This window comes from Aulonocara sp. 'chitande type north' Nkhata Bay, linkage group LG9 (genome assembly GCF_057382095.1).
Source record: "Aulonocara sp. 'chitande type north' Nkhata Bay isolate Kocher_YH1m ecotype deep benthic linkage group LG9, A_spYH_male_GT1.1, whole genome shotgun sequence".
Lineage (NCBI taxonomy): Eukaryota > Metazoa > Chordata > Actinopteri > Cichliformes > Cichlidae > Aulonocara > Aulonocara sp. 'chitande type north' Nkhata Bay.
Genome location: NC_141352.1, coordinates 3,648,857 through 3,699,319, shown reverse-complemented (window position 1 = coordinate 3,699,319; position 50,463 = coordinate 3,648,857). Strand labels below are relative to the sequence as shown.

The window sequence follows — 50,463 nt, the reverse complement described above, 5'->3', positions numbered from 1 at the left end:
TTTCCTCTGTCATCGCAGACAGAGGAAACAGGAAACGTTAATAAGTTTAAGTTATTCCTCCAAGCTGTAATGGCGGATAAGGGTCTATGTGTCAGCTGGAAAAGTTGGGGAACCCTTGGTTAACCCACACTCTTGAAGTTTGGCAGAAGGTAATCAACATTTGTGGGATACACAGCAATTTTTCAGGTGGTTTGCTTTTGACTCAGATTTTATTCCAAACAGACATGACTCTAACTTTAAATCATGGTATCATATGACCTTACAACATTCCTCTCTCTTACTCATAGAAACATTGTGCTCAGATTTGAGACCTTGCAAGACAAACACAACCTGACACAATAGGACTTTCAGAGATACCTAGAGCTGAGGTCATATATTGATCATGAGTGGAAATTGTCCGACTTTACACATTTCACATCCTGAAAAATCCTACAACCATGACCCCTGCTAAATCCATTTCCAAACTATACCAAGCTCTTTCTAGTGCCAGCAGGATAACACTTTATACATTAAATTTCTGTGGGGGAGTGGGAAAATATTTGGTCTTGCCAGTGGTCCATATCCAGCTCCATGAACTGAAGAGAACATGGCTACAAGAATATTATTAGATACTTCAAGTCACCATATCAGGAGAGGAGAGGTGGGTCGAGTTTCCAAAAATTGTACTCAAGTAAGAGTAGCATTACTTTAAAATATTATTACTCAAGTAAAAGTGAAAAGTAGTCGTCAAAAAAGTTACTCAAGTAAGAGTGGGGTAACGAAAAGCAGTTAACACCTCACGACCAGCTCCCAATCATCAATCGTTTGGTCGCAAGATAATCAAACCTGTTTGAAATCCTGTCGCCCCTCAACGCAGCCTCTCACACTGCGCACGCACAAACACAGAAATGAAAGAGAAAAGGTGGAGCAGCACGGCAGTGCAGCGTGTGATTTGGACACAAGAGATGGAGGCACAACTTGTAGGATGAGGCAAGCTCATCCGAGTACGTAAGCGTAGAGCTGCCACCCAGGCAAGAGAAAAATAGAGCTATATCACGTTATAACGTGAAAAGTATATTGTTCTAACAATATACTTTTAATGTTTGTACAATATACTATAATGTTAGTACAATATACCTTTCACGTTTGAACACTAGAATATTTATATTGTACGAACGTGATAATTATGTATATTGTAATTAATTAAGTTGGTGCAAATACTCTTGGTGCCAAGTAAGAAAACAATTACAAGAAGATGGTTAAGCCCAGTTCAGCCTACCCTGGATGACTGGTTTGGGATCATTGTAGAGATATTTAGGATGGAAAAACTGACATATCTGTTAAGAAATCAAAAGGCCAAATTCTACCAAATTTGGAACAAATGGATCCTATTCATTGCCCCCACAAGAGCTGACTTTACTTGATCTCATTGGTACTTGTACTTTTGTAACCTACTATCTATCTAATCTAATCTAATTTCTGACCATTGTTAATTCATTTATTTTATTTACTTTTTTTTCCTCCATGATAGTTGCTATCCTGGACTTAACTCCAAAAACCTGGAAGGACTCTGTTTTCATGTCATTCATATATTGCTATGTTGATGGATTTTTCCTGTCCATTCCAAATAAAGATATAATTTTTAAAAAAAAGCTAAGTTATTTCTAAGCTCGTTAGACGATACCATGACCTGGATGACTGAGAACTAAAGTCTCCTTTATTTATAGCCTACAGTACATTTAAACAACAAGATCTAGGCCAAAATGCTTTAGAGACAAGCAATTTACATCCCAGCTCTCCAAAACAAGTTTTCAAATATACATGAAAATCTAAAAGGTATAGTTTGATGCTTTAACCAATTATTTTGGAAAAATCACAGTGGTCATTAAAATGAGTTCAGAATTTGCAAATTGATAATGATTCATCTCATAAGTCACGGCGCAGCGCTCTCCCCTACAAGCTGCCTTTATAGGTTACAAGTATCGGGATCGGTATCGGCAAAGCTACAGATGTCACTTCACATACATGGCATTAGGCACAAGTTATCTTAGTATACAATCACCTGTGATGTGATGTTTGGGGGTAGTTTTCTAAACAAGAAAAAAAAACCCTCATGAAAAAAACCTCTCGACATAGAGGAAAAAACAACTATGACTTTATGTGTGATGTTATGCACTGCGCAGTAGGCTTATTTCTCTGAACCACAAGATGGAGCAACAAGTCAGTGCAGTGCTGATCTCCCGAGTCCAGCGTGAGATATATTAATAAAGCATGTGTTGTTACTACCATCCAACTGATTTTGATTGCTAAAATACCACAGACTATACAGTTTTACAAAACAAAAAAATACAAACAAACACACAACCCCTCCCCCACCCCACCCCAAAATAGTTATTAGTTATATATTTGTTGTTTATTATTACTCTGTGTCTCTTTGCCACAGCACGTCCTTTGTCCTGTTTTCCTCTACAGCTACAGACCAAGCTCCATTCAAATAAGGCTCAACTCAACATGTGGACAAATCCCGAGACATTTCAGCACACTTGTTGGTGTTTTAGTGTCAATGTGCAGAATTATCACTGTAGGCTGAAAATAATTGTTGTCTTTGCCTTTAAATTAGCTAAAATAATCTAGGAAATGCTTTTGTTACAGCAGTTAATTAAGTTAAACAATGCAGTCAGATAATAAATAGCTTTAAGCAGGCAGAACTGTATACAACACGCCCAAACAAACACGCAATAAAGTAAAGGAATTAGAAATGTTAAAAAAAATAATAACACAAAACAAATTTAACAACAAAAACAGCACAGTAAACATCGAGTTACATTTATGTGACATAGTACAACAGTACAGAGTAGCTGATAATGATCAGTGTTAAGTGACAGTGCGCAGTTCAAAATGATCAGTTAATGCGAGAGAACAGATGATTCTCTCTTTTTAGAGCGTTATTACATCATAAAATACACAACATACTCATTTTCACTCCTGTAGCTGGGGAGGCGTTCACAGGGATGCCAGATCAGTTCATACGAGCAGATTAATGAAGCAGAGAGCCGTGGTTAGGGAAGTGCCTGAAGTAGTCTGAAGAAACTGAATGTTTGTGTCACTACATGTCAACTGTTCTTTTAGTTTGTATTTACATCATATATACAACAAATGTGGCATTTGTGTTGTTGTTGGTTTACCTGATAATTTCATCATTTCAAATCATTTTCAAATAATTTTTCCTTAACTATGTTTTTGTGATGTCTGGGTTACTGCGGTGTGCATTGATGGTGTTTTCAGTGTTGTTCAGTGATCATTGCAAACCATTGTTCACTAATTGCACCCATTTGAACATTCACCTGATCATTCAGTGCTTGCAGCTAAAGATGGTATGAATGAGAACTTTCAGCCATGTGCACAGTGTATAAAGGTGTGTTGAACTGAACTGGAACCTATAAATTACATTTAGTCATAATTTAATAAAATGCTTTAATCTTTGCACTTTATCTTTCTCACATCAATGACTAATTTACGACCACAGTTCTACAAACATGTCTTTGGAATCAAGAGAAACTTTTCATGGTTTAGAGAATGCAGTTACAAGTGCTGCTGAGGACAGTATATGCAGACCTACAAAAACGATTCTTGGCACAAAAATCACATTTTTAGGTCACAAATAACAAGCTGAGGCATCTGGCCCATCTGGACAAATATGTGAAAGTGGTTATTAATAACACTCACTTGAAATTTAAGGAGGTCCGGTTAGAGAGAATTCTGGTATACTATGAAGTTCCACATGCATTATAATCCACTGCAATATATTTTTAAATAGGCAACAGTATCAGTGTCCTTTTTCTTTTCCTCATTTTAAGGAAAATAAGGTTTGCATTTTTAAATAAAACGTTTTGATTTTCCCTTTTTCTTCTCCTTGTAGCTTCTCCTTTCTCTCACTCAACCCAAGACCAATAACAGGAATCAGCATCAGCATACAGTAGATCAGTTAGACTGAAGTGATTCCTGTTATTTCATTAAGCTGTTGGTTTGTCGCTGCTAAATTGCTTAAATAAACTATCCTGCATTCAAAAATCTAAAAAAAGTTTATTAGACACGTTCCCTTTTTAACTCTTTGTGGAAGACTAAAGATAAAAATGAATATTGCATCACTTGCATGCTTCTTACATGTTGCTTTTAGGCTTTAAAATTAACAGCTCCTTGGGGCCTATTCTTTTCCTGCCGTCGGAAGTATAACGCAGTCAATTTTACCAAATGCACAGATCTTAGAGACAGTTGCTATAGACGGGTGTGGCTGATGGTGGGAATTAACCTCATTTATGTTTTGTAGGATAATATAGACTGTTCAAAGTAGTTTTCCTGTAGTGGAAAATTACTGGGCACAGGGAGAGGGCGTAGATTCTGGTGTGTGTGTAAGCAGGGAGGAGTTTTTTTCTCTTCAAAGGAGAAGATCCCCGATTGGAGTGAAGATGTACGATGAGCCAGGAACCAGGCCAGCTGCCAAACAGGGAGAGCTAAGTTTAAGCCGTGGCTTCTCACCAACTTTTAACCAATCAGGTTAGTTTGACATTATCAAAAGTTTGTCCACTAGGGAGTGGCACCCTTTCTTTGTCTAGACTACTAGACAGAGTGAGGTCCAAAGCACTAGGTTGTAACTTGAGTCTTCAACCGTTTAATACGTTTTTGTTTTTAATACTTCTAATTTGAGTTTGTCCATCTTCACTGATAAGGTTACTCAGGGAAGTGTTTCGTTAGCGAGGATAGTGGGATCGACACTTGGAGCTGGGCGTGTCTCCTCATCCACAGCTCAATCCAGTTTCTGGATTACCTGATAGGGGACACACCTTAGTCCTAGAAACGTGGAGCCTTTAGAAGAAGAGCCACTCAGACATCCTGTACAGGAGTAACTGGCTGACCCTCATCATTTTAAGTTAATGTACATGATCAGTCTGTGTGTTTCCTATGTACGTACACTTTCTACTGTAACACAAAGGGAAAGGTTCAAGTAGGCAAACATAAAAACAGTCCATCAAAATCTAGTGATAGGTTCGGGTCTGTCAACAACAAATTCAGACTGCGGTTGGTGACTCCATTGGTGACACAAGCAGTAACAAAGATATCAGACACATTTTGGTCCTAATTTCTGTATAAAGTGAAATTTAAAAAGTATGAATCTGTGTTTTATCAAAAATGATCAGTTAATAAAAAGAGCAGAAAGGATAAAATTTCATTTTTTTAAAAAAACATCAGTAGTTTAATTTCAGTAGTCATTTGTATAATTGGCCCATTTGTTCACTTGTTTACTTTTTAATGATCTTCTCTCATTGGTGCTCTGAGAGTGCTCTCCTTTTTTCATAGTGTGTGTGAACACTGGAGAGTTACACTGCAGCTCCTGTCGCTTGTACACCTTTCCTGGAAGATATAGTGTGTGTGTGTGTGTGTGTGTGTGTGTGTGTGTGTGTGTGTGTGTGTGTGTGTGTGTGTGTGCGTGCGCACATGTGCGTGTTTGTTTGTTTGGTTAATATCATTAATCATGTCAGTGACAACCCTAGCAGCTGTAACAGCGAGCTGGTTGCTCTTTGTTAACATGCAGGTCATACAGAAAAGCTGACCTGTAGTTTGAGTTATTTTCAACACCTATAAATCAAATTCGGATACGATTTCTGCAGCATTAATAATATATTGGACTACGCTGTGGTTAACAGGTGCTTTTAATCATTTAAAAACATGTTGCTTGAAGACGTTTCACCTCTCATCCGAGAAGCTTCTTCAGTTCTAAGGTCAAATGGTGGAGAGTCCCAGATATAAACCTAGTGGGAGTAACCCCCCACAGAGGGACAAAAGGACCCCTGATGATCCTCTAATCGCCTGAGCCAAGGTGTGAAAATAGATGTGGGTCCCAATCAGCCAGAGTTTCGGGTGAGCTCATTGTGAAACCTGGCCCCACCTTATCATGTGATTTCCTGAGGTCAGATGGCCCAGGATGTGAGTGGGCATTAAGGCGTCTGGGAAGGGATCTCAAAACTGGATTATAGATGGCAGAGAGTTGGTGTCGTAAACCACCGCCTCTGTTCAAAGATGGTCGCTCACAGTGGACATAGATGTCTTCTTTCACTCCTCTTTCAAACCATCTGTCCTCTCTGTCCAAAATGTGAACGTTGGCATCCTCGAAAGAGTGACCTTTATCCTTAAGATGCAGATGGACTGCTGAGTCTTGTCCTGTGGAGGTGGCACTTCTGTGTTGTGCCATGGCTTTGATTTTGCTCATGATGTACTGGGGAAAATGAGAAATAGCTTGGAAAGTCACTTAATTTTTGCTGTTTTCGAACACCATTTCCATTCAGAACTTCATGGTACAGATTAGCAAAGCATCGCACGGTCACTGCACATTTGTTGGGCGTGAATCTCTCATAGCGCCACATCGCAAAGGCTCTTTTGACTTTAGATCTGGTGACTGTGAAGGCCACATGAGTACAGTGAACTAACTGTCATTGTGTTGGTGTAGTTTGAATATTTCATAATCTTTGGTGGTTTTTTATGGCTTTGCTCCCTCTCGTGGTCACAGTTGGTATTTGTTATACCCAGATAGTTTAGTAGAAGTGATCAGTTAAGAGGTGCTGTAGCGATTTTAACTAAGCAGTGAAATCTTGGCCCAAACACAGTAAATTTCCATGTTGTATTGTAACCTTGCTAATTGACTTAACGCATGTATAATGCGAATATATGGAGTTGTTAACATGCGTGTGGCTGTAAATAATTTGTACAGTGGGGCAAAAAAGTATTTAGTCAGCCACCGATTGTGCAAGTTCCCCCACCTAAAATGATGACAGAGGTCAGTAATTTGCACCAGAGGTACACTTCAACTGTGAGAGACAGAATGTGAAAAAAAAAATCCATGAATCCACATGGTAGGATTTGTAAAGAATTTATTCGTAAATCAGGGTGGAAAATAAGTATTTGGTCAATAACAAAAATACAACTCAATACTTTGTAACATAACCTTTGTTGGCAATAACAGAGGTCAAACGTTTACTATAGGTCTTTACCAGGTTTGCACACACAGTAGCTGGTATTTTGGCCCATTCCTCCATGCAGATCTTCTCGAGAGCAGTGATGTTTTGGGGCTGTCGCCGAGCAACACGGACTTTCAACTCCCGCCACAGATTTTCTATGGGGTTGAGGTCTGGAGACTGGCTAGGCCACTCCAGGACTTTCAAATGCTTCTTACGGAGCCACTCCTTTGTTGCCCGGGCGGTGTGTTTTGGATCATTGTCATGTTGGAAGACCCAGCCTCGTTTCATCTTCAAAGTTCTCACTGATGGAAGGTGGTTTTGGCTCAAAATCTCACGATACATGGCCCCATTCATTCTGTCCTTAACACGGATCAGTCGTCCTGTCCCCTTGGCAGAAAAACAGCCCCATAGCATGATGTTTCCACCCCCATGCTTCACAGTAGGTATGGTGTTCTTGGGATGCAACTCAGTATTCTTCTTCCTCCAAACACGACGAGTTGAGTTTATACCAAAAAGTTCTACTTTGGTTTCATCTGACCACATGACATTCTCCCAATCCTCTGCTGTATCATCCATGTGCTCTCCGGCAAACTTCAGACGGGCCTGGACATGCACTGGCTTCAGCAGCGGAACACGTCTGGCACTGCGGGATTTGATTCCCTGCCGTTGTAGTGTGTTACTGATGGTGACCTTTGTTACTTTGGTCCCAGCTCTCTGCAGGTCATTCACCAGGTCCCCCCGTGTGGTTCTGGGATCTTTGCTCACCGTTCTCATGATCATTTTGACCCCACGGGATGAGATCTTGCGTGGAGCCCCAGATCGAGGGAGATTATCAGTGGTCTTGTATGTCTTCCATTTTCTGATGATTGCTCCCACAGTTGATCTTTTCACACCAAGCTGCTTGCCTATTGTAGATTCACTCTTCCCAGTCTGGTGCAGGTCTACAATACTTTTCCTGGTGTCCTTCGAAAGCTCTTTGGTCTTGGCCATGGCGGAGTTTGGAGTCTGACTGTTTGAGGCTGTGGACAGGTGTCTTTTATACAGATGATGAGTTCAAACAGGTGCCATTCATACAGGTAACGAGTGGGGGACAGAAAAGCTTCTTACAGAAGACGTTACAGGTCTGTGAGAGCCAGAGATTTTCCTTGTTTGAGGTGACCAAATACTTATTTTCCACCCTGATTTACGAATAAATTCTTTACAAATCCTACCATGTGGATTCATGGATTTTTTTTTCACATTCTGTCTCTCACAGTTGAAGTGTACCTCTGGTACAAATTACTGACCTCTGTCATCATTTTAAGTGGGGGAACTTGCACAATCGGTGGCTGACTAAATACTTTTTTGCCCCACTGTATATTCAATGCTAGCAAGTATACGTTAGCATGTGTATGCTGTTGTTATGTGGAATAATGCTGTTTCCCTGAAAGTTATGTTCGATGAAGGCAACAGCTGTTTATATTGACAATTAACAATCTCAACTAATATGTTTATGTGTGCTCAGTGAACGAGAAAATGATGATCTGTCTTGTGTTCATTTAGTTTTACCAAAACAAATTGAGAAAGTGAGTAAAAGATGCCATGTACAGAAAACTCAAAGTAACATGACATTAGCTGAAAGTCTCTGTTCAATGTCTGTCTAACTGGGTAATTAAAGGCAACTCTATGTCTAGTGAGGACAGACCAGTCATGTTCAAGAAACCAGTTTAAGATCATGACATGGTGTATTATCCTGCTAGAAGCAGCCATTACAAGATGGGTGAACTGTGAACACTGTGAACACAATCAGCAACAATACTCAAGAAGCCCTTTAAACAATGCTCAATTGCATGGAACCAACGAGTGCTAAGATAGTACACCAGAAGCAATAAACCATTGAAACCACCTGTGCTTTCATGTTGTTAACGCCAAATTCTCACCCGCCATCTGAACCGAGACGCAGTAACAGAGACAGTAACAGCCCTCCTGTTTCAGCCCTCCATTGAAAGGTCTTAAATGATATTGTGATTGCTGCAGGTACAGGTGACTGTTCATTCCTTGTTTTGCTGGGGCTCAGCTCAGCCTTTGATACATAATTCACAGGTTAAAGCACATACCAGGGACTTGGAGCCCTGTATTGGATTGATTCCTCATTTTAAAATCTTGTTTCTTACTTTGATGGCCTTACACACATTACGTGAGGCCTCAACCCTTTTTCCAAGCCAGGTTCTCAGACGTTCCGATGAAGACCTTGACTCTGTGGCATCCATTAAAAAGGAGGTCAAAACTTACCCGTTAAGACTGCGATTTGGGTTGTCTTTCTGTTCCGTTGTTTTGCCATGTTCATGTGTGTCCACATTGCTATTATGGGCTGGCTTTTATTGATTGTGATAAATAAATAAACTTAGTTACTTGAAACTGATTAATGCTGATTAAATACCTGTGTTAATAAACCATTGAACAAGTGAAGCTAATAAAATGGCTAGTGAGTATAGTTTATAAGTATAATTTGAGAGTGAGGGTTAAATTAGGGTTAGTCAAGTATAGCAAGTGCAAATGGTAGATGGGGAGAAAAGAGAAGATCTGGAAAACTATCCAAACTGTATCCAAGACAATATCTCAGATGATTTACAATGTGGTTAATTATTATCATATTTCTACATGAATTTAAATACTTGCTTCCAGAGAGTCATGATCGAGTCTAGGCGTGTGGGACACCATGAAGCTGGCATGAAATATATATAACACCCAGCACGCCCATGCGGGCGGTTTATCCTTCAAGCTCGGGTCCTCTACCAGAGGCCTGGGAGCTTGAGGGTCCTGCGCAGTATCTTAGCTGTTCCCAGGACTGCGCTCTTCTGGACAGAGATCACCGATGTTGTTCCCGGGATCTGCTGGAGCCACTCGCCTAGCTTGGGAGTCACCGCACCTAGTGCTCCGATTACCACGGGGACCACCGTTACCTTCACCCTCCACATCCTCTCGAGCTCTTCTCTGAGCCCTTGGTATTTCTCCAGCTTCTTGTGTTCCTTCTTCCTGATATTGCTGTCATTCGGAACCGCTACATCGATCACTACGGCCGTCTTCTTCTGTTTGTCTACCACCACTATGTCCGGTTGGTTAGCCACCACCATTTTGTCCGTCTGTATCTGGAAGTCCCACAGGATCTTAGCTCGGTCATTCTCCACCACCCTTGGGGGCATCTCCCATTTTGACCTTGGGACATCCAGGTTATACTCGGCACAGATGTTCCACTTGGTTATGGCGTTCCATGTATGCCCTGCCTGCTAGCATCTTGCACCCTGCTGTTATGTGCTGGATTGTCTCTGGGGCATCTTTACACAGCCTGCACCTGGGGTCTTGCCTGGTGTGATAGACCCCAGCCTCTATGGATCTTGTGCTTAGTGCTTGTTCTTGTGCTGCCATGATTAGTGCCTCTGTGCTGTCTTTCAGTCCAGCTTTGTCCAGCCAATGGTAGGATTTCTGGATATCAGCCACCTCCTCTATCTGACCTGACCCTTTTTTCAGGTAAAAGTGTTTAAAAGTTGATATATTTCCAATGTGTACACTGTTAAGATATTTAAGAGGTAACCCTTCATTGTTTTGTAAGCTTTAGACGCATTATATTACAGTTTTGTGCACATACGTGGCGGTTTTGAGCCTCCGTTTTGTACTGTGTAATGGCCATTAAGATAACGGCAGGAGTTAAAAACGCTGCTATGGTCAGCCATTTCATCAGGAAACCTGCTCTGGTATATGTATAGTAAGCACTTTAGTATTTTGGTTTATTATTTAGTGTTTTTCTTCCACCATGTGACATTAAGCAGTACAGAATGTGAAACCTTTCTGTTCATTTTTACTGCAATAAATGACTTCATGAGAGACGCAAGTCATAATCACTCTCGTGATTCTTTTCCCCCTGTTTTCAGGGGTGTAACATCTATACATACACAGGGATAGACTGACAAGTGAATATTTTTTTACTATCCATGGCTATTCAACACCCTCTTTTTCTCTTTTTTGTAAACATCAGATTTATGAGGGCCTTTGTCTCTTTGAGTGATGATGATGATGATGGTAGTGGTGGGGTTGCTGGTTCATGCTCTTCTGCCTGCACACCTGTTTTGCATTAACCTCATCACCTGCGATATTTAAGGACTACCTCCTGTGTGGCCGAAGAGCAGCGTTGTTTCCAAACTCACTAACTGGTGTCCTATGGGCTGGTCAAGTATTTTCCTGAATACTAGCCCTCCTTTGGGTCTGATTCACCTCTGAAACCTGGTTAGTGACACCTCCCTTAGTGTTCTTCCAGTTTTTAACAAATAAAGGAATTGAGTGACTGTCAGAATCAATCAGTGACTTTATTGCTCGACTGCTGTTATTACTGCATCTAATGCCCGTCTCCTCTCCTTCAGGACCACGATCCTGAGTTGCCAGTCAAATCTTGTCAAGTCCTCATTGTTACATATTGCACCTGTGAGATGTCCTTTTGTGTCAACGGGAACTTTAAGTTTCTGATGCCTGGGTCCTGCTTCAGTGTCTGTTTAATGGCTTTGCCATTTAAGACCATGACAGAATTACAACTGTTTTTATACATAATTCCCTATTTTCAGAGGCGTAAAAGCCCACATAGTAGATGCTGCCAAACATCCTACACGTAAATTGCATTTTAAAGACATTTATATTTAATAAATCCAAGATGTAACCTGTATGCTGACTTGTGGCAGTGAAGTAAACCTAAAGTTAATATCCTTTAGAATTTGGAATACAGGGAGTAAAGAATTCAGCCAATGTGTTTTCTTGTTGCCACATAAGCAAACGCAATCTCACCAACATATTATTATTATTATTATTATTAATTTTCCGGTGACATTTGCTTACACGGCAAAAATAAACGCCTTGGCTCCCTTGGAAACAGGGCTGTAATCATTTGGTGAAAATGTTAGAGGGATATTTGATTCGGCACTGGAATGCTCCATATTTAGAAAGACTGACCACCAGCCTCATATTTTTGTCATTCTTGTTTTTGGTAATCTCACAGAAAAATGAAGAATAGTATGTGTTCAGGGTGCAATATATATTTTTACAATAAACTGTAAAACCAGTCCAGTCTAAAAATGTAAAACTGTAATGTGTCTTTGGTTTATCGGGTGTGATATTCCTCTACGTTTCAACAAAACAAAGCTGAAAATTGAACTTTGCAAATTTTGGTGACAAACCTTTAAAAAAAGGAAGAAGGAATGGCATTTAACCCGTGGCTGCTTATTGTGGCCCAACGTATCGTTTACACATTTTGAAACTTGGTTGGATTATCATGCTGGCTTGTTAGACTTTTTTTAATAAGACCCTCTTACCATTAGTGTCTTTACAGGAAGTCCCATAACTATGCGATATTCATCTACTGTTTCATTACTAACGTGTGTTTTAGGAGGAAGCAGTCACATGGAATCCTCCTGGAGACCAACAACCATCTGCATAAGCATTTTTTTCCTCAAACAGTGGGTCTCTAAACGTTCACAAAATGGCACAAAACCTTTGCTAATTTTATTTTTATTATTATTTATTTTTATTAAAATACAAAAACAAAACGGTTGCCATTATTTCAAAATTATTTTCTTAGTTCCCATGGTGACACTAATACAGAAGAATCTGGTGCTGCAGACACAAAGTATACTTCCAGCTGAAATTAATTACTCACAAAGGTGGTACAACCCATATGGAAAAGAAATAGTAAAAACTTACATGATTTACTCATGAAAGTGGCCACTTTCTCATTACTTTCATACATTGTTTTAGTAAGTATCCAAAACATACAAGTTTCATTATATAATTTTTCAAGGGATCTTATATCTGTTTTCACCTTTGTATGCTTTTTATACAAGTTTCACACAAGACAGATACAAACTTTATAAGATTTATATATATATATATCTTTTCCATATGGGAAAATAGCTGACTAACATGAAAAATGTTGCAAAAGATGTTCTTAGACACACTTATGATTCTGTGACTCCCAAAACTACTTTAATCACACAAACTGTAGTTAAGGTTTGATTCCTTTTGTATCACTCCGTGAGAAAAATGATGGTTATAGTTATTTATGGTAGGTCTTGCTTTTGGTGAACACCTCTGCCAGCTTGTCTGCATACGGTCTGAGAAGCCAGCCTGGGATGCCGTCCGGTCCCAGAGCTTTGTGAGGATTGACCTTTTTGAAAGTCCATCTCACAGCTTCTGTTTTGAGAGTTAAAGTTGCAGCCTCACTGTCCTCCTGAGGGTAGAGGATCTGCTCTCTGTTGTCTGCGTCAAAACGAGCATAAAAGTTGTTAAGCTCGTCTGCGAGAGATGCCGTGGGCTGAACACTGCCTGTGTTGTCATACCTGGCTGAGAATAGAGTTAAAGGCAGAGGTCCGCACTTTTAGCTTGGCACGAACGTCTTTATTTACCCAGGGTTTCTGATTTGGATATATGCGGACAGTGGTTTTAGTGATGGTATCGTCCATGCATTTTCCAAGATGCTGACTTGACTGCACATACTCACAAACTACTCACCAAATATTAGAGAAACTTTCAAAACAAACCAGAAGCTCATTCGCTTGCACTGAGTATGTTTCAAAAAGTGCACTTTTTCACATTTCACAAGCCCTTGCCAAGTGGAATATGTTACTGTTATGGTAGCCCCGTCTCTTTATCTATTTCTGTTTCTCTCTAGTTGCTTCTGTTGTTTTTTTTTTTTTTATCTCTCCTCATTTTTGGTATACTGCAGTTTTACTGAATCATTATCAGGAATAATTTGCCATAGCTGAGGAATTACATGCACGTTCCAACAGGGCCGCTGCCAATGCATAACAACACTTAATGGGCACTTAAGAGCAGTCAGTGGTAGCGATTAAACAATGTTGTAGATAATTTTGGTCTTTATGGATACTTTTAGTGTGCTCGTTGAATTCCAGGAAAACTGATGTTTGGGGAAATTGTGCCTCAGGAGGTGAGGTGAAAGAAAGACAGACATTAGAGCCTAAAGGTGAAAGTTCAGACAGATGGCATGTCATCTTTTAGGATCCTGAGCATGAGGTAAAATGACAACACCCATTTTTCATTACTGGTACGAAGCACTGTGTAAGCTAGGGCTCTGAATATACAGGATTTGGTTTATCGACTCCCTTACAGGACGACAGCATGTGAAGGGAGCCATCGTTCCATTCTATTAAAGAGTGTACTCAATTTCCCAAAGGCTTTATTCTTTAGACATTTGTTATTTTGATAGATTGTATGTGTGTGAATTCAACTGAAAGTTTATTATTTAATACATATTTAATATACATTATATTTAATGCCTAAAAACTTCAGAGCCCTACATTAAACAGTGGTCATTATGGACAAAAGGTGCAGTCACACTGTCCCCGCTTTAAAAGTTGGTATGTCCTCCACTGAGCTCTCATCTTCCTACTCTAATGTCTGACCTTCCTCCACCAAATCCCCTGACAGCAGTAAGACTGACTCCTCTTCCACATTTCAGAGTAAAATCATTTCTGCCTAACCCTGCCTTCTAATTCTTGTACGAACAATAGGAATGGGAATTGGAGGGCAAGGTTCCCAGTTCCCAGTAGTTCAGTTCCTTGGAATTGTTAGGAAGCTTGCCTAGAGATTCAACAAGGCTCTAATGCCTTTGTCTCAATCTCACGGCCCATGTCCACCCCTACTTGTGGCCCACATGACGTGAAGCAAAGTAAAGCTAGTTTTTGGCTACGAGCCCAACGGAACCCAACGTATTAGCCGGAGGTCCCTTTGCGAACCGTAGTAAAAAAAGTGCAGTCTTACCTAATGTAGTCCTATGGTTACAACGCCGTTACTGTTACTAACAAGAAAATGCGGTCACGTTACTATTTTTCAACAAACAGACGGTTAAAGCTGTGTTCAGTTTACTGCATCTTATATCAGTTGCACGTAGCTGTCTGTATAAGAAGTCTGGGCGCTACAGCTTTAAGCAGCTGCGCGCGCTCCCGTGGACGGCAATCACATTCTGGTAGACAAATCACATTTTGGCACAACCCACTTGAACTACAATCGCATGAGTGCTGCTGTTTGACTGAGGAAGAATAAAGTAGTCGTGGTAAGCCAATCACATGACCACTTCAAGATGATAAAGCAACAAGGTGATATATACCAGTTCATAAATTGTGTTGATAGGCCACGTCATGATAAACAATATATACGCGGCGTTTTTTCCTCAATAGTTTCGTCACGTTTACTGTCTAAGGACAGCGCAGCGAGCGCTCTCTGCTTATGAGCAAAAAATAAAAAAATTAAACAAAAAACAGCCCGTTCGTGTTGGTGGAAAAATGCACCATGTCAACCAATCAAAAATCATATGGCAACATGAAATTTGGTTGTTTAGGAAGAGGGGGAAGTTTTAGGAGTGATGGAGAGAGAGAGAGAGAGAGAGAGAGAGAGAGAGAGAGAGAGAGAGAGAGAGAGAGAGAGAGAGAGAGAGAGAGAGAGCAGAAAAAGAGAGAGTTTTGAGATGTTGAGAGATTTGTGACGTTTAGCGTGTTTGGAGTGTAGTTCATGTGTTGTCTTGTGTAGTGTTGTGGATAGTTTTGTGTTGTGTGTCAGAACAATGAGGCGACTGCTGTCTCCAGGTAGAAACAGGAGTGATACACCTGCTGCTGTCAGACCTGCAGGTATCAGGCTGTGATGTTCTCCTTTACTGTGCACAGAAATTATTTTTTTGGAGTGGCACAAACAATTTGTGTGGCATCTTATTGAATGCAGAACTGCTGATTGTTATGTAAATTGTTTGAAATGGTTATAAATAAGAGTAAAAGGTAAATGGCTGCAAAACTTGTGCATAGGATTTTAAAATTCACACTTTATATTTGCATTTAAAGTTATGAAATATGGTTCAATGAACATGTTTGTGGTTGTTACAGTGAAAATATCACTTTTTCTATTGATTTGAGATCAATTGTGTTAATACAGTATGTCAAAATGAAAACATAACTGTAAATTCAGACACGTGAGGTTGTGCTGAAAAGAATGATACCAAACAAGGCAAAGTAAATAGTTTTTAAAGGTGAAATGTGGAGGGAAAATCAAAAGTAGTTAAAATGCCCAATTATACCCTGGACCCCAGAGGGAGACAGCTGGAGATGGGGAGGGAAGGAAGGGAGGGACAAGAGACCCTTCCCTGGGGCCAGCTCCCCCGCTGACCCCAGTAGGCACCCCTACACTCTGGAACCCACCAGGGCAAGGGGGCCCAGGCCCATCCGGACCGGGGCCCACAGCTGCAGCACCGCCCGGTTCACAGAGTCCGGGGCAGCCCACCCGACCCCACCACAGAGATAACTGCACCCACCCCAACATTCACTCATCTCCCAGACTACACAAGACAATAGACACCAAGTGAACTCCTGAAGACCAGAGAACTTCTGCAATGATGTAACAGCCTCCCCTCCAGTTGCATAGCCCCCAGTTGGCTCGATGCACTAGAGGCCCCCCGCGCCAGGTTTGAGCCCAGTCCGGGGCCCAGCCCAGAGACAGAGAGCACCCAGAACCCCACGCCCGCCCCAAACCCACCCCGGGGCAGCCAGGCTACCAGGTCAGTAACCCACGTCCTCAGCCCTGCTGCACACAGCCACAAGGAAACCATCATCTAAGAGCCACCAGAGATTACAGATTTTATAAATACACATCTTAAAATGTGCCCATCAGGAGAGTTCAGTAGGTCTGTGGGAATTATCGACTAAAACTATGAGGTGACTTCTTAAACCACTCAGTCTTAATTTCAGTGGCAGGTTTTTTATCAAGATCAGATTTCATGGTCAATATTATGCATCAGTTTATTTTCTTTCCATATGTTTAGAGCACTTTCATAATTTCAAAAAAGAAAACTAACAGTTTTAGGACCATTTAAACATTTAAAATAAAAAGTAACAACAATATCTGTCAATGTGACTCTGATTTGTAGTTTTCAATTTAATTTTTTTATACTTTGAAAAGTCATTCCCATTAGGACTATTTTTTAAAATGTAAGAACTAAAGGAAGTTATCAAATTATTGTTCAGCTGAATCTATCCCATGAATTTTGCTGCATGTTCTGATTGTTGTCATGCAGTCTGTTGGTCGACTCACCGATAGATGATGAACAGTACCAGTCCGTTCCCAAAAAGGCTGAAGACAAACGTGAAGTAATAAAGGATGGACAGTTGAGCTCCCAGAATATTGTCCCCGTCCCTGCTACATGGTTCAAGTGGTGGATACGACCCAGTGCTGTAGTCATAGTCATATGATGTAGTTTCCATCTTTGTGTCAGAGAAATGCAGAGAAGTGTGAATCAAATGTAACACTGTTCACGATGCGGTCGATATAAAATTGAAATGTTAAAATGTTTAAGCCTAAAGTATAAATGAGCAATAAAATTCTACAAGCTGGAGAACCCCTGGAGAAATCCTGTTCCCCACGAGTTTGAAGGCATTTTAGAGACCCAAAATGTAGTTTTAGTGGAGGTTTTACAGTTAGGTTATGTTTAGGGTAAGGTCAGGGTTAGGCAAAGCATTATGTCAATGAGATCCCACAACGATATGAATAGACGTGTGTGTGTGTGTGTGTGTGTGTGTGTGTGTGTGTGTGTGTGTGTGTGTGTGTGTGTGAATGAGAAGAGAGTGTTGCAAGAAAGCTCAACACATCAACACGCACTCTGAGCTGAGTGTAGAGCTGTGTCAGCACATTCAGTTCTCAGTTGATTTGGTAATATTTAGCAAGAGTGATCTCTGTCATGAAGATTTTAACACCTAACGTGAGCCTAAACTGCACAGCTAATAAACAGAATAAATATTTGGTTGTTCATCTAAACAACACACGATGCCATGATCAGTCATCTAATCACCAAATACATTAATTTCTCTCAATAAATCCAAGTAATTTCTCCTTATTGAAATGCTGTACTGCTCTCTGGCATTTAGTTCCCGGTATTTGGGTGGTTTTTATTTGCTATTGGACTGGATTTGTCAAACAGAACTGAGGTTCACAGAGACAAGGTTGTGTTGCTCTAAATGAATTTGAAAAAGTCTAAAACAGTATTTAAGGACAGAATGATGTTGTTCTTTTGATGTTGATCTTTTCTTAAAACAATGGTCTTGTGATCTGCAAAAGGGTCGGACTATTGCAATATTATTGTAAAGGGAAATGTCATCATTTACAGTAATGTACAAAAGTGTTGACTCATTGGCTTCAAAAACGGAAACATGTGCAATGATTTATTGAAACATGTACAAAAAATACATGGAAATATAGTATATGAGGCAATAACAGAGTTTGTATAATTCTAATGAATTTCACAGTCAGTATGAAATCATGCTTATTATTCAGCATAACCCATCAACCATCTGAGGCAAGCTTTCTTGTAAAGTTTTAATGTAGTCTTCAGGAATAGTTTTCTAGGCTTCTTGAACGATATTCCAAAGCTCTCTGGATGTTGGCCTCTTTTTACTTCAATCTCAGTCACACGCTCTGGTGCAAGGTTCCAGTTTCTAATCTGCAAAATGTTCATGCAAGGAGGCTCTCAAGTGAGTTTATCTCATATGACGTTTGTTTAGGTTGGATTTTGCTCATATTCAATATTTATAGTTATCCTTTTCAGTTGTTTTCCTGTCCCATGTTGCCTGTGTTTAGTCTGTTTTTCTACCGTGTTTAGGCAGTCTGGTCTTTATGTTTGTTTACCTTTTGTCTATGTCAGATTTGTGTCTCGGCCTCTTATCCCGTGTGCATTGTGTTCACTTTTGCTTCCCTTGTTTCATATGTCAAATTCAGTTCACTGGGTTCCCTGCTGTTTTCTAATTACCTTGTGTGTATTTAAGGCCTCAGTTTTCATCAGTTCTTTGTTGCATTCTCCCCATAGGTTATAGTTCTAGTGTTCTATAGTTTGTTTTTGTGTTTTTATAAGTTTTATAAGCGGCCTTTGGAGTTTACTCTTTGCCTCTGGAGTCCTGCATATTACCTGCCTTTAGTGATAGTGTGACGAAGCCCCATGAATGTGTCCAATCTTTCCAGACAATTGCTTTGCCAAAAAGCAGCTGTTCAGCAGCTCCAGCAATTGAACCGCTCTATATGGTCCTGCATAATTTAATACACATACATGCACACACAGACTTCGTTTGGACACACCCCCTTTGGGCTTCAGTGTCAGATGTAACATCACTACCTACCTGCCACACAGCATCATTGAGACTGTATGTTGTACATCATCAGGCAGCTCTATCACAACCAGAACACCAGCCCATCAGTAGTTTGCTTTGTTTTCAAACAGACAACAGTCTAAGTGAACTCCATACGTCACTACAAACCACGTGCCAATGTTCAGTCCACTCACTGGTCAGATGTGTCTGGGACAGGAGCAACTGAAGTAAATACAGGAAGAAGTGCAGTTTTCTGGACTACTGAAGAACATGGAGAACTTACATTCATTCCACGGATATTTGCTAGCCTGTACAGACCCTTGCACATCTATAGTAACTTGCCACATCCCAGAATTCAAAGCATATGGTGGAGATATCATCTGAATTTCAGGAGCGGGACCACTCCTCCTTCACGCCCCCTCTGGCCTCAGCCTATAAAAGCTCCCAATATCCAATACCCGCTGTTCTCATTTTCATGCTCCACCCTACCCCCCCTTTTTTCTTTCCTCTCTTCTCTTCTCCTGTCCTCTCCTCTCTTCCTTTCCTCCCTTTATTTCTCGTTAGTACAGGGGGTTCTGCCCGGCCCGAGAGCCGTCACCAGTCCCCTTCAATGCCTTCCCCAAACCGCAGCACTAATCACACTTCCTCATCCCTCATTGCTCATTGTTACCAAGGGAGTGGTCCCTGCGAGTGAAATGTTTTCTAGTTCAAACTTATAATGTACACCTGGTAGTTAAGTCGAGGTTAGATCACGCTTAGATCATAAACAAAGCACTCTGGAGTTTTATGGAACTGTACAGTGTCTACACCATAGTGCAATTATTATGTTCACACTTGCACAATTGCTCTGTGCAAAGGGGGGAAACAAACCAGTTTGACTTAAACAGACTAAACACTGCAGATGTGATAACATCTTTAGTTAAACTGCAGGTATGTCTTAAAGACATAAAGACCTGCATGACCTCTAATTTTCTGCTTTTAAATTCAGATAAAACTGAGGTTATTGTATTCGGCCCTGGTATCCAACGAGATTCTTACTCTGCATGGCATTACCTTGGCCTCCAGTAACACTGAGGTATGTTGGAGTCCTTTTTGACCAGGATATCTCCTTCAATGTGCACATGAAACAAATATGGAGGACTGCTTTCTTTCATTTGCACAATATCTGTAAAATTACAAACATCCTGACTCAGAGTGATGCTAAATAATTAGTTTGTGCATTTCTTACTGGACTACTATAGTTCATTATTATCAGGCTGTCCTAAAAACTCCTTGAAAAGCCTTCCGTAGATCCAAAATACTGCAGCAGTTTTACTAACAGAAACCAGAAAGTGAATGCATATTTCTCCCATACTGGCTTCTCTTCACTGGTTCCCACCAGTCTATATTTAATCATTAATCATCATTATTCTCTGTATGTCTTCCACAGTCTGTTTTTCTCCCATCACCTCCAACCATTTGCAGCAGATGGCCCCTCCCTGAGCCTGGTTTGTCAGAGGTTTCTTTCCACTAAAAGAGAGTTTTTCCTTCCCACTGTTGCCAAATCCTTGCTTAGATGGGGTCATTTGATTGTTGTGGTTTCTCTCAAATATTGAAGGGTCTTTACCTTAAAATATAAAGGGCTTTGAGGGACTTGTTGTATTTTGGTGCCTTGTATGAATAACATTGAATGGAATTGAAAATGAACATAGATGCACAAAACATTTCTCATTTTTATTGTAAATGTCATAATGAATTCTGTTTAATGCTTTAAAATGGTACGTTTTCCTGTTTCTAACAGCATATTCTTTTTTCTTTATTTAGTAAGAATACAGGCAATGTACAGTTTTCAAGAAACTATATGAACAGTGATGCTGGCTTCAGAGCCGATGGTAGTGTGTATATTGTTTATAAACCAGAAAAAAAGAAGCACATCAGCAACAAATAACAAGTGGAAAGCATCTGTGTTAAAAAATATCCGGGACATGAAATGGAGAAAGTTACAGCCTTTTGATTTAAAAGTGTTGATTTCATCAAGTAATCAAGAAGAGTGCATTTACTCAAGACTGATAGACATGAAACAACCGTTAAGTTAAAAAAAAACAACAATTTTTCTGATATTTTACATTATCATTAAAAAAACTGCATCTCTATTTACTCTGATTATCTTTGTGTATTACTAAAATTAGTTTGACTACCATGAACTAGTGTGTCAAATTTCAAGAACTTCTGCTGTTAGGCCTGAACACTGGTCAAATATGACTTATTTGGCAGATTGTGACTGAAGTAATAGAATGTAGAGTTTTATCTCATCAATATGAATCTGACAACAGCTTTGACCTGAACCACAGGAACATTTTGGTGACACTAGTTCTTTGAAATCTCGAGATTGATTTAATTCTTATACATCATATCCATTTTTCTATTCCAATCATAGTATGAATTTACCCGTATATGTAATCAAACTTTACTAATCTCCAACTTGAATCGTGAAACATTTGCAAACACTGATATATAACATTTCTAAAACTCGTTTCTTGTACTTTTTGTGGACATGTTGCTTCTGCTGTTTTGACTAACAGAAATGTGTCTCTTTAACTTTGGGAAGTGTTTCACCAGGAGCTGCCTGAAATAGTTCTGGAATTTCTTCCCAACAAACGTGTAGAAGACGGGACTGATGCAAAAGTAAATGTTGGCAATGTAACGAGTGATTTGAAGCGCATAGGCCTGTTTCTGTTCTTCCTCGCAGCTTGTTGGTTCATCATACATCAGTACAATATTATAAGGGGTCCAACACATGAAAAACAACAGCACAATGATGAATATCAGCCGGACTGTCTTGAACCTTGTTACAATCTTGGACGACACAACCGTGATTGTGATTCTTGCATAGCAATAGACAATTACAACCAATGGGAAGATAAAGAAAAGGAAAAGCTGAATGTAAAACCCAGATAATCTCAAGGCATCCACATCAATATTTGGAATGTAACCAGGATATTCTTGACACAGAGTTTTGTTATCAATATTAGACGTAAAAATTTTATGGAGAATCATTGGTCTGACACATGCCAAACCACTGACCACCCACACCACAGCGCAGGAGAATACTGCATAACTTCGATTCCTCACTTGTAACAGACCCACCGAGTACACAACTGCAAGGTGTCGGTCAAAGGTAAGAAGAGCTAGGAAGAGGACAGAGCTATATAACCCTAGATAGTAGACACTGCCAACAATCTTGCACATAGCGGTGCCAAAGATCCAGTTGGAGAGTTGCATGTAGACTGCCATGAATGGAAGACTACTCGCAAAGATCAGGGAGGACACCACCAGGTTCAACAGGAAGATGTTGGTCACAGTGGTCAGCTGTTCAAACCTAAAAGGGAGTCAACATGAAAAGTTATTATATGTGTAAAATGACTCATAAGTAAAGCATTATAAAACAGCTGTAATTCTCTCTGAGCTCAGGCAGTTTACAGGCAACTGGGATCTGTGGATTGTTTGGTGATACGTCTTTAGAATCAACCTTTTTCTGGAGGTGATCATACCCGTAGAATCTGAGTAAAGGTGTATTTTTGGAGGCCGCAAAGAAATTCAGTAGGAACTTCATGAGGGGAGCATAGAATTAGAGCAGAAAAAGACGATATTTCTAGATTCTCAACTTGATGGAAAATAAGTACGGTCGACTTCCACAAAGTTGTAGTTCAGAGTTCACAGCATTATTACATTATTATACACACATCATTATGTACTATTCAACCATAAGAGCAAAGGCTCAAACTCAGAAACCTTTTGGTGTAGGTGTGGTCTCCCTCTCTCTCTCTCTCTCTCTCTCTCTCTCTCTCTCTACATATATGTCTGTGTGTGTGTGTGTGTGTGTGTGTGTGTGTGTGTGTGTGTGTGTGTGTGTTGGGGGGGGGGTCATTTTTTGAAAAAGCTCTGTGGAGCAGACCGACATTCGAGGGTTTCTTTGGCATGAGAACATTGTCATTCTTTTTAAAAGCACGTTATTCGTATTTGTAGTCCACAGGAACACATGAATCTATGTTTTTCCACTTTTTCCAATAAGTTTCGAAAATGTTGGAGCTTGGTGTCCTGTAGTGCTGACCAATGTGTGTAATGTTAGTTTAACACAAAGAAAATTCAGGGGTGAAAATAACATTTCTAGCTTTTGAAAATGTTTGATAATAAGAGAGAGTACCGCACCAGCAGCTTTTTGTGGTGAAAAGCAGTTTTGCATCCTGTGCAGAATGTCTAGACAGCCAGTGTTATTTGTTAGTTGAAGGAAAGTCTAAGAGTAAAATATTACTTTTCCTAATTTTTCTTTGCATTTGTCCAGATCCAGGCTGTAATCAAAACTAAGAGAATTGGTGTTAATATGAACCCTACTGCCCTAGAAACGGGAAATATATTTATCTTGAGGTCCAATAGTTAACAGGACGGTAGATTGAGTAGATTGTACCTCAAGGACAGAAATGGATATTTACTCCACCATGCATACCAGCCCTTCTTTGTGATTTTATGGAGATTACCACTTCGTGGCTAAGTTGCTGTCAATTCGAATTGCTTCTGCTTTGTTACAACACCACTAACAACTGACAGTGGCATCATTACTAGCAAGCAAATGTCATTACTTGGACCTTGTTGAACAGCTGGCATCTTATCATTGTACCATGTCTATCCCAGCTACCATAGGGTAGCATGTCTTTAGACCATGGCAGGAATCTGGAGCTGGAGTGAGCTGGAGTGCACACACATGCAGAACATGCATGTTCTGTTGCTCTTGCTTTGATCCAGAGGCAACACTGTTCCGCACAGACCCTCTGGGTGTGAGGCAGTTGTTTTAACCACTGACTCCTGCTGCCCCAGGAGTCTATTGTACCTTGACCATTAACCCTTTTATGTAAACTTTCTATCAAAGGAACCTCATTGTCTCAGTCTTTGAATATAGCAGATGGCGGGAATTATGCCACTGCAACATATTTTAGGGACTGCCTGACAGTAAATATATGGGAAAAGAGATTAAATTATAGCTAACCATTGGAAACAACCCACCGTTAATAGATAAAGAAAAAATTGTCAACTCAACAGTGTGCTGAAGAAGCAGTTAGAAACCAAAGAAGCCTGAGAGAAACGCAACATGGGTCTGGGGCTCTTGCTCTTGCTCTTTTCGATCCAGCACTCAAGCAGATTTTGTTGAATTTCTCCCTGACATTGCTTATTGTGTTTTCTGTGAACACCAAAAACATCTTTAGATTGCCTGCTCACAAAGGTAGAACTGGAAAAAAGACGTCTGGTAGACAGTGGCTTTTCAGAAAGTAGAGCATCTTCTTTCCAGCCCCTGAGGTATTCTGTCACTGTCTTCCACTGTCTGTGGAAGTAGTATGGCTTCATCATGTTACCCTGGTCGTTGTATTTCTGACAACCGCATGACATTTTGTGTCAAATCCACCTCTGCTCCAAAGGGTCTAAAAGCCTGTCATGCTCCTCGCTTTTGTTGCATACTTCGTCCATTTTTCAGGGAAAAATGTCCGAGTGGAATTCTTTTGGAGTATATAAAGATTAATGTAAATTGCTACCATATTTTTATTTATATTTTTGTCTGTTTTATGTCCTTTCACCTTTTATTATGCACTTATGACCTTTTACAGTCTAGTATAACATTATATTGGTGCTTCATAAAAAATTTAAATTAATTATCAAGAATCATGACGGCTGAAAAAGTTTTCATTCAGTTCACTGTGTAGTTGTTTATAGTGAAAGAAACTGAAATGCAATGTTTAAACTCTTTGGTTTTTTTTATATTATAGTTTTATCTTTCATTTAAAGTTCCCATTGTAAGCTAAACAAAAGTGAAATCCCTTTGTTTCAGAAGTCTGAAAAGTAGTTTTTCGTTTGTTTGTTTTTTAAATGTCCTGTTTTCCAAAGCACCTCAGTCAGGCAAAGTCTCCTTTCCAGTACCCTGGTTTAAACCTACCCATGGAGACTGAGAAATGGTATCCCCCCTATTAGATCACACTCTTCAATTACCAATTATCAAGATGATCACCCATTGTATGTATAAAAATATCAAATTATATCCAAATTATATCAATCCCGGTAGCCAAGTTTATATAGGTTCTCCTCGTGTATCGTGTGGAGTATGTGATGATGGGAATTAGGTGAATTATGTGGGATCAATAAGATGTTGAGCAGGGGTAGGAATTAATAAGTATGTTCATACTTCTTCCTACTCCTTTTCAGACCAAACATTGTTACATTATGTCAGACGATTTTGTTTTATTTCATTATATATTTTTTGTTTATCTGAACACATACGTGTGTGTGTGTATATCTACATATATATTCGTATCTGTAAATGAAAATATATGTAGTGTGTATATATTGTTTTTTGTTTTATATGTCTGAAACAAATAAAGATACAATACAATACAATACAAATACCCCTTCTTAAAAAAGGACATAATCCCAACTTCCATGCAACATTACAGAGGGATCTCAGCCAAAATAGTCAGACCACATCCAGAACCGCGAGAAACTCAGCATGGCTTTCATTCACCCCATTGGTCCTGCCACCAAGGAGCTGTTTAACCGCTTCAGTGACCTCACTCCCAGTCTAGCCAGTTTGTCTCAATCACACTAGCTCGGATTCCTTTCCCATGAGAGGTGTGATGCTCTGGGTCCCAAAAGTTAGTTTCAAACCTTATGCACACAACTGCAGCTCAACTCTCATAGTACCACACCCCTAAAACACCTCCTGGGAGTGATGGGCCGGCACGAGGGGAAAAATGTAGGTCATATGGCTCAGTACTGCAATATCAATTCCTCCGATATTGGATATTTATATTCTAGAGTTGATTATCATATTAAAATATTTATATTTTCATAATTTGGGGTAAATTTGTAGTTATTCATAAAAAAGAACACAGTGGAAAATAACTATATTATTGGGATTGTCTAAATGATTAATAGGTACCATTTCTTCTTCCTCCTGTCATAGCAATACACGAAACATGCGAAACACGGCTGTATAAATGCCTCAGGCTCACGTGTGCTCACTCATTCAGTGGACGATGGACGATCATCGTCCACTGAATAAAGAGGACGAGAGGGACACGTGCTGCTAAAGAGAGATAGCCAGCGCTCATGGAGTCCTTTGGTGCTGCAGGCAGGCTCTATCCAGGTACAGAGGGAGAAAATGTTGAACTCTTGGCGACATGTAGCACTACTGCTGAATTTCGGAAATTGGAATTACGTCTAGGCTTAGGCTTTTTGTTTAAACTTCCCTTCATCCTTAAAACCCATTTGTTCAAATTAGTAAATATGTTATTAAAATAAATGCTACAATAAATAGCTGTATGAGTTTAGCTTGAAGTAATATGTATGACCCTGAGATCACCTCGCATCAACTCAGTTGGCCTAGATTTAGCCAGGTAAGATTGTAGAGTAGAACATTTAATAAATGCTAGGTATCATTACAAAGTACAGAGCAGTTGCAGTAAAACAGCCAATGTAGGCTTTAAAAAAATAAAACTTCAACTCAGAAATATGTCATACATAGATAAAAACACATATCTTTAAATTTATTCTAAATTGTATTAATATTTTCAATCAGTCACATTTTTTGAGTGATTCTAAATTCAGTGTTTTTTAAACCTGTATGATAATTCTTCATAATTAATCATTATGAAAGGTATGATTTTTAATACAGTACTTTTTACTTAGTCAAGTCAGATGGCTTTATTGTCATTATAACTATGTGCAGTGGTTCAGTACACAGTGAAGCAAGACAGCGTTCCTCCAAGACCATGGTGCTGCAAGCTACAAGTTTTTCACAAAGTGCAACAGAAATGTGCAAAAGACTGAGCAGTGTGCAAAGAGTAACTTGATGTGCGTGGTTGTGCGCGTGTGTATGACATTGTGCAAATAAGTGCTTGGTAGTGACGTATATAATATCCCGAATAGCAAAATTAGTATGGCCCAGATCTGGCCCACACAATGTGCTTGAAGATGGCCCACAAACCACAAAAAATGATGGCCCTTTGGTGGCCCAGATCTGCCAGAGGTGGCCCACACATGGGCCAGCACAAGGCCAGTTGCAGACACACTGGTGGTCCTGTGCTGGCCCACGTGTGGATTACCTCTGTGTAGACTGACTGGTGCCATGACACCAGTCAGTCCGAAGTGCCAGCTTGATGCCAGATCCGGGCCAGAACTGTTTTCTATGAGCCTGGGCCACATAAACCAAACCACAATCAGGTCAGATGTGGCATGGCATCACATAAACAGTGCCATCTACGCCAGGCCTGGGATGTGTGTGATGTGTGTGTGTGTCAGTCCAGTCACTGAATGTTCAGGAGTCTGATGGTTTGGGGGGAGAAACTGTGTCTCAGTCTTGCAGTGAGGGCCCAAACGCTCTGGTACCTCTTGCCAGAAGGCAGCAGGGTGAAGAGTGTGTGTGAGGGGTGTGTGATGTCCTCCACAACGCTGGTGGCTTTGTGGATGCAGCGGGTGCAATAAGTGTCTGATTTTCCAAACGTGGTATAGCCAAAACAAATATAGATCATAGTCATCTGCTCTTGTAGTATGAGGAAGTTGTGTATAAGAATAGTTCACCCTTATTTGTATTTATTTATTGGATTAGATAATAATTTTGGTGAGATGCAGTGTAAAATGTCTGGAGGGTCAAACAGTAAAGTTTGACTGTCCAGTTTGACAGACTTTGAGAGACTTGTTATGTTTTTTTAAGCAGTGATGTACATAAATCCACCCACAAGGTGGATTATGCAGTGATAAAAAAGAGTTGGATGACGTTTGTCTGGACTGTGAGACACGTAAGCTGCTTTTCTCTTGTATCTCTTACAAAATAGCTGCTTGAAGTTTTTTACCAGAAGTGACAGATATTGCCAAATCAGTGAACACTAACAGGTTAGTCATGTTAGCTATGCACTCCTCTTTAATTGCCAGTTAAAGTTTGTGAAACTTAGGATTGTTGTATATCATAGAAACATGTAGAAAAGAAGAAGAAGAAGTGAGTGAAAACTTTTGACCACAACTGTAGGAATTTGAGCCTAAACTAATATTGAAAGTTAGTGTAAATAACAGCTTATCTGAATACATATAATCAAGCAAGTTAAATCAGTACGAAGTTTTGTTGGACAACTCACCGGTAGATGATGATGAGGACTATGCCATTGACAGTGAGATTGAAGACAAACATGAAGTAGGACAGGATGGACAGTTGAGCTCCCAAAATATTGTCACTGACCCTCATGCATGGTTCAGCTAAAAGCCCAGTGCTGTCATGATATTCATATGTTGGAGTTTCCATCTTCTTCTCAAATGTTAACAGAGAAATCTCTCTGTCAAATGCTTGAAGAAAAGTCTGTCACAAATAGAAACCCAACTATGGTGCAGTGTGCTTTGTGGCTCAGCTGCAGAAGTAGGGGTGGAGCAGTTGGTTTGGGGTGTGGTATCAGGGGAGGCTGATTCACACAGCTGACTTCCATCATCTGACCATGTCTCCCCATTTGAGTATGTTACAACTGTTCATGGCATGAAGCAGGGGGAGGGCAGCTGCTGCAAAGACAGTTTGAAAATAAAAACAGTCAACCTACAACGCTGTGCGCGTGGGTCCTTTATTTTGTCGCAGTGGTGCCGAAACCCAAGCTGCAGGCCGGGTACAGCACAGTAGAGAAAGAGTGCCTGGCCATCCCCCTGGTTAGGGTTAACTCAACCTACAACACTGTGTGTGTGGGTTCTGTATCATGTCAGAGCAACTATTAACAAATCATTAGAAGGACAAACATTTTTTTATTACTTGTGTATGACAGGAGGAAGACTTACAAGAAGAATACAACAAGAAGCCTGAGGAATCTAAACAGATGTGAGAATCATACTACTGATCTTAATGATCTTATCTGTCTTTGCCCTCTGCTCGTCTGACAGAGGAGAGGACTTGCTTGACTCAGTGTGTTCAAGTCACTCTATCATAAATCCTCAAAGATAGAGGAAGTATCACAAGTGTGTATGTGTGTGTGTGTGTGTGTGTGTGTGTGTGTGTGTGTGTGTGTGTGTGTGTGTGTGTGTGTGTGTGTGTGGTCAGCACATTCTCGGAACAGGGCTCCTCCCTGAACAGAGGCAACTTCTGTGTGCATGATATTATAACCGCTTATCTTAGTAAGAGAAATCAAACATTTGCAATCCAAAAGACAAAATGATCAAGCAACCGGAAGTTGCCTGGAGGAGGTTGTCAAGTTGAGTACAGAACACACCCCATGAGTAAATAGACATTCATTGACACTTGGCCAGTTGATTTTTTATATGTAAATCCAATAACCTACACGTGCAGGTATGAGCCAAGTGCACAAAGCATCATAAAGACAAAAGTAAATCTGCTTTTGAGCACTGTAGGAGATTCATTCTCCTGCACACAGCTCTGCTTTTGAAACAAAATTCTGCTTAAATCAATCAGACTTTTGACAGTGCGAAGCCAAAAGGGAGAAGGTCGCATTGAACACACTACAGCATGACACCACCTCCCTGATTGGCAGGTTCAGTTTACTGTGTTACTCTAAGATGCATCAGGGCAGCACCATATTTGTTTACACTTATTTAAACTTTCCTAAATAATTTGATTTTTGATGTGTAGCAGTGGAATTACTGACAATTTAGTTCTTATATGGATTTTCCATAAAAAATTTTTTAACATGATTTTGTAAAATATGAACAAATAGACATAAAACATGTTTCTGTCAGATGTCACTCAGTAGATGGCTGCAGAGCACCTCACTGTGGGTTCATGTCTAGTATAAGTTACTGTTAGGTTTGTGCAGCTAACCAGTTGATTAACTTTATTTAGATGTGTGACACCTAAACACGAGACTGCGTTTAGCATTTGCATCTCACTGTGGAGCCTGAATCTTAGCATGTGTTCAGGGTGTGTACAGAAGAGTATGTACACATGTGTTAAACTGTAAGAAGTTGACAGGAATGATTAATGCGGAGGAAAGTGTAGTGTAGTGTCCTTATTTATGCTAATTTCAAACCACCTTTGTTTGTAACAACTTCTACAAAAATATTAAATCTTTTCCAGTGACATTTGCCCTATTGGTAGTTTTTTCAGCAGACCAAAGCAGCGGATAAGAAAAGCATGACCACTATGAGGAAAAATAAAGAAAATTGCACCATTGTTCCTTTAGCCTAGTGTGTATTTTCTGTGTGATGCAAAATACAGAGGTGAGTGCTTTCTGACTCACCGTAAGTCCAGGAACTCCTTGAACTACTGATTAGTGTACAACGATTTAAGATGTTTGTTTTTTCATATATTCTCCATTTGTATTTCTTCACTCTATGTTTTTCTACAACTCACCCAGGTACTGGGTTAGACTGGAACTCATTATTGTTAACATCAGTTAATTAATTCTGTGATGCAGTTAAACAGGTCATAAACAATAATAAATGCAGTTGAAATACAGGCATTTTTTGTCCTTTGTCAAATGTAGGAAACTTGTACTAATATGCTGTGAAGTCCACATAAATACCATTAATAGAGTTATCAGAATCTGAATACGTTATTAATCCCTGAGGAAATTATGTGGTCACAGTTTGCTCCAAGGACATAAGAACAGTGACTGATGGGAGTGCAGAATCGAATGGCCCTTGACATGTTGTTGGCGGAGAAAAGGGGGCGTCTGTGCTATGTTCGGAGACATGTGCTGCACCTTTATCCCCAAAGATAATTCTGCCCCAGATGGCTCAGTAACCCGAGCTCTGGAGGGCCTGGAAATTTGTCTAAAACGATGCATGAGCACTCAGGTATCGGAAACCCAGTGGAGTCCTGGGTGGCATCCGTGTTTGGACGGTAGAAAGGTTTGGCTATGTCAGCAATGGTTTCATTCGCTACACTTTTAGGGATACTGGTCACCTGTGGTTGTTGTGTCATTCCCTGTGTCAACGGATTGTTGGTAAAAATGATGGCTAGGGTTGCAGACCCTGGACGGGTGGATTCAATCTACCTGAGGAACTTAGATGCCATAGAATGGGCCGAGGAGTGATACAACACGAGGTGTGGTGACATTCCTTTTGGAATGTCAAAGGAGGGAATGTGGAGATCCAGAAATTCTTTTATTGCTGCCATATAATCTGCATCATTATAATTGCATTAATAACATTCTTTACAGCATTATTCCAACCATCCATCCTCATTATTTCATCTAATAATATTTCTCACAGTATTGATATTGGATTAAAGTTGTTGATTGAAGATGTCCATTTGAGGATCCTTCCATTATGTTAACTTTTATTACAAGTACGGTTGGAAGTATTTTATACACATTGCATATCTGTACTTATTTTGAGTTGATGTTCGGTTCATTGAGGGTCTTAGGCTTCACTGGCATGACTGTCCAGGTGATACATGCTGAGGGAAACTAGAACATAGAAGGATAACTGCAATGCATGCTTACAGTACATATAATACATATAATCTAGGAATAGGCCTGAGCAGAGGCCCAAATGTTTCCAGCTTCTTGTTGCAAACCTGTTGCATTTTATTCTACTTGGTAACAGATGAGCAGAGTCAAGAATTAGCTTCAGAGACCCTGAGGGCTTAAGATTATTACCTTGTATGTCTGTTTATAGCTATTAAAGATGTACAAGATGTACGATTAACTGTGACTAATGTCTGGAACCTATTTTAATCTGTCATTGACGCCATGGGGGGGGGGGGGGGGGGGGGGCGTGTACCCCACTGCTTTATAAGTGTCCACAACATGTATTTTGGTCAGAAGACATATGTTGATGTTTTCTCTGGGCTGTTAATAAACTCATCGTTTGATTGCACTTTTCTGGGGCAGTGCATTTGTTGCAGCATATAATGTGTTTTTCTGGATACACTGTGCTTTTTCAGCATTCAAAGATTGATGACACCGTGTCAGAGCTGGCTATGAATTTCAGAAGGATCAGGCCTTAACTTAACAGAAAAGTTATCAATAGTTCTTTTCTTATTACAGCTACAACCACTTCTCTCAGGCCTAGGCTGCTCACTAGGGCTGGGCATCATCACTAATTTCTATAATCCATTCGATTCCGGTTCTCAAAGTCCTGATTTGATTCAATTTAGCCTCAGACAGTCAGAAATATTATAATTCTGATCATTTATCAGTACTGATACACATGAGACTTCTTCAGAATTGTGAACATCGCAGCAGATGCCTTCGTGTGAAAGTAACTGAGAATAAAACACAGAAAAACATGAAGGAGACTTTCCTGGTCTGGCTTTTTATAGCAGATAACCTTAAAAATATTCTGCAATTTTGCATAATTTTAAGAAGTTTAAATTTCTTCAGTATTGAACAGCAGAAATTAGGCTTTCTTGTCTGAGGTCATTTAAGTGAAAAAAGAAAAAGACAGCGCTGTAAACAATGGTAGACTGGTGGGTAATAAACGAATGAATAATGCAGAAAACAGATTTGAGACGGGAAACTGTTCTTGAAGTACAGAGAGAGAGCTGTGCAGGAACGGTGATTTTTATCGTGGTGGAAGCAAAACAGCAAAACTCATGACAACATTGATCAAATGTGAAGTGCAGTTTGCTGCTTCTTTTGCTGCTTCTTTTGCTGCTTCTTTTGCTGCTTCTTTTGCTGCTTCTTTTGCCGCTTCTTTTGCTGTTGGCTCTGTGAATTTTGGTTGGAGAGAGACAAAACCTGCAGCTCAGAATCAGCGCAAAAAGACGTAAACACAGAGCGGACCGGACGCATCAGAATCGCTGAGCTCCGACCGTGTATGGGCCGTCGGGTGAGAAAGCCGAGAAAGACAAAGCTGATTCTGATGCGTCGGGTCGCTCTGTGTTTACGTCTTTGTGTGGAATCCGTTAATGAATTGATATCACTTTATTCAAGCTACTCACCTCTTTCTTCCACCTGCACTTTCAACTGGACCACGGCCAATCAGAGAGGTCCCACCCCTGACTATCTCTGATTGGTTTAGTCCACGATAGGGGCAAAATGTGTGTCTGTTGTTGACCACACGGAGAGTTACAGAGATTTTTTTTTTTTGTTACCCGAACAGTTGGTCGCACAGGTGCGACCAAATATGTCCAAAAACCTCTCATGTTCAGCTGGGTTTTTTTTTTAAAAAGATAACAATGTTAGCCTTTTCTGCAGCTATGGGGCATATATGGTATCACTCTTAGCTGGAAGCAGTGCTTAATCAATGGAAAAAACACAAACTTTGTCCAAAAACCTCTCATGTTCAGCTGTTTTTTTGTAAAAAGGAAGCAATGTTAGCCTTTTCTGCAGCTATGGGGCATATATGGTATCACTCTTGGCTGGAAGCAGTGCTTAAACAATGGAAAAAACACAAACTTTGTCCAAAAACCTCTCATGTTCAGCTGGGTTTTTTTTGTAAAAAGATAACAATGTTAGCCTTTTCCGCAGCTATGGGGCATATATGGTATCACTCTAGGCTGGAAGCAGTGCTTAAACAATGGAAAAAACACAAACTTTGTCCAAAAACCTCTCATGTTTAACTGTTTCCCTCTTTTTCTTTGGTCATTTTAGCCTTTTTGGCCAGGGTGAAGGGAGTATCTGCCATCAAACAAGAAGACAGCCGCATGTAGCTATGATGATGTTTGCTAGTTCACCTTACCTGCATTAATGTAATAACGTGGTTAGCCTACTCAACGTGAATTACACACGAACAACATTAAGCTACTCACGCAGAGAAGAACGGCTGCTGCTGCATCATCATCCTCATCATTTCTGCTACACTGGCAGGGCTAGGGGCCAGGACTCTCCTCTTCGTGTTTTTGGGGGATGTTGCTAACTCCGGGTCCGATAACAGGCACCACACCCGCAGTAGATGTGCTCGATGTGAGTTCTCGCAGCAAGCTATCAAATATGGTGCATTTATCGGCTGTTAAAAAAATGCTACACGTCGCCAGGTGTTTCATCAGATTCGAGGTGCTACCTCCTTTGCACAGTATCAGCTTAAAGCACTTGTTGCAGGCTGCTGAGTTTGCATCTTTTGCTGTGAAGTACAGCCAGACTATTGACTGCTTCGCCTTGGGCATTTTTAATCTGTAGCTCTGCTCTAAAGGAACATACGTACCTGGGTCCGCCTACTACACTTGCAAAGGTAAAATGATTGGCTAGAATTCAAAGTGTGTGACATCTCAGGGGGAAAAAAGCACCGAAATATGCGCTGCTTTTCGGTCTGGTTACTACCGTTTATGTCAGAACTGGTGCCATAATGGCACCAGATACCGGTACTCAGGAGAAGTGGTTCTTCCAGAGGTTTGTTCCTGTTAAAAGGGAGCCTTTGGCAGTCCAACAGTCTTGAAGGAGTTCCCTGAGATGCTGAGAAGTTGTTGGCCCTTTTGCCTTCACAATGCTGTCCATCACATCCCAAACCATCTCAATTTAGGTCAGGTGACAGTGGAGGTCAGGCCCTCTGGCACTCCATCACTCTCCATCTTGGTCAAATAGCCCTTACTAAATGCAACTAAATGCAAGCTGGATGGGATGGCATGTTACTGCAGGATGCTGTGGTAGCCATGCTGGTTCAGTGTGCCTTCAATTTGGAATAAATCCCCAACAGCACCAGCAAAGCCTGACTGCCTGACAACAAAACTGATGATGCCAACCTCATTAAGAAGGCAAGAATTCCACAAATGAACCCTGACATGCTCACCTGTGAGGTGAAAACCATTTCAGGTGACTACATCATGAAACTCTTTAAGAAAATGCCAAGGTTTTGCAGCGCTGTCAACAAAACAATTATCTTTGCTACATAATTCCATATATTTTGCTTCATATATTTGAAGTAGTCAGTATGTATCTATAATGTAGAACGTGGTAAAAATAAAGAAAAACCATTAAATGAGAAGGTGTGTCCAAACTTTTGAATTGTGATATAAACATAAAAGTATGTAGTAACCATGGTTAACCCAGGCCTTTTCAATGAAAAAAATATTTAAATAGGCAAGCAATACATCATGTTATAATCTAATGCAGGGGTGTCAAACTCAATTGCACACTTTAGGTTGCAGGCCAAATAAGATAAACATTTATTGAAAACCCCAAAATTATTTTTTTAACTAGAAATATGAATAAAAACAGACATTTTTATTATTCCAGAAAAGGTTTAGAAAAAATAAACTTCAACTTTAAATATTTTGCTCTCCATAAAAATATATCCTGTCAAAATTATGCAAGTTAGAAATATGAACATGCTGCCAAAACCCCAGAAGAAATAAATGAAAATTGTGCTTTAAAGTAAATGCTAAAATAACTTCAAGATTTTGTTGCTATTATGCCATTTTATAAAAAATTAAATAAACTTAAAATATTTTGGTCTTCATAAAATATCTCCTGTCAAAATGATACAAATTCAAAATATGAACATGATGCAAAAAAAAAAATCCCAAAAATATAAATAAAATTTCTGCTTTCTGCAAAAGTTAAAGTAACAACAAATCAAAATGTTCAGTTTTCTTTGCTTTTTGCCATTTTGTCAGACCTGGATGCTTGCCATCTTCTTATGGCAACAAGTTCATTTAATTCAATTCAATTTTATTTATATAGCGCCAAATCACAACATAAGTCAGCTCAAGGCGCTTCATAGATACAGAGAAAAACCCAACAATCATATGACCCCCTATGAGCAAGCACTTTGGCAACAGTGGGAAGGAAAAACTCCCTTTTAACAGGAAGAAACCTCCGGCAGAACCAGGCTCAGGGAGGGGCGGCCATCTGCTGCGACCGGTTGGGGTGAGAGAAGGAAGACAGGATAAAGACATGCTGTGGAAGAGAGCCAGAGGTTAATAACAGATATGATTCAATGCAGAGAGGTCTATTAATACATAGTGAGTGAGAAAGGTGACTGGAAAGGAAAAACTCAATGCATCATGGGAATCCCCCGGCAGCCTATGTCTATTGCAGCATAACTAAGGGAGGATTCAGGGTCACCTGGTCCAGCCCTAACTATATGCTTTAGCAAAAAGGAAAGTTTGAAGCCTAATCTTGAAAGTAGAGATAGTGTCTGTCTCCTGAATCCAAACTGGAAGCTGGTTCCACAGAAGAGGGGCCTGAAAACTGGAGGCTCTGCCTCCCATTCTACTTTTAAATACTCTAGGAACAACAAGTAGGCCTGCAGAACGAGAGCGAAGTGCTCTAATAGGGTGATATGGTACTACAAGGTCATTAAGATAAGATGGGGCCTGATTATTTAAGACCTTGTATGTGAGGAGCAGGATTTTGAATTCAATTCTGGATTTAACAGGAAGCCAATGAAGGGAAGCCAAAACAGGAGAAATATGCTCTCTCTTTCTAGTCCCTGTCAGGACTCTTGCTGCAGCATTTTGGATTAGCTGAAGGCTTTTCAGCGATTTTTTTGGACATCCTGATAATAATGAATTACAGTCGTCCAGCCTGGAAGTAATAAATGCATGAACTAGTTTTTCAGCGTCACTCTGAGACAGGATATTTCTAATTTTAGAGATGTTGCGCAAATGGAAGAAAGCAGTCTTACATATTTGTTTAATATGTGCATTTAAGTTTGGTGTGCAGTGCGCTCAGTTTATCAGCAAAGCGCGCATTTGGGAACACTGTTGTGCCGACTTGGTTCAACATTACTTGGCAACAGGGACAGTGAGGCAAGTTGCACTGGTGCATTTGTGACTCCTATAAGAGCAGCCAACGAACCTCTGTATGATAAGGAATGTTGGCCAACTCTGAATCTATTTCCTGCATAAAAGACTGAAATTGACGTTGATTTAAACATTTAGCTCGGCTCAAATTTACGGTTTGCGTTACGGTGCTCATTACATGCTCTATTTTTAGGACTTTACCACACAGTGTTTTCTGGTGTATGATACAGTGATACTGTTTACTCAGCGGTACAGTTCTCCCCATGCATCACCCAATCAGCAATCGTATTTCTGCTCAGGCTCACATTTATGGGCACAAATTGTGGTCATAAATATTTTGAACTTGTAAATCAGGATTTGTATGTGTAAAAAGAATTTGTGTGTGTGTAAAAAAGACTTGTGTGTGGACTTAGCCAAAAAATACGTGTGAAACTCTGCACTCAAGTGGCCAATGTCATGTCAATCACAATTTAACTATCCAATCAGAGAACAGGAGGGCTTGGCTATTGGAGGGGTGCGAGAGAGAGAGAAACCCAAAAAACCACGGCTCCCAATAAAGATCCAGCTCGCATCGTTCACTTTAAAGAGTTGGCTCTAAGAGCTATTTCGTTCGCGACCGACACATCACTACTGCCCAGCAACAACACAAAGTAAGCCATTCCTTTTGTGTTCAGCCCCCAGACCCACTTTTCCAGGTCCTGATCATGAAGCAGTAAGAACAGTACCTGTACTAGTGCTTAGATACAGGGAACTTTTCAGTCAGTGGTTCTAGCTAGTCTAGTACCAAGAGGAGTTGCACAGGACTAAAATAAGCTGCGCACATGGTGAGGAGAAGGATTATCCCATGGCTGAGGTGGCCCAAAACGTTGATTCTGTTCATCTGGATGTAGTGTTTTCAGTGGCAGACAAGTTTCGTCACTCATCCAAGTGACTTCTTCAGTCTCAGCTGACTGCAGGTTTCCTCAATCTTATAAAGAGTACATTTGCATAATGACTGAAGTTAGCAAGGAACTGACCTCGCAGCCCATTGTTCATTCAGTGCTGCTGGTTTCAGTCATTTTTCAGCTGGGACTGAAGAAGTCGCTTGGATGAGTGACGAAATGTTTCTCCCACTGAAAACACTGCATCCAGATAAAGAGAATCAACGTTTTGGAATTTACTTACCTGGATGATCGAGCATGCATCAAGATGGCTGAGGTGTATTTGACTGTAGACAGACATTTCTTTTGCGGTGGCGTTAGCACCCAGGCTACCACATGCTGTCATGTTGGGCTTAGATATACCTACACTGCTAGATTTGGTTTCTACTGAAGTTCCTGGACATGAAGCAAAACTTACAGAATCAAGAATTATTCTGTAGGCACAGCCAGAAAGTGCAATCCCTAGTTTGATTACCACAAGAGCTCAATTGAGTGCAATTGACCCACTGAAAAACTTTGGCTGGGCACAAAGACGAAGGGATACATTTATGGTTAGATGTTGTAGACCAGAGTCCCAAACACCGTCTGGAACTTGATATACCACCAGATATCTCTTCACTTCAGAGGGCATGACACAAAGTCATGGAACTTGGTCATTCTGCACCTTGGGCAGGTCATCTTGGTTTTCAGAAATCTCTACTTAGACTGGCTTGTTGCTTTGTGTGGCCTGGCATGTATACTGAGGTACAGCAGTTTTGTAAGTCTTGTCAGATATGTCAACTCACCCTAAGTGAAGGAGTGGCCCACGTCCATCTTCAGCCATTGCCTGTCATAGATGCACATTTCGAAAGAATAGGAATGAATGTAGGTGGGGCCCCTTGAAGTTTGTCAGGTAATCATTACATCTTGGTCATTTGTGATTATGCTACTCGTTATCCTGATGTTTTCCCCAAAGATCAGTGAAAACTAGACATGTTGCTAATTGTCTGCTGCAGTTGTTTTCTAGGGTAGGTATAGCTAAAGAGGTCCTCACAGACTGTGGCACAAATTTCCAGTCTAAACTTCTACAGCAGGTATATAAACTACTTGGCATAAAGGGTATTAAAACCACCCTTTACCACCCCCAGTCAGAAGGACTGGTGGAGTGTTTTAACCAGTCACTAAAAAACATGCTGCGCAAATTTGTAACAGAAACTGGCTTAGACTGGGACCAGTGGCTGCCTTACTTGTTGTTTGACTATTGTGAAGTGCCACAAGCCTCGACAGGATTTTCACCATTTGAACTGTTTTATGGCCGCCAGGTGAGAGGTCCACTTGACCTGCTAAAAGAACAATGAGAGAATCCAAAGCCTGATGGAGAGAATGTGGTGGCTTATGTGCTGAAAGTGATAGAGAGACAAAAACAAATGAAAATACTGGCACAGCAAAACATGAAAGTGGCTCAAAACAAACAGAAAACTTGGTATGAAAAGAAGGCCAGGGAAAGGACTTTCCAACCAGGACAGCAGGTGTCACTGTTGCTTCCTACAACGGACAGCAAACTACTAGCAGGGGTGGCAAGGACCATACAAATTTAAAAAATGCCTCAGCAATGTCAACTATAGGCTGTACATGCCTTACAGGAGGAAGAAACATCAGGTCTTCCATATTAACCTGTTAAAAGAATTCCAGCAGCAGCAGCTGCCCACCATACACAAGAAACACCAGCAGCAGCTGTCAATGCAGCCTACGCAGCAGGTAAAACAACATCTTGTTCAGGTGGTTAAGGAAGAAGAAGAAGAGGGAAAACATTTTTTTCCCACAAGAAAATCGGTGCAGCGTTTAGTGTCACTGACCCATCTCAAGCCTTCCCAACAGGATGATCTAAGGGGTCTTCTGGATCCAAATTTGTTCCAGAAAAACTTGGTTTTACAAAACTGGTACAACACAAATCCAGTTGAGGGACAAAGCTCAGCCCTGCAGGAAATTCTACAGAATTCCTGAATGCCTGGTGCCACAGCTGAATAAGGAAATTGACGAGTGAATGGTGTAGCCCAATTGTTCTGGTCCCTATCCCTAAAAAGGATGGAACACTGAGGTTCTGCATTGACTTGAGATATCTCAACTCTGTCTCAAAGTTTGATCCCTATCTGATGCCTCGTATTGATGAACTTTTGGAAAGGCTGGGGAGAAGTAAGTACATACACCACTCTTGACCTAAGCAAGGGTTACTGGCAGGTGGCCCTAGCTCCAGAGGCAAAGGAACTAACAGCCTTCAAAACCCTGTTTGGGCTGTTTCAGGTGAGGGTGATGCCTGTTGGTCTCCAGGGGGCACCAGTAATGTTTCAGCAGCTGATGGATCAGGTCTTGATGGATGTGTCAGACTTCACTGCAGCATACTTAGATGATGTAATGATATTTAGCCAGACCTGGGAGGAGCATGTGGCTCACCTGCGACACGTTCTGAAGCTGGTCAAATCTGCTGGTTTTACTATCAATCCTCACAGTTGTAAGATCGCACAAAGCCAGGTGGAGTACCTTGGATATGTGATTGGACATGGACAGGTGAAGCCTGTAGTGGGGAAAATGGAAGCAATCCATGCATATCCAGTACCTACAACAAAGAGGATGGTGTGGGCATTTATAGGCTTAGTGGGATGGTACAGTAAATTCATCTTCCACTTTGCAGAGAGGACAGCACCTGTCACTGACTTGACAAAAGCGTTGGCACCAAATCAGGTCAAGTGGACAAAAGACTGTGACAGAGCTTTCAATGACCTTAAGTCAGCCATCATGAATGACTCTGTTCTACATAGCCAGATTTCAATCAGCCTTCCACACTGCAGACAGATGCCTCTGGAGTGTGGCATAGGAGCTGAACTGCTGCAGGAGGTGGAGGGCGAAAGGCGTTCAGTTGTTTGCCTCAGCAGGAAGCTTCAGGAAAAAGAATCTAGATACTCCACTGTAGTAAAGGAGTGTCTTGCATGGAGGAGCTGCATGGCTCTAACACGTTAACGAGCTAACCGTGCTAACGAGCTAACAGCACTAACACGTTGACGCCGTACAGCCCCTCGCACGGGGCGATCCGCGTTAACTTGCTAACGGAGATTTCCCAAGTGAGTATGGGAAACGTGATGCTAGCATTGTAGATATTGTATGTATGGCAGTGATGTTTCGTCAGGACAAGCAAGGCCAGCACTGCTTGCTTGTCAAAACTAATAATGGACATGAATGAAATTTGTACCATGAAAAAAACAAAAACTTTGACAATAATGGAGAGTGGACAGCAGCTCTGATCATGTCCGATTCAATCGACTGGGCAAGCTAACCAGGTGCAGGTCCAGCTGCATTTTCAGATTAGAAACCAATGAGAGTGTCTAAATCTAATACCTTTAAACAGCTGTTTCACCAGCACTCTACTATACTCCGATTAATATTTTTAATCATACCTGTAGATATTGAAAGGGTTTGTTTTGAAATAGATTTCAAAACAATCAAGCTGTAGGCCTGTGTTTCTGACCATATGAACAACAGTTTTTTCAAACACACGGGTTCTTAACCAATACATTTTTTAATTTTAATATTAAAAAATTTAATATTTACAATTCTTCAGCCAGGATAGGAGAGCAGAAAGGTGAAGCTGTCGATGTATATTTCAGATAAGCAGTACAAACTATGTTTTAATCTGATCTAGTGAAGGAAGCTGTTGAAGCTGTGTGAATCAGGAGAAGAGGGGATCGTCTCTGATAAACTTTCTGTAAAACTCACCACACACCGCTGATGTATACTGCTTGTAAAAAAATCACATCAGCAATTTAAAAATGTTTGGAAGTGAAGTTTATTATGTGCAGAACAACATGAAGAAATGCATGGTCATAAACAGGTTTCTTTACTTAAGTACGTTGTGTTTACTAATACAAAAGAAATGAACATTAAGTATCCATTAATTACCCTTTCTAACTACAATCTGTTTCCTTTCATTCTAAATTTGGCTTAATTTTAAAAACTGAATAAATTGACAAAAATGAATAATTTTATACACACTGATTGGCTTTCGAAAACCACCAGGTGGGTGGGGCCTCCGCGAGAGCGTTGTGCCTGAGATGACCAAATCAAAAACATCAAATAGCCCGGTGTAGAGAAAAAACAGAATCAGTGTGTTTAGATCAGTCTGAAGGCTGACCTCGAATAGGTTATTTCTACATGACGTACCTCATTATTTAAAACTATTGTGAGGTTGTAATGTAATATAATATCTATAGATTACTTTTTTTTAAACGTAACAGATTTTTGGATCATCTCTTATTCTACAGTCATGTGTTCATTTGTTCATTCCTACTTAAATTTTACTTTCTGAATGCACTCTTGCAAAGTCTTTTTCTGTAACAAGTAAAGATCTGTCAATATGTTGCTCTTAAATATAAATCCAGTATTTATAGTTCTCAAAGCTGAAGTTTCTCAGCTTCATCAGTAATGGAGCTGAACTCTGACCATAAGAGGGCAGCCATGGTCAGAATAAAACAAAAATAAACCTTTTAAAGCTTATATACCATCTTTCATAAGGCTATGTACAGAATATACAGAGAACAAATATTTTCCTTAGGGACAATATCATTTGTTACATAACTTGGTGGCAAACTAGGTTTGTGGTTGATAGCAGACAATTTGTACACCAGGAGCTACATGAAATAAAATTTAAAAATCTTCTGCAATTAGATTTTTGGTTTAAGGACTTTGGCTCGAATAATGAAGATATAGAAGTTTGAGTCCTAGACGCTAGTTCCTGGAAACCGAAAGTTTCACTCTTGATGAACTCATCCCTTCCTTCAGTTGGTTGTAAAACCATGACTTGCTCGTTCATCCATTCACTTCTGCTTATCCTTTTCAGGGTCATGGGGGGCGCTGGAGCCTATCCCAGCTGTCGTAGGGCGAGAGGCAGGGTACACCCTGGACAGGTCACAGGGCTAACACAGAGACAGGACACAACCAATTGCACTCACATTCACACCTATGGGCAATTTAGTGCTTCCAATTAACCTATCCCCACTAATTGCATGTCTCTGGACTGTGGTGGAAGCGGGAGTACCCGGGGAGAACTGGTGGAACTGAACTCAGGATCTTCTTGCCGTGCGGCATCAGTGCTAACCACCGTGCCATGGTGCCCGGGCTGACCTGTTATTCCCAGGCAGTCTCCCATCCAAGCACTAACCAAGCCCAACCTTGCTTAGCTTGCGAAATCAGACAAGTGCTCAGGGTGGTATGGCCGCAAGCTGGTTTGCTAAATATCCCTATAATCATTTGGTGTCGTTTTTGTGTTCACGTAGCTTCTGCTGTTTTGACTAACAGACATATGCCTCTTTAACTTTGGGAAGTGTTTCACCAGCAGATGCCTGAAGTGGTTCTGGAATTTCTTCCCAACAAAAGTATAGAATACAGGACTGATACAAAAGTAAAAGTAGGCAATGGTGCGAGTAATTTGAAGTGCATAACCCAGTTTCTGTTTGTCCTCACACTCACTCTTAACTTCATTGTTAATGTTCATCAAGTGTACAACGTTGAAAGGAGTCCAGCACATGAAAAACAACAGCACAATGATGAAGATGAGCCTGACTGTCTTGAATTTGCTTGCAATCCTGGATGACATAACAGTGATTGCAATCCTACTGTAGCAGTAGAAAATAACAATCAGTGGGAAAATCAAGAAAACACTCAGCTGAAGGTAAAACCCAGATTTTCTCAGCTTGTCCATATCGACATAGGTAAGGTTTCGAGGGTACTCCTCACAAAAAGTTTTGTTATCAAGACTAGAAAAGAAACTACTATAGATAATCATTGGTCTGATACATGCTAAACCACTGACTAGCCACACAACAGTGCAGGAGATTCTTGCATACTTTCGATTTCTCACTTGTGAGTCATTCAACGGGTACAGAATTGCAAGGTACCGATCAAAGGTCAGAAGGGCTAGAAAGAGTACAGAGCTGTAAAAACCCAGATAGTAGACAGTACTAACAATCTTGCACATAACTTCGCCAAAGATCCAGTTAGAGAGCTGCATGTAGACTGCCATGAAAGGAAGGCTGATCATGAAGATCAGGGAGGACATCACAAGGTTCAGCAGCAAGATGTTGGTCACAGTGGTCAGCTGATCAAACCTAGAAAGCAGTCAACATAAAAAGATTCACAGGTCAGTCATCATGAAACAATCTAACCTCAGGTGTTTTCCAGGTAACAGAGATCAGTGGAACCTTCAGTGAAGTAAATCAGCACATCTTTAAAATCAGTGGCATTTCTGGATGTCATCATTACCATGGAGTCTGAGCAAAGATATTAAATTATAAAATAATATTTTGGAATGCACAAATACAATTAGTGGAAAGTACATTGACTTCTTGGTAGGACAGCACCTTCTAAGCTTCTGCTGCTGTGCCCCTGACAAGCATGTTAGAGAGTCCACAGATGTACCCTCAGTAAGAAAATGTCTTGAAAGTTTATTTTGTGACCCAGAAAGAGTAATATTTCAAACTCTTTCGCCATGCTCCTCCGCCATTGGCGCTTTTAAAATGTATTGTTATATTATATTAGAAAACCAATAACAACATTATCATCCTTCTGGCAGACAAGAGTAGATGCACGGCTTTGCTAAACCAGAAAGAGTATCACAAGAAAAACATTGTCACCGGTCAGTAGCAAAGATACTTATGACCTTCAGGCAGAAACATGGGTGTGCCAAGGATTCCCCAGTTTCACCCATTGTGGCCAACTTGTACATGAAGAACCAATGACTGAACCAATGACTCAAGTCATTGGTTCAAGTACGTGGATGACACCTGGGTGAAAATCAAATCTCAGCATGTACCACAATTCACTGATCACGATGAAATGAAGAGTTCAAGCTAAACGCAGAACAAAAATCCAGAGTTTAATACTCAAAGAAGACCTGCAGGCCATTTGTGGCATTAACAAAGCACTAAAAACAACAAAACAATACAAAAATCCTAAAAAACCAAAGTAATGACACACTTGATGCAGACGAGTCAAAGAGCAGAAGTCAAGTACAAGCTGCAGTCATAAACAGGAAATCAAAAAGAAGCAACAGTAGGAGGCACTGGAAAGTGTGAGTACAGAGACAATCTGAAGACTGGGGATACTGCTGCACATATGAACATACACAAGGGTCAGTGATTAACTGACTCAACGCAGGTGTGACAAACAAAGCAAGGGACCTGGAGCGCGTCTCAGATGACATATGACAAGAAGTGGGGTACACTACAGAGGTGGATGGTTAATCAATTAACTCTGTCTACTGCAAACTAGTTCTATTAAAACTTTGTAGATTTCTCAGAACTCTACGATGGAAAAAGGTCATGCCATTTGAGTTCAGCTTTACCCTTTTTTAGAATGTTGAGCGTAAGAAGTATTGCATCTAGTGCCTGCCATACAAACCTGGCTTTTATCGTGTTGCATCAGTTGGAAAGAGAGGTGTAACACAAAGTGAGTTTAGACTCAGCAAAAACCACTAGTCATGAAAACTGTTGTCTTTTTACCTCAGTCAAAGTCAAAGTCAAAGTCAACTTTATTTGTCGATTCTGCCACATGTACAGGACATACAGAGAATAGAAATTGCGTTACTCTCAATCCCTAGATAAATAGCAAATGAACATTTAAATATATTTAAATATAAAAGTGATTAAAAATGCAAGTAAAATAATTAAAAAGTAAAAATTTAAATAAATACAAATACAAGAACCTTCACCATGGTAAAGATAACGCACGTAATCTTAGTAGGTGGTTTTGTTCAAAGCTTTAGCTTAAAATTAGCTGTCAGTGTCACGTTTTCACCAATTCTAAACATGTTTTCAGGCCAGTGTAGATTCTCTACTGGAAGACTGTATTTTATATGTGCAAGTCATTAAGCTGTATCTCAGTAACATCATGAAACAGGCCCAGCTGTAGAGTTACTGCAAACCGTGCATATCTATATACATATACTCAGTTGGTATGCAGAAACTATAATCTGTAATCTGTTGCTATGTCTTATGTAACGGTGCTGGAACTGCAGCTAGTAGAACACAGTAAACACACTAAAGTGGTTTTTCACATTATCTTAATTAGGCTATGGGACAGTATCCTTTAATGTATCTAGTTTAAAGTTTCAGAGCTGCAATGTGCAACTATCATGTTGGAAATAAACAGCATCACAAAGATGAATAACTCTATTCAGGTGCAATATTTTGCGTTATAGAAACAATGCTGAATTTTAAGGTTATTATGTTCTTTATTAATTTTATTTTTATTAATAAAATGTATTTTTCTTCAGCTTCAGAAATTGTCACTGACTGGAGTAAGTGGGATGGTTTGAAATCCCCCTTCCTACGTGCATTTGCACAGAGCCTGAAGCAGGAAACTTACTTAGCCCTTATCTCTGACTGGGGTTTGAGGTTTTGTCAAGCTACTGCACCAGCGTTAGTTTCATTGATCATTTTTGTTAACAACCTTTTTTTTCTGATGAAAACAAAACGATAACTAAGTAAAAACTATGATGAAATGTAATGCCACTTTCATCGACGAACAAAAATGAGATCAGCATATTCTGAAGAGATAAGAATCAAAATGATCACTGTTTCTCATGAAAGCACAACAAAATGTCAACACCTGGGAGGAAGAGATGTGTTGACATGTGGATGCATACACACAGGTGAGCTGACTAACTGAATATATGGAAAGATCAGGTTTTCCATCACTGAATCTTTTTCCTCCCCTGATGGCGCTGATATATCCCAACAATGTCATCATTAATTATCCCTGATAAGGATCAGCGGATGGATGGATCTGAAAAAGTGTTTCAGAGAGCATGAGATGTTGTCATGCATGGATGGTCCACCGTGTAGTCAAAGGTGCATCATCACCAACAAAAGATCTTGGCAAAAAATTATTAAAACTCTGAACATAAATAAAGGTGACACTGCTGTACGTATGGAAACAATACGACACCAAATACATGCTGACAGAGCTAAAGGTTGGCTAATACTCTTAGTTTTACTGATTTTAACTAAAAACATAAATTTAAAAGAAGAGCAAGGCACACTTATCACAAATTTTTAAAGCTATTAAAATTATGACGGCTTAATTTGACTGGTTAATATATTTGGTTTGGTTGCTGTTGTTGGATTCCACTGTAAGCCTCTGCTACAAAGCAGGCAGGTGAAATCATTTTAGAGTTAATCTTGAGGTTTCAGTGTTTCAAAGGCAGTTTGCTGTTTACTGGTGTACTTCACCATGGTAAATTATGCCGCAGCCTGTTCTTGAACACGTTTGGCCTGCAGGTGTTTGTTGACCTAATTTGAGATTTGCAAATAGTCTGCGTCTTTGTGTTTTGGTTTTAGATTCATTAGTTTTTGCTGTCCAAATGTTAACCACCACTCAGGCTGCAGCTGAGCTCAACAATGCCAAAACGTTCTTACGTACACAATCAAATGTTAACTCAATGACATAAGCAATGGTTATTTGGCACTATGGCCTTTTAGTGATAGAACTGTAATACTGGTTAATACTGGTTACTAGTTAATAGGCTTATTAACTAGTCTATTCTTGCTACCTTTCCTTTCTCGCTTCACATACATTTAAATACTTTTCCACTCACACAAAGAGCTGCCGCTTTGCCTTTAAAGCCTCGTACAGCAAATACCTGCATTCTTGTTTGACATTGTATTTAGGCTTTGATTTACTGGGAGCTCTATTTTGTATTTTATGTTTAAGTCAGCTCCTTTTTAGTGTAAATCTTTCACTTTCCAAGATGTTTTGTACAGTGTTATTGTTTATTAAGACAGTTATTTATTTTGCTTTGGTTTGGCTGTTTTAACACAGTGAATATATCTCTTATCTTACCGTCTTAAAATCAGTTACACTGCTAGATCTATTTATGTACCTAATTGGTCAGAATGTCCCACCTTTCATATGAACGTGTTCACAGATTCAGGACTGACTAATTAAGCTGATAATCACCTTTGTATGAGCTGATTGCTGATGTTGAACTAGTTTTACTGTAGGAAAGATCCGACATCTCCACTGGGTTCATTTTATTTTCACACCTATAACTTTCATGAAATGGTGCAACAAGCCACTTTTAACTTGCACTGAAGCATAACCATCACAGACTTGTCATATTTTTACATTGTTGTTTTCATGAACTCTACAGTATTCGTGTAATAAGAAAAGGCTGAATGTGGCTGTACTCTAAGACACGGCAACTCTTTTCCCTCGTACATCTTATGAAGAACCCAGTCGAGAACTTTACCAGACTAGACCACAGGTGTTGCTAAATCAGTCAGCATTACCATCTTAGGAATTACAGCTTAAATTTTCACCTAAAAGTAATGTGAGTCACAGCAGGGATGGGAATTCCGGCTCGTTTTAGAGAACCGGCTCTCTCGCTAAAAAGAGCCGGCTCTTTCGGCTCCCGAGCCGCTCAATAAGTTGTTTTATTGCTTGAATTAATTTATTATCAACAACAATATAAAATAGAATTCAGTGCACGAATAAACTTCCTGAATCCTTTATCATCCACAACTGAAAACGCTTGGATATCAAGTGCAATCATTGGCGGGTCTTCATTCACTGAGTTCTCATGAGAACTCACAGAGTCTCATAGAGCTCTGGGTTGGTTTAGGTGGTTGTGGTGGTATATGCATGATGCTGTAGATACTGCAGCAAAAGCAGCAGCAACGGTTGCAGTAGACACGCTGGCACCTTCATTACTGACTGATTAACTGACTGTGTTTTATCGTCCCATTGCACTGATGGGTGGACAGTTCTCAGGTGTCTGTGCAGGTTGAGAGAGGGTGACCGACCCGCCACAAGTCTCAAGAGTTAAATCAGTAGAAATTCATTCAAGATCTTTTATTTAATGCCAACACTGCAGAGAACAAAATAATCCAGCTTTGTTAGACTAACTTACCGACAGATGATGATGAGGACTATCCCGTTGCAAATGACACTGAAGGCAAACATGAAGTAGTAAAGGATGGACAGCAGCGCTCCCAGTTTGTTGTCATTGTCCCTGGTGCATGGTACAGCTTCTGTATATTCGCTGTAGTCATAATCCGAGTCAGTCGTATATTCCATCTTTGTGTCAAATGCTTAAAGGAAAGTCTGACAAACAGAAATGTAAGAAAACACCGTTTACAATACATTCAGAATGACGTGAAAATTAGAAAACGATCAAGTCTTAACCCTTGAAAAAAAAGCCAGAAAATCCTTATTCTTTGGAACTGAGATGTTTATTAACCTCTTAAGCCCCAACGCCCCCTGATACGGGGGCAAAAGCAAGAGATCAGGTAGGCTTGGGGCTTAAGAGGTTAACCCTTATAACAAAATCCACAAACTTGTTTTTGCTAGATCGTGTTATGTATGATATATTTTTAATTATATATTTTTTGTATCGCATGTGAGACATTGGGGGGAGTTTTGCAACTTTTATTTAACATTGCTGTTAACAAAGTTTTGTCCATAACATTTTGAAACAATTTGATGAGATATATGTCTCAGAAACTCATGTACCAAATATGATACAGAGGGCATTATAGGGTTAACTCTATTTGGAATGATATAAGAAGGTGAAGCTTTAAAAATAAAAAGACAGGAAGCCTGAGGAATGAAAGCAAATGTAAGCATGAACTGACTTACTGTCTGTCCTATTTCTTCTGCTGCTGTCCGACTCTGATGATAGAGTTTGGTTATCTGTGTTTAAGTTACCAACACCAGAGGAAGTTACATTATCTGCCTTCAGGGAGGAGCTGTTGTCAATTGTGCTCAAAGCAGCAGAGCAGGGTGTTCTGTTTATGACGTGACATGAAAGCCACAGCAGGGACTGAGAAGACTTCAAAGGATCGGGTCATGAGGTGGCAAAATGATCAAGCTTGTTTGATATACAACTGGAACAGAAGTGACCCACACAAGGTAGAGCAGTATTCTAATGAGACTCTGCTAATGTGTGTTCAAGAAGCTCCCGTACTTTGGAACAATTCCCACCCCATTTCCATAGTCGAGCACTTCTCCTGTGTTTAGACTAAAAACTGCACTGCAAAAACACAATGCATGTGAGCTGCACTGGTGATGTAATTTTGCTTCAGGAACCTTGGAGTAAAGTACGATTAATTGTAACCCTGGTCCCACGTAGCTATGGTCAAAGCTAGACTGCGTAGTACAACGAGACTGGGCCTGGGTTCGTTATACTTCTATATATGAATACCAATCCCTTCTATAAATAAAGGCCACCACAGCTGTATCTTACACAAATTGCTCCCCTATAAGCATTTATTTGGGGAAAGAAAAACAAATAAACGTAATGTCAAAGCACACACTGTCCTTTACCTCTTGCAGATCACAAATATATAAGATCGGGACCGCAGGTAGTCGACCTCAATCACGCAAACGTCTACCACTTGTTCCGCCCCAGAGAGGTGTCACTCTCTCGTGGATGATGATGTGTTCTGGAGTGAACTCCAACCCAAGCTTCACTGGTCTGTTTCCCAACTCGTGACGTGTGGATCCTTGTAGACGTATATGTTCAATCAAACCAAACTTAAAATCAACCAAGTAATTTTCTGTGCTGATCAAACAGTAAGTGAAAAGTGAGCAAAATAAAAATGTCATCTTTCACCTTTTTAAGAGGTTTCAATAAACCGTGATGTCAGGGTATGTGAAGTCAGGTGCAGCTGAGTAACCCCCATCAACCCACCCCCACCTGTTTTTTTTTTTTGCTTATTTTCCTGAAGTGGTTTGCGGTTTAT

The 50,463-nt window shown here is 40.2% G+C and overlaps 2 protein-coding genes across 2 annotated transcripts; both read right to left on the bottom strand.

Moving 5' to 3' along the window:
• Positions 1–20,873: 20,873 nt before the first annotated feature.
• LOC147321446 (C-C chemokine receptor type 3-like) lies at positions 20,874–28,505 on the bottom strand. Its single transcript, XM_086305076.1, has 2 exons — positions 28,291–28,505; positions 20,874–22,499 (listed from the first exon to the last, which is right to left on the bottom strand). Exons 1-2 carry the CDS (start codon positions 28,452–28,454, stop codon positions 21,644–21,646), a joined length of 1,020 nt encoding a protein of 339 aa, XP_086161202.1. The 5' UTR covers positions 28,455–28,505; the 3' UTR covers positions 20,874–21,643.
• A 13,000-nt stretch (positions 28,506–41,505) lies between these two features.
• LOC147321445 (C-C chemokine receptor type 3-like) lies at positions 41,506–49,414 on the bottom strand. Its single transcript, XM_086305075.1, has 3 exons — positions 49,358–49,414; positions 48,630–48,823; positions 41,506–43,827 (listed from the first exon to the last, which is right to left on the bottom strand). The coding sequence occupies exons 2-3, from the start codon at positions 48,794–48,796 to the stop codon at positions 42,951–42,953; spliced, it is 1,044 nt and encodes a 347-aa protein (XP_086161201.1). The 5' UTR covers positions 48,797–48,823; positions 49,358–49,414; the 3' UTR covers positions 41,506–42,950.
• Positions 49,415–50,463: the final 1,049 nt, after the last annotated feature.

Bases quoted from the DNA above. Each gene is read 5' to 3' on its own strand.
- LOC147321446 (XM_086305076.1), bottom strand. From the start codon at position 28,454: ATGGAAACTCCAACATATGAATATCATGACAGCACTGGGCTTTTAGCT. The intron at 22,500-28,290 runs GTGAGTTGTCCA...ACTCCCTTTTAG, and splicing joins GTCCTCATCATCATCTACCG to GTTTGAACAGCTGACCACTG.
- LOC147321445 (XM_086305075.1), bottom strand. From the start codon at position 48,796: ATGGAATATACGACTGACTCGGATTATGACTACAGCGAATATACAGAA. The intron at 43,828-48,629 runs GTAAGTTAGTCT...ACTGCTTTCTAG, and splicing joins GTCCTCATCATCATCTGTCG to GTTTGATCAGCTGACCACTG.